This window comes from Euphorbia lathyris, chromosome 7, assembly GCF_963576675.1.
Source record: "Euphorbia lathyris chromosome 7, ddEupLath1.1, whole genome shotgun sequence".
Taxonomy (NCBI): Eukaryota; Viridiplantae; Streptophyta; class Magnoliopsida; order Malpighiales; family Euphorbiaceae; genus Euphorbia; species Euphorbia lathyris.
Window position 1 is genome coordinate 64,449,489 of NC_088916.1, and position 72,089 is coordinate 64,521,577.

The 72,089-nt window shown below is 38.4% G+C and overlaps 1 protein-coding gene and 1 long non-coding RNA gene across 5 annotated transcripts; both read right to left on the minus strand.

The window, feature by feature from the left end:
- Positions 1-34,513: 34,513 nt before the first annotated feature.
- Positions 34,514-36,471, minus strand: LOC136235832 (probable cinnamyl alcohol dehydrogenase 6). The gene is made up of 6 exons (XM_066025882.1): positions 36,299-36,471; positions 36,010-36,123; positions 35,697-35,924; positions 35,252-35,540; positions 35,000-35,153; positions 34,514-34,857 (listed from the first exon to the last, which is right to left on the minus strand). The coding sequence occupies exons 1-6, from the start codon at positions 36,391-36,393 to the stop codon at positions 34,655-34,657; spliced, it is 1,083 nt and encodes a 360-aa protein (XP_065881954.1). The 5' UTR covers positions 36,394-36,471; the 3' UTR covers positions 34,514-34,654.
- A 28,027-nt stretch (positions 36,472-64,498) lies between these two features.
- Positions 64,499-69,009, minus strand: LOC136200969 (uncharacterized). Of its 4 annotated transcripts, none has more exons than XR_010673625.1 (6): positions 68,870-69,000; positions 66,556-66,702; positions 65,794-65,892; positions 65,559-65,603; positions 64,836-64,976; positions 64,499-64,756 (listed from the first exon to the last, which is right to left on the minus strand). It is a non-coding gene; the product is annotated as an uncharacterized lncRNA (long non-coding RNA). The 4 variants fall into 4 exon arrangements; XR_010673622.1 differs by having other exon boundaries at positions 66,556-66,707; XR_010673624.1 differs by having other exon boundaries at positions 66,556-66,805.
- Between the last annotated feature and the right edge of the window lie 3,080 nt (positions 69,010-72,089).

The following is a 72,089-nucleotide window of genomic DNA, read 5'->3' on the forward strand; positions in this document are numbered from 1 at the left end:
ACGAAATATACTAAAAACGTAAAAAAAATACAAAAAACACGAAAACGTAAAAAATGCTAAAACACAAAAATGTGACAATACGTGAAAAACGCGATAAACATGAAAATGCAAAAAACGCAAACAAAACACGAAAACATGAAAAAATATAAAAAAACATGAAAAAACGTGAATAACACGAAAAAGTAACAAAATGCGGAAAATACAAAAACGCGAAAAAAAGAAAGTACTAAAAACCAAAAAAACTAAAACTTGAAAATGTGAAAAAACAAAAAAAAATGTAAAAAAAATACAATAACGTGAATAATACGAAAAGGTGACAAAACGCGAAAAATACGAAAATGTGAACAAACACAAAAAAAAACAAGAAAACTTGGAAAACATGAAAAAGCGTAAAAAATGCAAAAAACATGAAAATATGAAAACACGTAATAAATGCATTTTTATATTTTCGTGTTTTTAACGTTTTTCGCTTTTTTCACATTTTCGTGTTTTCCTACTTTTTCATGTTTTTCTGTTTTTAATATTTTTTCATATTTTCATATTTTCGTGTTTTTAACATTTTCATGTTTTCCACATCTTTTTATATATATTTTTTTTATGTTTTTTTTTTTGCATTTTCTTGTTTTCATGAGTTTTTTCTACATGTTTTTCCTATTTTTACGTTTTCATAGCTTTCCACGTCTCTATAATAATGTTTTTATTGTTTTTTCGTTTTTAAAATTTTTCGTGTTTTTTTCCGTCTTTCATGTTTCCCTATTTTCTGTTTTTTTATATATTTTTTAAAATAATATATATTAAATATTTGAATAATTTATAGTAATAATTAAAATTTTAAAAGAAATAAGACATCACATTTGAGGGTAATGTTGTTCTTTGAATAAAAAACTATCTATTTCATTCTATTTTATTCCATCAACCAAACATAGGAATAATTATTCCCAGGAATTTCTATTCCATTCTTTGTTATTATATTTCTTTGGAATAGTCATTCTATTCCATTCCATTCTATTCCGCGAACCAAACGGCACCTTAATCCTTATTTCTATCTTTAAATTTTCATCTAACATCTCATTTGTCAAATCTCACTTTTCATCATTCTTAAAAATGCAAAAACTAGAAAAACTGAAAACGAAAAAAAAAACAAAAAAAATTATGAAAAATAAGAAAAAATGGTGAAAATGGAAAAGGAAAAAATGAGAAAAATGTAAAAAAAAATACTATAAAAACACGGAAAACTATATATTAATTTCACGTTTTTCATATTTATTTTTGTTGTTTTTAATTATATAAATAAAATTTTGCGATTACATTTAACTAAGCAAACATTTGTATTGTAATAGTAATTACATTTCATCATATTTTTTTTATTTGTCAACCAAACATGGTAATTGAATCACTATTCCATTCCATTACATTACGACTTTGATTACATTACATTGCATTACGACAAACCAAACAGATCCTTAACATTTTCTCAACAAAAACTATACCAATAAATCCATGAAAATCAATCAATTCAACTGAAAATTAGAAAGAAAAAAATGAGAGGAGAGAAAATAAAGAATATATTTCTTTCAAAACAATAGGAAATGTATAGTTTTAAAAAAAAATAGGAACTCTTTTCTAGATGGTCATACAACTTACCCAAAGTTTTTATTTTCAAGAAACTAAATTGCCCATCATAATAAATTTAATTGATTGAATAAAATAGTATACGAACAAGTCAATTGATTTCCCAAAAACAGAATACTTAATTATATATTTGGTGGTTAATTATATATTTGATGATGAACTGAAACACAAGCCCTAATATGTGGAGACTTTCCCCTGCGACGACTACTTTCGCAGCTAGGGTTTCCGGCCGCTTTCAGGCGCTTTAATCCCGGCGTTTTGTCCGGTGTTGCTACTTCCGTATTGTAGCTGACAGGATGGTGGAAGGGATAGAGAAACAGTGGAGTAAGATGAAGCTGACCGATGAGGAAGAGTTCACGGTATCGGTTGAGAATGATATTGGGGGCCTGAGGGTGGACACTTCGAAAAAAGTAGCTGGTAAATTAATATCTTCAAAACCACCGAACATCAGGGCAATGGCGAACGCGTTTAACATCGTGTGGAAAACACAGAAAGGTTTCAAAATTAATGAATGTGGGGATGGTCTTTTTGTGATTGAATTCCAATCCACAAAGGACAAAGAGAAGGTATTGGCTGACTCACCATGGCATTATGATCGACATCTGATTGTTCTAGCAGACATGGAAGGTGTCTCTCAAATGTCGAAGCTTAACCTGGATGCATGCGATTTTTGGATTCGGATGATTGGCGTACCGTTAGAATGGAGAACAGCGGGTCTGATCGCAAAACTGGCAGGGAGAGTCGGAGAAGTAATTGATATTGATGAGAACAACATGGAGATAACAGCGAGGTATGTGCGGGTGAGAGTCCGTATAAATATAACTAAGCCGCTTCTTCGAGGTATGAAAGTACAATATACGAGAAGCGAGATTATATGGGTCCCACTTAAATACGAGAAATTACCAAATTTCTGCTATCTTTGTGGCATTATCGGACATGTGCTCGAGGATTGTGAGCGTGCAAGGGAGACGGATGAGGATGAGGAATGGCCATATGACCCAAGCTTGCGAGCTACACCGTCCAGAATCCGTGTATACAGCTGTGGTTTCCAAGAGAGGAAGTACAATCAGAGCATTTACAGGAAAGATGACCTCACGAGAAGCCGTAATACCGCCAGGAAACTTTTTGAGGAAGAATCAGAAGGTAGCACCACTAGAAGTGCGGAAGTGGGGGCTCAGCTACTGAAAGATATGAAGGAAAAAGCAAAGCAGGTAATAAATCACAGCAAATCGAGTATGGAATGCGAAGTGGCCCAGGAAGAAGGCGAGAAGATAGCTGATATGCTGGAAGGGGACATGGAGGATGAGGTAAGGGATCGGGGGTTAACACACATGGATGGTATGCAGTCTAATATTGCCACTGGTGCACAGCAAGTAGACATCTCTCAAGGATCGACGGAGATGGGGGAGAAGCAGGAACAGCCCAAAGTACAGCACAAAAAATTCAGATTCAAGCAGGCTGCCAGACAAATTAACAGAGAATCGAAAGAGCTAAGGGCGGCTAAAGTGGGGGAAGAGATACAGAAGAGGAAAAGGGACAGTATTTCAGATAGCATGGATATCGAGAGAGCAGGAGGTATGAAAAAGGCCAAAAATGTTATGAGAGACCAGAGGGTGGGAGCTGTTGATCGGGCCCACCCTACATCATGAAAATCCTAAGTTGGAACGTCCAAGGGTTGGGTAATACTTGGACGTTCCGCACACTACAACGTTTGATTTACAGAAATTGCCCAGACGTATTCTTCCTCATGGAAACTAGAATGAAGAAGAATGATTGTAGTAAGCTTTATCAATGTTTTAGCAATTTTAATTTTTTTATTATTGATCCGGTGGGACTTAGTGGAGGTCTTATACTCGGATGGAATAATGATGTAGATTTACGAATTGTGAACTACTCCAACCATTGCTTTTATTTCACTTTGCATCTGAATAATTTATATTGCAGAAATTTAGCTATTTATGGGTGGCCGGAAAGGAACAACAAAAAGTTAACTTGGGATTTGATTAACCATTTTGGCTCTCTTGATACCCTCCCGTTTGTTTGCTTTGGGGATTTTAATGAGATACTGTGGACCTCTGAGAAGCGTGGTGGTTTGGTTCGGGATAATGCTGAAATGCAAAATTTCCATGACTGCTTAGAACAATGTAATTTGGTGGATGTTAACAGCTCCGGTTCGCTGTTCATGTGGCATAATAAGCGCTTAGGTTCAGATGCAATATGGGAAAAACTCGATCGGTTCACAGCGACACCGGAATGGATTGCAGCGTATCCCAATCTCGAGGCCAAAACATTACCGCGGTTGTCCTCAGATCATAGCCCGGTGTTACTTGATTCAAATGGCTTTAATACTGGTGGCCGACGGAAACGTCAGTTTCGTTTCGAGGCCTACTGGGCGATGGACATCGGTTGTAGGGAATTAATTAAGACGGAATGGAATGAAGCCGGGAGGAACCGTAGTGTCCAGGGTAAGATCCAGGCTGTGGCTGGGGCACTATCGCATTGGAACCGTGGCAAATATGGGGATATCAGTAAGCAGATCACGCATAAGCTGCAACAGCTTGAACAGGTTCAACGTCAAGCAGACCCGGGGCTACTGATGTCTGAACAGGCATTAGCTGATTCGATAAAAGAACTACAAGGGGTTGAGGAGACGAGGTGGAAACAGCGGTCACGAGTCGACTGGCTCAAGCTTGGCGACCGGAACACCTCGTTTTTTCACGCAAAAGCATCTGCGCGTCGCCGGAACAATCTGATTCGACAAATAAAGAATGAAGATGGAATCTGGGTTGAGGGAGACCAGGAGATTGAGGAAGTGGTAGTCAAGTACTTCAGTGACCTGTTCTCTAGCTCAAACCCGGACAATATTGACCAGTTTGTCGGCGCGATATCCAACCAATTATCACAAGAACAACAAGATCTACTGTCACAACAATATACAAGAGAAGAAGTGAACACTGCCTTAAAGCAATTCAATCCGACGAAAGCTCCAGGCCCTGATGGTATGTCAGCCCTCTTTTTTCAAAAGTATTGGGATATTATTTGTGATGATATTATTGCCCTGGTGCTCAGGACCCTTGACACTGTTTAGCATGCCTGATAAGCTAAACCACACACTAATAGCTCTAATACCCAAAGTTAAAGAACCGACATCTATGAAGGAGCTAAGGCCGATTGCGCTATGCAATGTCCTCTATAAGCTTATATCAAAAGTAATTGCTAATAGATTAAAGAGTGTTCTCCCCAGCATGATCCATGACACTCAATCGGCCTTTGTCCCTGGTCGAGTCATTACTGATAATGCCATTATTGGATTTGAGGCCTTCCATAGTATGCAAACCCGGATTAAGGGCATTCGAGGGAACTTTGCTCTCAAGCTTGACATGAGTAAAGCTTACGATCGCATTGAATGGGTTTTCTTACAAAAAGTACTTGAACAAATGCAGTTTCCCAGACACGTTATACAATTGATTCTTGTGTGTATTTCATCAGTTTCTCTGTCTTACTTGATAAATGGACAACCAAGAGGGTTTTTGAAGCCAACCAGAGGCTTACGTCAAGGGGATCCCATTTCCCCCTACTTGTTTATCATTTGTGCAGAAGCTTTATCAGCAAATATCAGGAAAGCGGAGAATGAAGGGAAATTACATGGAGTCAAGGCTAGTTGTGATGGGCCTAGCATATCTCATTTGTTTTTTGCAGATGACTCATTGATATTTGGCAGAGCAAATGCAGGTGAAGTTGGAGTAATACAGAATATTCTGAACGAGTATGAGCGGGCATCTGGGCAAATGATTAATTTTGACAAGTCAGAGGTCTCTTACAGTTGTGGAGTGACCGATGAGAGGAAGCAGCTTCTGACCAACCTCCTCAAGGTTAGAGAGACAGGGGCGTTCCCTCGATATTTGGGGTTACCAACTATCATTGGAAAGTCACGTAAAGATGTGTTCTCTGCAATCAAAGAAAGAATCAACCGCAGATTGAGAGGATGGGAAGAGCGCAAACTGTCAGTTTGAGGTAGAGAGGTACTGATCAAATCTGTTATCCAATCCATACCTACCTATATTATGTCGTGCTTCTTGCTTCCAGATTATTTCTGTAAGGACATCCAGAGTGCAATCAGCTGTTTTTGGTGGGGTGGAACCACTGGCACAAAACCAATCTATTGGTTAGCATGGGATATTGCCTGCAAATCAAAATTTGAAGGTGGGCTTGGCTTTAGAAGCATGCGGTCATTCAACCTGGCATTACTGTCAAAACAATGCTGGCGAATTATGTGCAATCCGAGTTCACTGTGTGCGAAAATCCTCAAAGCAAAGCACTTCCCTCTGAATAATTTTTTGGATGCTCCACTGTGCTCTGGAACGAGTTATTTTTGGCGGGGTGTGCTTACTGCAAGAGAGGTATATCAGAATGGGTTGGTTTGGAGAGTGGGTAACGGTCTGAACATAAACATATGGGCTAACAGCTGGGTACCTTCGTTGAATGCTCGCCGGCCGCTGATATCTCTTGCTACGCCAAGACCGGTGTTGGTTCATGAGCTCATTGATCATACGAACAACTGCTGGAATAGGGACATGCTTAGTCGTTGTTTCCAAGCCGACGATGTCACTGAAATACTAAAGATCAACATCAGCTTCCGCTCACCGCCTGACAGAATGTATTGGGGACTCACGAACTCAGGTATGTTCTCTGTCAAAACGTGTTATCATCTTGCAGAAAGTTCCCGGCTCACTAATTTTTGTTCGGCCTCCAACACGTCTGGGGAGCGTCCTATATTCAAGAAGCTGTGGTCTCTTAATCTCCCTGCAAAAATAAAGCACTTCTTATGGCGGATGATTAGGAACAAGCTCCCAACTGGCAAAGCACTGGGACGTCGTGGTATCTCCTCTGATCCGAGATGTCGCTGCTGCAATTTTGGTAACGAGGATCTGCACCACTGTTTACTACACTGTACGTGGTCGAAGGAAGTTTGGCGGACTGTGCCATTGCCGTTCTGGGTCGACAAGACGGGAATTACTGACCTTCAACGTTGGCTGGAACATTGTAGCGTACTACTCTGTCGGCAGGAATTCGAGCTAACAGCGGTTACTGCTTGGTGGATTTGGTATCGTCGCAATGTCTGGTATCATGAACTCTCTTGGATTCCAACCGAGATACTTATAACAAGAGCCCAAAAATTCCTTGCGGACTGGCACCAAACCAGCACGAATAACGCTCATAGCTTGTCCAATTACAGTGCCCCTCACGAACAAACTCTTAATCCTAAGAAATCTTGGTGTCGCCCTCCGCCTGGTGTCATAAAAATAAATTGTGATGCCTCTATGGGGGATAATGACCGGGGTTGCAGGGTTGGGTTGATCGCGAGAGACACACACGGACAAGTGATGGCGTCTGCTGGTATTCCTATCGGTCCAACAACGTCAGTTCTAGCAGCAGAAGCTCGGGCGGTGTACGAAGCAATTAATTGGGCGCGAGAATGTGTGTTTGCTTCTATAATCATTGAATCAGACTCGAAAACGGTCATTGACATAATTAACTCTGACTCAATCCCGGACACGGCTCTGCGGGAGCTTTACACGGATATTGCTACAGTAGCTCGTTGTTTTAGTAGTATTTCGTTCAGGTACATACCTCGAGTCTGTAACTCGGTGGCTGATGCTATTGCAAAATGGGCTAAGGGCCTCACCAACCCTGTTTCCTTAGTTGAGGATGCCCCTAGTATTGCTAGGAAGTTGATCTGTGATGATGCAACAGTTTCTGAATTTGAATAGAAGTTCCTTTTCTCTCAAAAAAAATTATATATTTGATGGTATCCTGGGTGTGTCTAGCAGAGGATTAGTTTCAATTATTCTATTAATTTATATTAAAAAAAACACACAAAACTAAGACCTTGTTTGATAAACCACTTAATTACTTAAATTAAAATATTAAGTACTTATTTAATTTAAGTGCGTTTGATAACGGTTGTTCCTCCACCATTTAAATTAGTTAATTAAGTTAAAAATCACTTATTTTGATAAGTTAAAATATTTAACTTAACATTTTAAGTTAAACATTATCAACTAATATTTTTATAAAAGTTACATATTTTAATACTTTCAGCACTTATAATATTCAACACTTAAAGTTCAGTACTTATTTTTTCAGTACTTAATTTTTCTTTTTATCAAATAGCACCTAACTGACATTTGGGTTAAAGAAAAACGGTTTCATTCTTTTTATTAGAACGTTTAAAAAAATGTAAATAAATAAGGGGTTTTTCTTCTTTATCAAAGAAGACTGTCATGGTTGAAGGGCTCCTAATCATGACAGTCTATTAGCGGGTTGGAGCAGGAGCGGAACCAAGAGGGGGGGCGGGGGGGGGGGGGGGGGGGTTAGGCAGGGCCGTCTTAAACATTTACAGGGTCCTGTGCGAAATGAAAAAATTGGACCTTATTCATTAGAAAAAATTAATATACTCATAAATAACAATAATGTTTCTATAAAATGAAACACAAAAATACTTTAACTTTATTCTTTGACATAATAAATATAACAAAAATAAGTTAATTAGATATTGTATAATAATAACAACAAAAAAATTGGACCTCTTAAAGCTCTTAAACCGTTTGACTTTAGATATTTCACATTCACTTAATTTTGAACATAATAAATAATAATAATAAATTAGTTAAATATTGTATAACAAAAAAATTAGGCCCTCTTAAATTTGGGGGCCTTGTGCTGTAGAACTTCTTGCACACCCTTCTCCTACTTCCCTAGGGTTAGGAGGGGCTCGAGCCCCGACAGGCGGTCGGAGAATTGAGAAAAAAAAATAGTAATGGTGTCTGGTAATATTTTGGAGAGAATTATATTGACTCTATGTAGTATTATTTCAATGTCTAAAGATAGATGAGATGGTTAAATATGCTTAATTCTATTTAAGAGGTCCTATATTTGACTCCCTTCAACCTTATTTTCTTTAAAAAAAAATTTATTTATTTTTATTTTATTTTTCAATAATTATAAAAACATGTTACCATTATTAATTAATTTAAATGGACTCTTTATTTTTATTTTGATAACACTTTTGAATTCATTTTTAATATGTCTTTACCATTAAAAAAAGTAGGCATATTTAATATTCATTTTATTATGTCTTTACCATTAAAAAAAGTAAACATGTTTAATTTTCTATTAATTCAATGTTAATTTCTAAAAAAAATGATAACATTTTTACAGTTTTAATACGTTGGAGGCTAAAAAAATTTTGCCCAACCCTAACGGACTGGACTTTGAAAATTTACCGTCAACGCGTTTTTTTTTGACGTTTTGAAATTTTTTTTACTGATATGTTTGAACCCCGAGTTATCCGGGGTTCTGGTTCCGCCACTGGATTGGAGGGTCGGCCGACCCTCCCCGCCCTCTTGGCTCCATCCTTAATTAGTGGGCAAATGACATTCAAAAACGAATTAATTGGTTGCTTCATTAATAGGAGTAAATTTTTTGAAACAACATATGATAAATAGTTAATTGACTTCCTTTACTTTACCTACCATTCCAAATATTACGCACACAATTTAAATTTATAAATACAAATCCGAATATGGACCGCAAAACGGATATAGAAAAGAAATTTAATTAAGAAATTATTGCTTCCACTCCTTGGCATCTTCCTTGTGGTTGTGGACATAACTAAGATGATTATATAATAAGTATAATTAAGTTTCAAAAAAAAAAAAAAAGTATAATTAGAAAAGATCTAAATTGCCACGTAGACTGAATGTGACATAATTATATGTATGATACATGGTCTGTAATTATCTAACATTTAATCTAGAAATCCCAAGATGCTCAAACCATGAATATAGTGGCTAATATTGATACTCTTATGTCATTTCATGCATATACGTGAAATGACTCATCAATACATAACATAACCCTTGTCACACTTATACCTAAATTTAAGACAAGGTACGGCGGGGCCTAGTACCATAAAATATATATGGTCCATAAGCTTATGTGATGTCACAGCCCCTTGTGGAATAACGGATTTTACAAGAGCCACTCAATCCACACAAAAAATTATCTGAAGTACGGGTTTTTTGTGTTCAACGGGATAAATTAATAGAAACATCCGGTTCTCCATATCAAATAAAGGATCTTACATAAATATTTTGACACGTGTAACATGAATCTATATATATTATAAAAGGTTTTACTCTTTTAATTATTATGTGTGGTCACAATACACGTATCTAAATATGAATTGAGGGTCTTCCGAATGACATGGAAGACCGAGTGCCAAATATAAGAACTCGTTAAACAGAGATTTTATGTGTATTTTGTCATAATGTGATATATGTTATAAATTGCAGGTAACTAATTTTATTAGTTTTTACTTTTTTTGTTTAGTAGACTATTTAGTCTGTCTGTTTTTTTTTTTTTTAGAAAATTTAGTCTGTTTGTTTTTAAAAACACATGATTGGGTAAATTATATCCATGACCACTAAGCTTTATCTATTTTAATATTGAGGTCACTAAATTTTAATTCTTAGCAGAATGATTATTGAATTTTACATTTTTTAACACTTGTGGCCACTCAACGCCTCAAAATGATCGTTGGCGGCCTCAAAATAAAAAATTCGAAGAGTTAGTGATATTCTAATAAACTTTAATTTTTGAAAATTTTTGTATGTCATCTAGGTGTTGTTTGGTTAGAAGAGAGAGTGAATTTTTAGAGAGAAAAAGCTCCAAAAAATGTGATTTTGGAAAATAAAAAATCTGATTTCATGGTAATAAATGACGTTCTGAACAACTTTAATTCTTAAATATTTTTATTTTGAGATCATTAACGGTCATTTTGAGGAATTAGTTAAAGTTGAGTTGCTACCTATGTTAAAAAAAATTGTTCAGTTCAATGACTATACCATTAAAATGAGTAAAATTCGGTGACCATGAGTGTAATTTATCTTTTAAAAATGGTGTAATTGAGGTAAAGAAAAACTTTAAACAATTGTGCAAAATTTGTGCAATTTTGCTTACATGAAAAATGATGAAAAAAAAGCTGTGTGATTGGAATTAAGGACTTTTCTAATTATAGATGGACTCCTCATCACTAGACCAAAACCTTCACCATGTTGTGGAATAGACTTAAATCAGGGAAATTACTTAAAAAAAATTATTTTAAAATTTTGGCTTAATATATTATTTGTCTTCTGAACTTATTCAAAAAAACTTGATTGACCCTCTAAATTTTTAAAGTGTCCCGATAGCCTCCTCAACTTGCATAAAATGTTTACTTAGCTCCTTGAACTTGCGTAAAATGTAATCAATTGATTACTCGGTTGCAAAAACGTAAGTTAAATACGAAATATATATTTCACGCATCTTAGAATGTTATTACATAATTCAAAAATAGATTAAAAGGGAAGTTATTACGTGGTCAACTATAAAAATTGTCTTCTCTAATATTAGAACCGCATACTCCGATCTTGGTCATTTTACTTTTTTTTAAGACGCGTGCTATACATCTTCCGTATTTAACTTACTTTTTTGCAACCAAGTGATCAATTGATTACATTTTGTGCAAGTTCAGTGGGCTAACTAAACATTTTATATAAGTTGAGAGAGCTATCATAACACTTTAAAAATTTAAGAGACCAATCAAGCTTTTTGAACAAGTTAGGGGCCAAATGATGTATTAAGCCTAAAATTTTATTCCGTAAACATTGAATATGATTTTTTTTTTATGTGTATATTCATTTTTTCAAGGCTTAATGCTTCTCCAGCCCCCTTAACTTGTCCAAATTGGTCATTTTATCCCTCCAACTCATCGAATGTCCTATTTACCCCCTTAACCCCATAAAAATGGTATTTCTCACCCCCATTAACTTGTCCAAATTTGTCGTTTTACCCCTTCTCAACTCATCGAATATCCTATTTACCCCCTTAACTCCATAAAAGTGGTATTTCTCACCATTTATGATCTTATTTACCCTCTTAACTCCATAAAAATAGTATTTCTTATCTCTTTATAGTAGTAAAAAAAGTTGAAAAGAGAAAGAACGAATAAAAAATACAAATAACAAGAACATTAATACATGAACAAGTTAAATACATTATATGTAGGGATAATGTACCAAAATAGGCCTATGATTTTTAGGAAAGTATCAATTTAGGTTCCACTTACAAAATAGCATAAATATAGGTTTAACGTTTAAAAAAAAGTTATCAATTTAGGCTTCGATAACGGATTGTAATGGGTGAAAAATACCCCTTTTATGGAGTTAAGGGGGTAAATAGAACATTATATAAGTTTGGAGGATAAATGGACAAGTTGATGGGGTGAGAAATACCACTTTTATGGAGTTAAGAGGGTAAATAGGACACTCGATGAGTTGAAGGGGTAAAATGGGCAATTTGGACAAGTTAAGGGGGCTGGGGAAGCATTAGGCCTTTTTTCAAAAATGTGTTTTTCTTTAAAAAAAAACGTGTTTTTTAAATATTAATATTCTATTTTTTTTATTGGGATAAGATATCAAAATAAACCTAAGAGAGACTATCAATTTAGGCTCCACGTATAAAAATAGCACCAATGTACGTTTACAAAAGAGTACCAATTTAGGCTTTGATAAGGAACGCGGCACATCATTCATATTGCTCTCTTAAGTCTGTCAATCGTACGTGGAGAAAGAAAACAGAACTTATATGAGTAATATGAATAACATGTCACATCGAGATATTATTTACTGGACCGAAAGGGATATTAACCAAAACGACCGCGTATCCAGACGATCGGGAAAGCTATGGCATATCAAGCAAGCTACCAAAGTGGCGGATCACATAGATTCCTCCACACGCTATCCGTAGTCAAACCTATGGGAGACCCGCCATCATGCCTCGATCCGCCCGTTGAACGGCCGAGCCGATTCTTAATAAAGGCAACTAATAACCCATTAATGAGCTAACAGTCATCCTTGAATAAGATCAATAACCACCATTAATGAGGCATTAATGGAGACTTTCTAGTTACCAGGAGTTACGACTACATGACTATAAATAGCTTGCATCCCAAGCTATTGAGGTACACATTCACGCTCTCCTAAACCCTACTTTGTCATTACAGTTTATTCCTACTACTATATACTGACTTTGGCATCGGAGCTTCCCCCCGCCGATCCCAACGGCGCCCCCTGCAGGGAAGGAATCCGATCGAGAGTTCATCACTAGTTACCAATTGGTGCGGTGATCGTGGAGGTTCTAATCCAAAAAGGACTTAGTTCACAATTACAAACATGACAAGTGGAGGGCCTAACCCCTCAACCGGAACTGCAACACCGTCAATTCCGCTTTCAATCAATCCTACAATACCCGCTGGAAGTATTGATCCTGATCGACCCATAGTTCATGATGAAAGAGAGATGTCACCAGAATCTCTTATAGAAATTTATGCAGAGGCAGTGGGGAGTGTGCATGGGCCACTTATGGCGGGTCAATTGAGGGCCTATCTGGAGAACCAGGATGTAGGTGGACCCACAATAGGGACTATTCCCTCGCTGAATCGTTGTCGCCCACTAAGACCAACCACATCACAATGGCAAGCCGCCTACTATAGACCAGGTGCTTTCCGCGATTCGTCATTCTTGCTCTCTCAACCCACAGATTCAATGGTCGTTAATCCGGAGCTCGCTAGTGAGATACCAATAAACCAAAGGTTATTTCCCGATATACCAGAGGGAAGTCGAAGGAATGATCAAACTCCCTCGAGGAACACGACAAACCCAAAAATTACTATTGGCGGACCCCAAGCTCCTCCGGTGCAAACTGGAACGCAGGCGGGTCAGGAACAGATTAATGCCATGGCGGATCACCTAGAAGGTGGACATGATGGTTGTAGACATAAAAGGCGAACCAGATCACGTGGGAGAAGACGATCCAAATCCCATCCTCATCGTAGACATCGAACTGGATCCCCCCATCGGGGAAGATCGCCGCCACCTCTAGGGCGAAGGGAGGACGAACGCCGAGCTGGGTCACCTCACCGAGTCATACCACTGCCACCAACAAATCAAGGAGGAGGTGGACGATCCCCACCGAGAGGGCATGGTGGAGGTGGAAGAAGGTCACCATCAGACCCTTCATCAGAATCCAGCTCCTCCTCCTCACAGCGAACCAGATCTCATAGTAGGAGACGCCCAAGAAGGAATCAAGGTTCTATGGCGGATCAGATCAGGGAAGAAATACGTAGGCAGAATGAGGAGAATGCCAGGCATAATCCATTCGCCAACCGAGAATCGCCTTTCACAGAGTGGATTGAAGCTGAGGAAACTGATAGGCATTTCAAGATCCTAAATATACCAGGCTACTCTGGTGAAGATAATCCTGAAGCTCATGCAAGGAAGTATCGCATGTTGCTTGGGCTTAACCGTGCTAGTGAAGCAGTGCTGTGCCGAATGTTTATCACCACGCTAAAAGGCCCGGCGTATGATTGGTTTCAATCTCTCCCTCCGGGATCGATAGATAGTTGGGACAAATTGAGTAGAGAATTTTGCGCAAAGTTCGCAGGAAGCATCCCGCTAGTGGTTAAATCGCGAAAACTCTTCGAACTAAAGCAAAAAGAAAATAAGTCTCTAAGAGATTATGTCAATAACTTCAACAAGTTATGCATTCGCGGGGTAGATGTGGATGTCTCCATGGCCGTAGAAGCAGTGGTAAAAAAAACACGACATGTAAGAGCTTGCAGGTGGATCTCACCAGAAATAAGCCAAAGACCATAGCAGAGCTGATGGAAAGGTGTAAGGATTTCATGGAAGTTGATGATATCCGAAGGGAGTCTGCTTCTCCTCCCAGGAGAGGGAAAGGCGAATCCCGAAGGAGGGATAAGGAAAAAGAAAAGCTCCCTGATTCATCCTCCCGAAGTAGGCGGAGAGGCTCCAGGAACAAATCAGCATATACGCCATCGTTTACACCGTTAAACGCCTCCAAAAGCGAAGTATTGATGTGGATAGAAAACATCCAACACAAACGGATCATTTCATACCCCGAACCAAAGGGGGGGGGGAGTACACCAATATGGGGAGAAACCCCAAGAATTATTGCAAGTATCACAGGAGGAACGACCATGAAACAGATGCATGCTGGGAGCTGGCCAGGGAGATTGAAAGGCTTATTGAGAGAGGAAAGCTGGACAGGTTCGTCTAAAACGACAAGAAAGGAGATGGTGATAAACCAAGAGATGAGCCAAAGAAGAAGGCTAAGGGGGTCATTAATATCATCGCTGGCGGACCAAGGTATCAGCCTACAGTAAAGAAGGCGAAAACTATCGCTCTAGATAGAGCATCACTCAATCGCCCCTTTGCAGATATTGGTCCAGCGATCCCTCCACATGCAGATGCTCTCGTCATCACCATGATGGTGGAAGGATGGGAAATGAAGAGAGTGATGATAGACACTGGCAGCTCATGTAATGTCATCACCAGAGGAGCGTTCGCCAAGCTCAAGGTTGATCCCATTCAGATAGAGACCACCATCGTAGACATCCTGGGAGTAACAGGTCACACAATCCAAACAAAGGGACAAGTGACGCTGGAATTGGAGTTAGCAGATGAGGATCAGGTGTGGATGGGAGATCTGGAGTTCTCCATCATGGATGGTCAATTGGCATACAACATCATCTTGGGGCGGCCTTTTATCTCAGAAGTGGCGACTCTCATATCGATACGCCATTTGACAATGTACATCCCTACAACCAAGGGAGGAGTGATGATCAAGGGGAATCAGAAGGTTGCTCAGGAGACATACTCGGTGTCCTTATCGATTCGCCCACAGTCTAAGGATGATGAAGAAGATGAGCTTGTTACAACTTCTCAGTTTACGTGGATGACATGATCATTAAGAGCACCACTATGGAGAGGCATGCAGAGGACATAAGAGAGGTCTTAGGAGTCCTTCGCCATCACAACATTAAGCTAAATCCTGAGAAGTGTACTTTCGGGGCAACTTATGGAAAATTCCTGGGATATATAATCAGCCAGAAAGGAGTAGGTCCCAATCCACATAAAATCAAAGCCGTACTGGACATGAAAGCACCGCAAAATGTTAGAGAAGTGCAACGTCTTAACGGTCGGATCAATAGCACTTGGCAGGTTCATTTTGTGCTCTGCTCGTAGATGCCAACCCTTCTATGAAGTGATCAAAAAACAGAAAGCATTCAAGTGGAATGAAGATTGCAAGCAAGCCTTTGAAGGAATCAAACGCTTCCTTTCGGAACCACTTTTAATGAGCAGGCCCCTAGAAGGAGAGAGTCTATACATGTATGTTTCTGTCACTGACAAAGTGGTTTGTACTGTCATGATAAGGGAAGAAGATGGCCAACAATATCCAATCTATTATGTAAGCACGGTCCTAAAAGATGCCAAAACTCGGTATTCAAGATTGGATAAAATGGCATTAGCTTTAGTCACTACCTCGATTCGCCTTAGACCCTATTTCCAAGCTCATACAGTCATCGTCCGCACCAACATACCCATGAGGAAGGTACTACAAAGGCCAGAAAGTTCAGGAAGATTGATGGAGTGGGCAATCCGCCTGGGCGAATTTGACGTTCGTTATGAAGGCAGATCCGCCTTGAAAAGCCAAGTCTTGGCAGACTTTGTGAACAAATTCACTGAAGAAGGCGTGAATCTTCCTAAACCAAAAGTGGAGGAATGGACGATGTACACTGATGGCGCTTCTTCAGCAGAAGGTGCAGGGATAGGCATAGTGATCAAGGGACCTCATTACATCAAGTTACATTATGCTGCGAAGTTAGAGTTCCCCACAACAAATAATGTTGCAGAATATGAGGCCTTGATATTGGGGCTACGCCTGCTGAAAGAGATTACGCCGGAGCGAGTTGTGATCTATAGCGACTCCAAGCTGATGGTCAACCGGGTGATCAAAAACTTTGATGTGAAAGATGAAACTCTGGTCAAATATGTAGAGGAGGTCAAAAAGCTATTAAACCACCTGAAAATCAAAGAAACCAAATGGGAGCTAGTCTATGTGCTGCGAGGATCAAACACAGAAACGGATCACCTAGCTAAACTGGCTTCAAGCAAAGATCAGTGGGTGGACCTGCAATGCCCATTCGAGGTGAAAACTAGATCGACATTTTCCCCAGAAGTCGTAGCTCTTCTTACATCCGCCGTGGGAGATTGGAGATCGTCGATCCAGCAGTATCTCGTAGACGGAACTTTGCCTCAAGACAAAGAAGAAGCCAGGAGGACGGTGAGAAAAGCAGCATACTTCTCCATAATAAATGATAACCTGTACAGAAAATCTTTTGGACAGCCTTGGTTGAAGTGTGTTACGACAGAAGAGGGACAGGAGATCCTCAAAGAGTTACATGAAGGTGCTTGCGGAGCCCATGAAGCATCCGCCTCCATTCTAAAAAATTCCAGGTTGTCGGGATTTTATTGGCCTACAGCAGAACTTGATGCTCAGAAGCTAGTAGAGTCCTGTCATAACTGCCAAGTTCATGCAAATGAATCTCACACAGCTAAGCACCTATAAAAGCCCATCATCGAGGGACAACCTTTCGCCATTTGGGGTATCGACATTGTCGGTCCTTTTCCTCCTACCAAGAGACAAAGAAAATACGTGGTAGTAGTTGTCGATCACTTTACGAAGCGGGTAGAAGCCGAAGCTGTCTCCTCCATAAATGCAGAGCGAATGGTCGAGTTTGTAAGTGATAATATCGTCGGAAGATTTGGAGTACCTCACACAATTATCATTGACAATGGGACGCAGTTCAATTGTGGGGAGTTCAGAGCATTTTGCGAAAGTCAAAGCATTCAGAACAGGTTCGCCTCAGTATACTACCCTCAGTCCAATGGGATGACTGAAGTTACAAATCGAACAATCATCAAAGGCATAAAAAGAGATTGGGGGAGCATAACAAAAAGTGGGTGGATCAGCTGATGAATGTCCTATGGGCATACAGGACCACTCCTCGGACAGCAACAGGTGAATCGTCGTTCGTCCTCTCCTATGGCGTAGAAGTTGTGATCCCCATAGAGATTCAGGTCCATAGTGACATAATTCTATTCTATTGCGAGGACGAGAACGATAAAAGGTTGAGGGAAAGTCTCGATCAACTAGAGGCGAAAAGGGAAAAAGCGTATGCACGAATGGCCGCCTACAAACAGAGGATTGCAGCCTACCATGACAGACACATCAAGCTCGTGGATCTGAATCCGGGAGACTTAGTGCTCTGAAAGGCGGACAAAATTCAATCCATGGAGGGCAAAGGAAAGTTGGGAATCACCTGAATGGGACCATACAAGATAATCACTAAAATTAGACCCGCCACCTTCAAGATTCAAGATATGGAGGGGAACACACTGCCACAGACGTGGAATATTCAGAACCTCCGTAAGTATTTCACCAGAGAGTAAAATGTAACCAAGGTCTTGAGTACTCTTTTTCCTTTAGTAAGGTTTTATCCCATGTGGTTTTTCTTATTAAAGGTTTTAATGAGGCTCACACATAAGACCAATTTGCTGTAATAAGGCGAATCGCCATTCAATAAAGAGAAATTTTCATTTACGATTTCCTTCTTAAGTATCTTTTTGTAGAAATATAAATATTCCAGATTCAAAAATGGGGAGGCAACAAAAGCATTCCCATGGTAGAACAACGCTATCATAGCACATGTACCTTCTCCTCAAAGATAGGAGGGCAACAAATTCGGATGGCGGATCAATCTACCTCAAATATAGGAAATGATTAACCACCGTCGGAAAAGGATTAAAAATTTCTCAGACGTGAGATCTTTACATCCTCAAATATTCTTCCCAAAGAAGAGTTTCAAGACCTAGTGGCGGATCGATTCACCTTAAAGACAGGAAGCAATCGATCGTCTAAGGCAGCTTAACTTCCTCAAAAGGAATAAGAAGCTTCAAAGCCTTCAAAAAGGCTCACATTCCGAGGTATGGCTGGCCACCTACCTTGAACTAGAAAAATAAGTCCTAAATACAAGAAATTTACTTGCTGAAAGATATAAAGCATATAAGTTAAAATTAAGGACCAAAAGGTTTTTAACAAAAATCGTACTTAGTTACAATAAAATTAAATGTTCACAACATTATCCTCTTTGGATCCCTTCTCAAGGGACGCATCCTTCGAGGGAACCTCATTCTCCTTATCAGCAATCCCCGCTTGAGGAGCCACGTCATTGATCCCCGCTACATCCGCCTGATCCCCTGCCTCCTTGGATGTCTCACTAAGGTCATCCGCGTCAAGGTTGACGATTGGCTTGACTTCTTTATTTGATCCTTTCAGCTCTTTCCGGACTTGGTCACGGATGAAGTCACGGGGATTTGGCACTCTATCATATTTAATGGCGTCTTCAACCTTAGGGACCACGTACTCCGGATCCACAAAGTCAATCTCTGGGTAGGCGACTCTGATGTAAGCCATGATCCGCTCACCATAATAGTACGCTCGACTACCCGCCATAAGCTCCGTATTTACCAAGGCAGCTTTGTGGTCCTCAGCATCTTTCGCCATCTTCTCTTTCAGCTCGCGGATCTCGTCATCCTTGCTCTCATTGAGGGAAATGGCAGCAGTTGCATTGGCATTAGCAACAGCCACATCATTCTCCAGCCTCTTGATAGTAGCCTTATCCGCGACTCCCTAGAGAAGATACGCCTCCATTGCGCGCATATGAGCATAAGCCTGACAAGGTAAAAGGACCGTTTAGAAACAAAGTCTCCCTCATGGAGATCACTCTTTCATCCAAAAATGTAAAACAAGAAGAGAAAAGCTCACCGAAAGGAGAACCCTTTGGTCTGCCTCTCTTGACTTCACCAAGCTGAGCAGTGGCTTCATTCAAGTCGTTCACAACCGCCTCGTTCCTCAAGGACCCCTTGGTACCATACTTGGAGAACCAGTACTTCCCCAAATCAGGTTTGATCACCTACACGTAGGAAGAAAAGATCAGAGCCTATAGCCAAAGAACAAAGAAAGATAAAGCGGTCGTACCTGCTCTTGGTTGAAGCCAAACCAGTCCATCTTAGGATTCCCGGCTCTTGAAGCATTCGCCAGTAATTTCTCCCCACCGAAAGTGGCTGATCTCGTTTTCTTACTTGGAGGGATCATAGCACCCTCCAAAGGGCGTTTCTCGTCCCTCTTGCTGGGATTTGCCACCTGCACGTTCTTCTGAGCCTCCAGCTCCTTTTGCTTCTTATGCCTCTCAACAAGGGCGCGACTGGCTTCAGACAAATCCCTAATAAGGGAACAACAAAATAATCAAGGTTCAAGGAAAGAACAAAGGTACCTTCATCAAGTTGAGTAAACTTCACGTAAGTAATCTCAGCCCCCACTCGATGGACTAAAGGAATGTCATTCATCATGAATTCCAGAGCATCTGCGTATGTCCAGAAATCTATTTTAATACTCTTCATGAGATTCGCCACTTTTTCCTCCGCATCAGTGAGTATACGCAAATCTCCTTTCATATGTTGGGGCTTAAAATTCCAGTTCAATGGGAATCCAAGAGATTCGCCCTCTTCCACTTTAACAAAGAAAAAATTTTCATCCCAGAGATGGACGTTTGACATCTTATCACTAAAGGGCGAATAGCCTTTGAATTTGACAAAAGTGATGAAAGATTCGGTTTGACGTTTTAAAGGCTTGTGAAGAGATCGGAAGACCCGGGGAGTACAGGTTACCCCCATATTAGAAGCTAAAAAACAATCTAAGGCTACATCCAACCAGCCATTCGGATGCAACTGGCTGACGGTGACCCCAAAGAAATCCAGAATATCCCCCATCACTTTGGGAAGAGGAAGGCGGAATCCCCTATCGACATGACTCCTATAAACAAAAAGATATCCCCTAAGGGGACATGCGGGTCGCTGGTGAGCATCCGCCAATATGGTCTCATAATTTTTTATCCACGGGAAGCGATCTGCCAAATCGGCAAGATCCGCGAGGCTCATACGAGATGAAGTGATCTCTGCACAAGGTTTCTTTTTCCTAATTGAGGTTGAAGGAGAAGCATCCATTCCAGAAAAGGTTCTAGGGTCTATCGCCGGAACAATAATTGAACCAGGGTGATGATTCCTACGCCACCTCGTTGCATTACGCAACTCCGATGAGTCACAACTAGGGGTACTCTCAGAGGAACCTGAGCTCTCAGAAGAAGTCCAACTAAACGAAGGCTCCGAGGAGGTAGTTAAATCGAAAAACTCAGTGGTAGAGTCAGAGGAAGAACTCATAAAAACCAGATGACAGCAAAATAGAACAAGAAGGTTAAACTTACATGGAAAATCGGAAGCTTCAAGAGTTCTTGGCATAGGAAAAGCTTTGAAAAAACGCAGACAGAGGTCAGAAGAAAATTAGCAAATGAGAAAGATAATGGAGGAAAGAGAAAGAAAGAGTTTGAAAAGATGCCGCCACTTACCTCGAGCGATGTGTCTAGGACACCTGTCGCACGGTGAATGGTCTGGGACAGAGCAACAATTAATGCGGCACCTATTGACGGCACGCTAGGGAGTTCAAAAGCCCTAAAGGACTTTAATATTACTTTGGGGGGGCTTCTGATAACATCGAGATATTATTTACGGGACCGAAAGGGATATTAACCAAAACGACCGCGTATCCAGACGATCGGGAAAGCTATGGCGTATCAAGCAAGCTACCAAAGTGGCGGATCACATAGATTCTTCCACACGCTATCCGTAGTCAAACCTATGGGAGACCCGCCATCATGCCTCGATCCGCCCGTTGAACGCCCGAGCCGATTCCCAATAAAGGCAACTAATAACCCATTAATGAGCTAACGGTCATCCTTGAATAAGATCAGTAACCGCCATTAATGAGGCATTAATGGAGACTTTCTAGTTGCCAGGAGTTACGACTACATGACTATAAATAGCTTGCATCCCAAGCTATTGAGGTACACATTCACGCTCTCCTAAACCCTACTTTGTCATTACAGTTTATTCCTACTACTATATACTGACTTTGGCATCGGAGCTTCCCCCCGTCGATCCCAACGGCGCCCCCTGCAGGGAAGGAATCCGATCGAGAGTTCATCACTAGTTACCAGATATCAAAATAAACCTAAGAGAGAATATCAATTTAGGTTCCACGTATAAAAATAGCACCAATGTACGTTTACAAAAGAGTACAAATTTAGGCTTTGATAAGGAATGCGGCACATCATTCATATTACTCTCTTAAGTCTGTCAATCGTACGTGGAGAAAGAAAACAGAACTTATATGAGTAATATGAATAACATGTCACATTTCATTATCGAGCATAAATTGATACTATTTTGTAAATGCTAAACATATATTGGTGTTATTTTGTACGTGAAACCTAAATTGAAACTATCCAAAAAACTTTAGGTTTATTTTGGTATTTTATCCATTTTTTATTTTTTTTACGACTTATTATTTCCAGGACCGTCTTTGAGAGTGTGCAAGATGTACAGTCACACAAACCCTCTAAATAGTAGGGACGCTATAAAAATTCTTGAGATATTAAATTATTTGAAACAATTTGATTGTTTTCCTGATGTATTTATTGTTTATATGATATTATATGTATCCGTAAAAAAATTAAATTAAAGTTGCTTAATCGAGGTTATGATCAACCATGTCATAAAAAATATTAAATGAATTAGTTTTTTTAATTAATCCAATTTTTTTTAATAGAAATTGGAACGAGACAGAACTTGGGCGGGGTGAGCACCCGTGGCCTAAGAACTGACAAACCCGTAATATATTAATAAACGAAAAATGAGTGTTTGAACAAGAGAAGAGGAAGAAGAACAAACAAAAAGAATGGGGGGAGAAAAGTTTAGGAGAGTCAAGAAAAACGCAAGTGAGAAATACTACAAATATCATCATTGATAAACCTGTGGCAAAAAGCAGGAGCTGAAGGCCACCAATTGATCAATGAGGAAGAGACTCCAAACTTTGTCAGTGCATCAGCAACTCTATTTCCTTCCCTAGTGATGTGTGAAAAAAGAATGTTCATCCTAGAGCAAATGCTGAGACAATGCAACCATTCTTGACGAATACTCCAAGGAACATCCATGGAACGATGTCTAAGCAGATTAACAACGTACATTGAGTCTGACTCAACCCAAAGCTGATGCCAATTTTTCTCCCAAGCAAGTTCAATTGCAAAAATAGCGGCTCTCAATTCAGCCATGTAAGCAAAAGAAGGAGGGGTAGAAAAAGCAAAACAGCCTTTGGGAAATCCACGATAGTTGCGAAAAATACCTCACGCTCCTGCCTCGCCTGGAGTGCCAAAAGTAGAGCCGTCCACATTGACTTTAACCCATCCCGAAGGAGGTTTAAGCCAATGGATCGGAATAATGTTGGGAGCCGGAGGCGGCCTAGGAGAAGCCAGAAGACGGGATAAGATAACATTATCTCTCCGTGAAGAGAAAAAACCTTTAGAAGTGGCAAAGGACTCTCGAATCATTCGAAAGAGGGTGATCTTCGAGTGTTGAATAGAAGGAGAAACTTCCTTAAAGATTGCTTCATTCCTCCAATGCCAGATTAACCAGATGCAAGTGACAGCAGCAACACACCAGATCATCGACACCTGTGAGCCAAAATTAATGCTACGAAGAGAGCTGAAGAAGTGGATGAATTGTGAATAACGAGGCAAAGAGCGGTCAAAGTGAAACTCAAGGGCCCTCTAAAGAGAATCCGCAAAAGAACAGCTAATGAATAGGTGGTTAATGGACTCAGCATCCCTACCACATAGAACACAACGAGAGGCAAAGGAGAATCCAAGATGTTGCAGGAGGCCGTGAGTCGGAACTCGGCCATGCAAAACTCTCCAGAAAGTGAAGGAATGAGAAGGGGGAGTGTGAGCATTCCATACAAATTTATACCAGTCCACCGAAGAAGAACTAGGATTGATAATCGAATAGTACTCTTTGGCAGAGAAAATACCATTTGTAGAGGGCTACCAAATGCAGAAATCAAGATCATCTCTACCCCTGTGAATAGATCGAATACTATCTTGAACAACCAAAGGAAGAGTGCCTAAGTCAAGCCACTCTGAATTAACCAAAAAATCATCAACAGAATTAATGTGTGAACGCTTATCCTGATGATCAAGACCCAATTTGTCTGCCACCGATGGAATGATCCACCTATTTGTCCAGAGATTGAGCTTTGAAGACTGGCCAATCCACCAAAAGGTCTGGTCCCAAATAGATGAATAAACAAACTTACAAGAAGACCAAATCGAGGACAAAGCAATGGAAGCTTTAGGCAAACCAGAGACAACCAGAAATCTAGACTTCATCAGAGAAATAGCAAGACTGGTGCCTTGAATTAATTCCCAACACATCTTACCCAAGAGAGCCTGGTTAAAGATCCTAAAGTCCTTAATGCCCAAACCTCCATCCTCCAAACTTTTGCAACAAGTTTGTCAAGGAACCATGATTGACTTCATCTGGTCAACACAACCCGTCCAAAGGAAATTCCTAATACTTCTATTGAGCTTATTCAACAAATCCACTGGCCACTTATAGATCAAGAATGAGTGAACCAGAGAACCAGTAATAGCAGATTTAATTAGAGTTAAACGCCCTGCAAAGGAGAGAGAGCTACCTTTCCACTTGCTAAATTGAGAGAGAAATTTGTCTGCAAGGCTGCTGAGATAACATGCTCTTGGATCTCCTTTAAATAGAGGGACTCCTAAGTAACTGAAAGGGAGAGACTCCAGACAGATGCCAAGACAGTGAGCAAGACGAACCCTCCTCGAGGGACTCACCTGAGAGCCAAAAAAGACAGCAGATTTGTCCCAACTAACCTGCTGACCGGAGATCTGTCCATATAGCAGGAAGAAATTCTTTAGAGCATGCAAATTGCTCAAGGATGCCACTCCAAAAATGAGCATGTCATCAACAAAAAGAAGGTAATAGGGAAAACAATTTCCACCAGAATAATACATAGGAGAATAAGTACCCTCCCTCACCATCTTAGCAAGCCAACGAGAGAAAAATTCCTCAACAATGTCAACAGAAGAGGAGAGAGGGGGTCCCCTTGTCTAACCCCTCTAGAACAAGAAAAGTAACCCTTTGGAGAACCGTTAATCATCATAAAAATACGAGCAGATGCCAGAATGTTTAGGATCTAATCTCTGAAAGTGAGAGAAAACCCAAAAGAGTCCAATACAGCCAAGAGGAAGTTCCAATCTAAAGTATCAAAAGCCTTACGAATATCAATTTTTAAGGCCACGTGACCACCAAAACGTTTTCTGTCAAGCATATTAACTCCCTCAGAAGCTAAGGCAATGCACTGGTGAATGCTTCTACCTTTAAGGAAACCATACTGGTTGGGAGAGACAATCCTTGCTGTAATAACTACAAGTCGATCTGCAAGAATTTTTTAGATGATTTTGAAACCAAAGTTACTCATTACAATTGGACGAAAATTCTCTATTCTGTCAGCTTCAGTAACTTTAGGAATTAGAGCCATAATACTAGAGTTTAAGCCAGGCAGGATGCAACCATGATCAAAGAAAGCCTGAACCATATTGCAAACATCCTCCCCTACAATACCCCAAAAGAAACGGTAAAAAGTCTGTTGAAACACCGTTCCACAAGATTTTGATTTGACAAAATCATTTAAGTTTAAATCCATGATTAAGAGACAATTAAATTTAAGTGCTTTGATTTAATTGTACTAATCCGTTTGTTCAATATTGAGTATAAATATAAATGCAAAAAGAAATAAAGATTAAGACAGGACAAAGTCAGCACAAGAGCAACTCAGCATAAGAAAAGATAAGCAATCCTCAGAACAACAGTCTCAGAATGAAGCTGATCAAAGAAGCTGAGTAAAACGAAGCTCAACACAAAAGAAGTCTGCTTCAAGATATAGACCCTACAGAACGAAGCTGACCACGGAAGCTGAGTGGAAAAAGAACTCAGTATGTAACTTGGTGAAAATCAAAGACAATGATTATTGAAGTAAAGCTGAGTGATCTTCAGGACAGCATGAATGATCCGTTAAGCTAAAAGACAAATTCGACAACTGTTTGCACCAACAATAGAAGTCTTGAATTACGCAAAAGCCAAATTCCAAGATGCATGGGTCAACTATTCGATGCTATAAGACAAACTGCCACAAGAAGACAAAGTCTGTAGGAAGAGGACAAGTCTGACGTCTGAAGAATTCAGAAGACAGGATTGGCCTGCACATCTGAAGCTGACCAGAAGTTTGTCCCCCCAAAAGAGCCGTTTTGGACTCAACGGACAAATCCATTTCAAATGATTTGTTCCTCACATTTCAACTATAAAAGGGACAAAGATATCATTTGGAAGATTGCCGATTCACAGAAAATTACAAGTGAGAAAGATACAAATTCAAAGCACTCAAAACAAAAGAGAAAGCTTACACCAATCTTCTATTATTTGTGTAAATGCTAGATAGATTGTCTATAATCATCTAAAGTGTTCTTTATCTTAAAAGGAACAAGCTTGTGATCAATTGTAATATTGAGAGTGTGTATGCTGAGTACTTGGTATTAAGTACTTAGTGGTAGAGAAATCTAAGTGCTGGGTTGTAGCGCTTAGTAGGAGTTGAGTAGACGAATAGAGAAAGGTACTCTTGCATATTCAACTGCCTGTAATCGGTTTGTGCTCTACCCTTAAAGAGCTTAGTATTGGATTCTAAAAGCCCAGAGGATTCTGGGGACTGGACGTAGGCAGAGAGGCCGAACCAGGATAAGTGATATTGAGTAATTTCTAACTCTCTCAAATATATATATATATATATATATATATATATGTATGTATGTGTTGCTTGTTGTATTTACTCAGCATATAAACTGATTGAAGCTGACACTGAGTAAATTGGAGTGTTGAGTTGGAAGCTGACCACAAAAGTGTCAATTCCCAACTCTCAAGTGAAACAGTCTTAGTCAGTATCTGACTAAAGTTGTCTTACATAAAAGAACGGCCAAGCTGACCAAAGACGAGTTAACAAACTCACCAAAAATTATTAAGTCAGCAAGATTAATTAAAGAAAAAGTTATATTAGTTCCTAACCCCCCCCCCCCCTTGGAACTAATCACACGGGACCAACAAAGTCCCCCCAAAACCATCAGGACCAGGGGCATTGTCAGGATCCATGGAAAAGACCGTATCTTTAATAACTTCAATGGAAGGTTTAGAAATTAATTCCTCATTCTCCAAGGAAGTTACTAAGTTAGGAATTGTTGGTCCCGTGTAACGTGACAATATTAGTTCCAAGGGGGGTGATAGGGGTCAAAAACCCCTAACTTTGGGTACGATTTTAGGACGGTTTTTAGCATTATTTCATGAATAAGCGAGCAATTCTCGCATTTATATGCTTTTTGTGTGAGTTAGTTAGAAATTGGAAATGTTTTATTAACTTCTCATTGTTTAGGCTCGTTTTCTGGTAATTTTAGGCAAATATGGCCAAAATAACATGTACGTCAGATTTCCATTATCTTTTATAGCTAATTGATCCGCCAAAAGTCGCACCAAACGGAGTTTTCACTTAAAATGAGCGATTGGTGGGTCAATTTAACCTTTGGACTAATGTTGTTTGGAGTTTCGTGCATGTGCAGGAACGAATTCGGGTGAAAAACGCATTTTGGGACATTCAGCAGACACGCACGGGCGTTCTGGGCATTGCCGCACGACGAACTGGCCTTCTTAGGCCAGCTCGCCGAGCTGGCCGTGCCAGCTCGTGATGAGCTGGCCTTTTGTAGGCCAGCTGGCCGAGCTGGCTATGCCAGCTCACCGAGCAGGCCCTTAGGGGCCTGCTCGGGCGAGCTGACCTGTGGACCCCACGAAGACACGTTTGACCCCACGATTTCCCACCTGCAAAAGGATATGAATTAGGTCAGAAAGAGGGCCCGAACCGTGCCTATAAATAAGAATTTCCAATTGTAAAATAGACATCTTTTCATTCTTGTAATTACTTTAGCCTTCACCCTTGAAGATTCCTCTCCACCTCCTCTATCTCCTTCAACCTCCATTGAAGCACCTTCGAAGCTCCGCTCACCGAGGAATATTCAAGGTCCGTCCTTAAGACCTAGGAAGCCGGCTGCAGAGTAGACAGGTTCCCTGAAAGGGATTTTCGTATCTCCTTTCATCTAATTTTGTTTGTACTCTTTGATACAGCCTATGAATCCTAGGCTAATTGTATCCCGTGACAATATTCTTCGCCTTTAATAATATCTTAGCTCTTATTTTGTTCTATGATTATTTGTTTTTGATCTTTGTCTTACGCTTTATTCAATTGGTTTAACTCATTCAAAAGCCCCAAAATCTAGTAGGCACATATTGTGAGCTGAATCTGACCTAGTCAGAGCTTAAGAGATTGACGACCTCTTAGTTGATTAAGCCCAAATTGCTGAGCCTTAGACCTAGTTTCGGCCTTACAAGGGAATCACGCACTAGATACTTCAGGAGGGTAAGTAGGGTTAATCGCCTTGAATACAAGTGACTTAGATTAGGTTTTTAATCTATTGACCTAATAATCTATCTTCATTATTATCGTTCATACCATGTTCCTTCGGGTAATTGCATTAGTGAAAGATCACCTAGGAGTAGTTTAACTTAATTAGGAGTAGAATAACTTAGTTAGGAGTAGAATAACTTAGTTCGAATTAGTATAACTTAGCTAGGAGTAGCATAATTCAACTAGGAGTAGATTAACTTAAACAAAACCAACTCAAAACCCACACAGCCTAGATAACACCCGAGACCAAGTAGCTCGATAGTTGTAGTAAATAAATCCTGTGGATTCGATACCTGGACTTTTCAGATTTTATTACTTGATAACGACGGGGTACACTTATCCCTTAGTGAGCCTTCTCAATGGAGGCGCATCAGGGGGGGGGGGTTAGGAACTATTTAAAAAATTTGTCCGTTAAGACTGACTTGTTTTCTTACAAGACTTTAACTTAGTCCTTAAGCACAGCGGTACTGAGTAGTTTTAGACACAAGCTTAGTCAACTAGTGACTAAAACTGTTTCTATTCTTGAGTCAGGAGATAGCACTTAAGTCTATTCCTGAACTCAGCTTCTCAGTTCACTCAACTCAGCGTGTGTTCGTTTTAGTGTTTTACTAGGCAGTGTTTAAGCAAACAAAATATAAAGGAGTTAAGGGTTAGAAGGATATTACTCGGCAGACGTATCCTAGTTCGGCCTCTCCGCCTACGTCCAGTCCCCGGAATTCCTTCCGAGCTTTTCAGAATCCTCTACTGAGCTCTTTAAAGGTAGAGCACAAACCTTTTATAATAGCAACTGAGTATACAAGAATACCTTCCTCTATTCCTCTGCTCAATCCTATTTCTACCGCTAAGTACTATGATCAAGTACTCAACTTCTCCTTTCTATACTTCTAGAAATGATAAGTGTTTCTGTTCTAAACAACAATTGCTAAGAACATTGTAGATGAACTAAGATCACTCTAGACTTTTACACAAAGATTGGAATTGGTGTAAGATTTGCTTTGCTTTTCTAATACAGAACTTCGAGTAATAATTTGGTCAGCGTTTCGACTTGATGAAGATCTGCATCGAATGAAGCTTTTGAAAGGCCTATATATAGTGACACTTGAGGCACCGGTCATTTCGAATTTCGAAATAACCGTTGGAGGGAAACGGCTTCCTGTCGCTTTCACTCAGTCTGTGCTCAGCGTCCTCGGCCAATCAACTTCTTGTATCTTCTGTCTTCGGCAGTGCTCAGATGCTTTTCGTCAGGCTGGTCAGAGGTGTTTCTATATTTTTGGCAAAGTCTTCCAGACAGCTTCATGCGTCTTCTGAACTTTACCCAAAGTAGAAATACTTTGTCTCCAAGTTTGTTCAGGTCAGCTGCTGACCTGACTTCCTTATCGCACAACTCAGCAGCTTCGTCTTGAAGCTTTTGGTCGAAGGCTTCTCGATCCTTCTCCTTGCTGGGCTTGCGTTTTGTTCAGCTTGAGCTGCGTTTTGATCTGCTTGGGCCGTGTGGCTTTCATCCGTTGACTTGGGATTGACTTTCACTTGTGGGCATTTGGGCTTTACAACTTAATGTCTTATGAAATAAAATACTCAACATTGAACAAACACATTAGTACAAATAAATCAAAGCATTTAAATTTTAATGTGTTAGAATATAATATATTTATCATGGAGATTTAATTTTCGTTAAATAATTTTGTCAAATCAAAATCATGTGGAAAGGTGTTTCAATAGGAATTACCTCATTAATTGGAGAAAGATCAATATGCTCCCTAGAACTGAGAAATAGATTAGAGAAATACTCAATAACATGATCAGCTAATCTTACCGTGTCAGAAGTGGGACCCCTATCGCCGATTCTTAAATGATGAATGCCGGCCCAAGTCTTTCTAACTTTAGCAGACCTTTGGAAAAAACTAGTGTTCCTATCCCCCTCTTTAAGCCACTTAACACGGCTTTACTCTCTGTACATCATCTCCTGCCGAAGAAGTTGTAAATCAAGGTTGGAGCAGGCGGCAGAAGCAGCACTACTCAACTCCGGAGAATCTCCTTGCTCTGAAATTTGCTTTTGAATATCGGCAAGATGAACTTTTACCAAATGGATATTAGAATCAATTCGGCCAAACACATTTTTATTCCAATCCTTGAGAATAGGCCTAAGAGTGCGAAGTTTATGACATAATAGTTGTGCAGGAGGGAGAGAGATGTGGGATGTTGTCTAGTGATTAGCAATTACCCCCTTTAAAGAATCATTAGTGGTCCACATGGCATGGAATCTGAACCTCGCAATCCTTGGTTCCCCAAATCTGCATTGAAGGAGCATCGGGAAATGATCAGAACTATACCTTGCCAAGCCGTGCAAGAGATAGAGTCCCAAGAATCTAAAAATCCATCGGACACCAAAGCTCTATCCAGATGACATTCAACATGAGTCACCCCATGCCGACCATTGTACCAAGTAAACCTCTGACCCAAAGTATCAATATCAATAAGATCACAATCATCAATAAAATTCCTGAATTCCCTGCAGGATCCAGCAGCGGGAGGAGAACCAAGTTTCTCATGAGAGCCCGTAATAGCATTGAAATCCCCAAACACCAACCAATTATTATGTGGAAAGGCACAACCATAAAGAGAAGACCACAACTCCCTTCTTTTCGAAGCCAGGTTACTACCATAGACAAAAGAAAGCAGAAAAGACTTACCATCCAACTGGTGTTGAATAACATGTTGGACATGAGAAGAATGAAGAGAAAGAGAAGAAGAATCCCTAGAAAGAAGCCAAAGAGTCGGCAAATCCTTATCATTCCAGGCAAAGAGAGAAAGACCCAGAGATCTCCAAAACCGATCAGAAGTGTTACTAAAACAAACAAGAGGTTCTGCAAGACATAAAAAATCAGGACGATGTTGTTGGCACAGAAGTTTCAGGGCTCGTTGAGTGAGATCATTATCGATGCCCCTACAATTCCAAAATAACACAATCACTGAAACCGCAAAGGCAGCTTGCTATGTCGTTTAACACTGACCTCAAGGGGAATGAATATACTATGTTGGAAGCTTTTATTTAAAAATAGGGTAAAGTTCAAATAAAACCCTTGTGGTTTCACTAATTTTCAGATAAAGGACCGTGGTTTACTTTTTGTCAAAACAATGACTGAGGTTTCAAACTTGGATTAATGCTATTAAAACCATCTTTAACGACCTGAAAATGAAAATTTTCAAGAATTAAAGTTGTTCAATGTCAATTTTCTATGGAACTACATTTTCGATTTTCGAAAATCAGCTTTTTTGGAACTTTCTCTCTCTAAACATTAACTTTCTCTCTCTTTACCAAACATCATCTAAACAATCTCAAAATAAAAAAGTTGAAGAATTAAAGTTGCTTAGAATATTAGTCGTTCTTAAAATATGTCATTTTTGAAGTCGTCAAAGGTGATTTTAATAGTATCAATCGAAAAAGTCCTTATTTTATTAAAGTTAAAAACCTCAATCCTTATTTTGACAAAAAGTAAACCACAATCTTTTATCTGAAAATTAGTGAAACAACAGAGGTTTTATTTAAACTTTACCTTTAAAAATATGTAAAGTCACAATTAAAGGAGTATGTACTCCATCCGAAACCTAGAGTGAGAAGGTATGCCTTCTCTCTTCTTTTCTTTTCTCTCTTTTTCTTTATTTCCTTTAGTTTTATTTCTCCTCATTTTCATACTGTATTTTTCATCTAATAAAATGATATATAGTATTTTATTTAAAAAAACGTAAAGTCCGAGTTGGTAAATATTGGATTTACTATATTGGATCTATTTTAGGTGCAAGCAGCACGCCATTTTATTGTCATATTAATTGAAGCAAAACTAGGATTGTATTAAAGATTATTGTTAGACTTTAGGGATAAAGTAAGAAATTGCCATTAACAGTTTTGGGTTTTCACAAATATACAGTAGCATAAGAAATGATAAATTATCCTTAACCTTTTTTATTTTGGAATGATTTTAAATCCAAATAATAGTAGTAAATAGATCAATTTTACGGTCAGTTTGTTTTATTTACAAACTGCTGTTGGAAAAAGCTGATTTTCCAAAAAGCAGAGATTCTTTGTTTTTATAAAAAGCTAATTTTCAAGTGTAAAAGGTGGAGTTTTCATAAACTAATTTAGCAGGGGCAGGTGGAATTTTCAGAAACTGCAGAGGCTTTCCGCATGGTGCTTTTGCGATGCCGTTTAGCATTTGTCTCCATTTTGAGGCGAAATTACAAGGTGTTATGCAGTCCATTCGTATGGCTTGGGATAAAGGCTGGAAGAAGCTTTGGATTGCATCAGATTCAAGCTATGTTGTTAATTTGTTAAAATTAAGATCCAAGACTGTTCCTTGGCGTTTCCGATAAGAGTGTATGCTTTGTCTTTCCCTTGTGTCCCAAATGACAATTTTTGTTTCGCATATTTTTAGAGAAAGAAATAGGGTGGCGGATTCCTTAGCTAACCATGGTCGATCGACTTCTTCATTGATTTCATGGAATTCCTCGTCTTCCATCTGTTCTCATCTTGTGGCTGATGACTTGGCAGGATTGCCCCAGTTTCGATTATGCTAGTTTGTTTGTATTTTATTTCGCTTTTTTGTTTGTCCTTTATTATTTATTTTGTACGGATCTTCTCTTCTCTTTTAATAATATTTTGGGCTCGAATCCATTTGATTCGAAGTGTGCTAACCTTGTTAGGATGTTTTGGTTCTTTTGGGTTGACCTCCAAGCTTTCAATTAAAAAAAGTGTAAAAGGCAAACAGAAAATCACTAACCAAACACCTCTCCATTTTAAGTGAAAAAGCAAACCGGAGCATGAAAATGAGCAACCAAATACCCTTTAGACTCAAGTAACAATGCTTGTAAAACGAAACTCTTATTTAAGCCTAGAAGCAAAAGTGCGAGCATTAAAACGAAACTCTTATTTAAGCCTAGAAGCAAAAGTGCGAGCATTAGGTGTAGAACGGCAAAAATTACCCCTTATATTATACAGGAATGATTAAATGGTAGTTACTTGTCTTAAACATTTTCGGGACTATGTACTAAATGAAAAAATTGATCATTGTTCATTAAAAAAAATTATTATTTTTATATAATAATGTGGGTGCCTTTTATGGTTACTTTGTTTTTGACAAAGTAAAGGTTACTTTGTTTTTTTCACCGTTGGATGATGGTTGACTTTAACAAAGTAAGTTCATCCAATAGTGGTAAAAACAAAGTAAGCATAGCCTAACCCAATAAGGTGTTTACAAAATGAAACACCAACATACGTTAACTTGATTTTTTATATAATAAATATAATAAAAATAATTTAATTAAATATCGTATAATAAAAGAAAAATAGACCTTTAAAACTCTTAAATTATTAGATTTTAAATATCACATTCATTTAATTTTTAATAGGGTAAATCCCTATATTTTGACAAAACACAATGTTTAGTCCCTGTATTTTAAAAAACACACGATAAAATCCTTAACGTTTTTCTCGGTGAAATGTTTAGTCCATGCCGTTAGACTCTTATGAAGATTTTGTTAGTCAATTTGGATTTGCGTTCTTCTTTTCCTTTATTTTCATTTCTTTTAAACTCTAATGCATCTGAAATCAACTTTGAGTGTTCATTTTCTTGATTTTTTTCTTAATCGTTCAAATTCGTAAGCATTGGGTCTGTTCTTTTTCTTGTTCTCCATACAAATAGCTTATTTTTCTAAATTGGATTTCCTCTTCTAAAGTTTGAAGGTAAATAGTAAAGGATAATTTAGTCATTTTCGAAGTAAAAAACGATAACAAAATCTAACAAACAGACGGAAAGACTAGACAGTTCATTGAGAAAAGGTTATGGACCTTACATGTGTTTTTGAAAATACAGGGACTAAACAGTGTATTTTGTCAAAATATAGAGACTTATAAATTAATTACCTTTTTAATATAATATATAATAAAAATAGTTAAATATTAGTATAATAAAAACTTCTTACCAAAAAAAAAAGTATAATAAAAACAAATTAGACCCATTTTTCAAAAAAAAAAATAGACCATTTTAAATTTCGAGACCCATTGCAGAGAGTTTTTTTATACTCCCTATGTCCAACACTCGATTTTCATTTATTGTCTTCTTGTTGGGTGCTCACTCCAACCCCAAAATATGAAGAGTTCGTGGATTTTTATTTTGAGCCGAGTTTTGTTCTGGGTTGTTGGATAGGGCAAAAAAGCATTTTTTTAAGCCTAATGAGTCCTTGTTACATGGATTTACAGATAAGTATGTGTATTATTTTTTTTTACAAACCCATTATTATAGTTTGTAAAATTTTGTATTTTTTTTATTTCGTCATATTTGATCAATAACGATTTTTTTTTAGAATTAAAGTTGTTTAGTATAATATCTATTATGAAATCATATTTTTATTAATCTGAATTGACATAACATAAAACTGTAAAACTAAACAAAATTGGTTTATTTTTACTAATCCGCGGATAGAATTAAACAAGACAATATTAATAGAAAACAAAACCTATTTAACACGGCTAAATCTTTGAAGATCCTCCGGCAATGTCAATCACAAAACGGTACCGGACATCATTTTTGGCAAGACGATCAAAGGCTTGGTTGATTTGGTCCGGTTTCACAACTTCAATATCGCATACAATATTATATTTCCCACACAAATCCATCATCTCTTGCGTTTCCTTTATTCCTCCGGTCATGCTACCCTTCACCGATCTCTTCCCTGCAACATAAATTTATTTTCCCTTTCTTCAATTAATATTAAGAAAATAATTAAAATAAAGTATCAATTTAATTGATATTGCAAATATTGAAAGACAAAATTAATATTATTTAAAAATGAAAAGGGTAATATTGTAATGTACCAAATATCAAAGGGAAAGAAGGCAGCTCCACGGGCTTATCTGGCGCACCCACTAGCACCAACGTTCCGTTCACTTTGAGTAATTCCAAAAGTGGCCCTAGAGAATGGTTTGCTGAAACAGTGTCCAATATTACATCTAGGCTTCTCTTCCCTGCCTATACAAACATAAATAATAACTTAATTTATGCATTTTTTTTATTTTTTATTTTTTTGTCAAACCACGAGATAATTCTAAAGGGTCCGTATAAATTACCTGCATTTGTTTAAGATCGGTGCTGACAATGAAATCATCAGCGCCCAAACGTTGTTTAGCCTCATTTTCTTTAGACGGAGAGGTACTAATGACGGTAACATGGTGACCAAAAGCCTTGCCGAATTTCACAGCAACATGTCCAAGACCTCCCAGACCTACTATCCCAATCCTTTTCCCCTTCATCTCCAGCAGATTTTGGTCTTTCATCGGACTAAATACAGTAATTCCTGCACACAGAAGTGGCGCCGCGGCATCCAACGCCATGTTCTCCGGTATCCGTACCACATACCTTCACACATATATTTCAAAAAATAAATATTCATTAATCAATATCTAAGAAAAACAATTAATAGGATAGATTTTTAGGTGTTTAGTTAGTAGCTTTTTCCAACAGTAAAATTATTTTTTTTTTACATAAACAACAGTTAAACCAAACTGATCCTACCTGTAATCTGCAACAAAAGTTTCAGAGTAGCCGCCATAGGTAATACTACCGTCCCAGAAAATACCGTTATAAGTCAACTGTATCTGGTCGCAGTAATTTTCCTGCGACGTATTGCAGAAATCGCAGTCCAAGCATGAAGCTGCTAAGCATCCAACTCCCACTCTATCTCCTACTTTGAATTTCTCCACATTGCTTCCTACTTTTGTGATGATTCCAGTAATCTCATGCCTAATTACAGTTAATTAAACTTAAATTAAAACAATTAAGATATCAGAATAACAGAGAAATAAATATGTGTTAATTACTTAATTACCCTGGTACAACAGGATACATGGTTATCCCCCAGTCGTCTCGCGCGTGGTGGAGATCGGTATGGCAAATTCCACAGTATAAGATCTTTATTGTCACATCATTTATCCCATTTTCTCTGTGCAAGAAATGAAAAAAAGTAATTAACATTATTGACACACGGACGGGACAGATCTAGACGGGGTTTGAACACTTATCATTAAAGCCTTGTACTATTATGGAGTTTTTTTTCGACGTTTTTCAGTGATCAGTGAGTGCTACTCGAGCTATGAGAAACATATAAAAGAACGTACCTTCTTTTGAAAACGTAAGGGGTGATATTGCCGGTAGAATCATGAGCTGCCCAGCCAGAAACAGTTAGGGTGTTATTGGGTGTTTTACGAGCCATGAGATAAGATAGATAGGATAGGATAGCTTTCTTTTGTGGTGGGTTTGATGATATTGAGGAAATGCAAGTTCAGTTCTTTTTTATAATAAGGGAGTACGGTTGGGAATTAAAAACATGGTAGTTAGATGATTTTAATTCTGAGAAAATGTCTCTGTCATTGAACAATATCATGGAAAATGCCTTGAAAAACTCTTGTCAATTTCTGGGTCAACGGTCAACTTATTGAAGGCTTTTACACTTCCTCACCTACCCTTTGGAAGTGGAGTTTTCTCTTTTAGACTTTCAATTAGCATAGGAACTGCAAGGAAAACTTCTACCATGAACCAGGTGTAATGGACCCAATCAATTAAGAAAGAAAATCATGCTATTTTATTAGGAGATGATTGGTGTAAGAAAAAAAGTGCACAATTATCACGTTTCTATTGGTAAGGTTCAATGGACTGAGACCAGGTTCAATGGACTGAGACCATAGTAGAATTTTTCAGACCATTTTCAGGGACAATTTCAAAAAGTTTCAACAAACGGTCTTGAATCAGACGATGGATCTGATGGCGAACGTCTTCCTTCATTACCGCGTCCACTTCCTCCTCCGCCTCCGCCTCCCCCTCCACCACCACCTCTCCCTCCATTTCCTCCACTTGGGGGAGTTGGACCGCTTCCTCTCCCCTGGCCTCCTGACGGGATGTGTCCAACAGTTCCTGAAGGCGGCGGTGGTGGTGGTCCACTTGCATGGGATGCCTTTTCTGGCCTTTTACTTCGCCTACGGCCAGTAGATGGGGGCGATCTGCCACGACGAGAGGATCTTGCTCGTCGGGGCGAAGGTGACCTTATCCGCTTATCCTTCTCTTTTCTATGCTTCTTGCGAGTTGGCCCTTTAGATCCGCCAAGGGATAAATTCGTCCGTGGATGCCTGGGTATATCGGACCCACCAAGATTCAACCTCGGACCCTCAGATCCGCCAGGAAGGGTCGTATCATTTCTTTGACTTCCTTCACCAGGGAATAACTCCCGATTAATTGGTCGCTCGCCACCCGATGTCGTGGCAGTTAACATGGAATCCGTGTTGTGAGCTTGAAGGAACGAGGAGCTATGGGCACCTGGTCCAAGGCCAAAGTTTAACAAAGGCAAAGATGAAACGGCTGAAGTAGACGTCGTGCTCCAACGCGGAGGAAGAGTCATGTATGTTCGAAGGCGATTTCCTATCTCGAGTCCATATCGCGCCTCGATATCTTATGCACACATATTGATAAAAGCAGCGGTAGGCATGTTATTGTCGACATGCGTTATTGGAGCGGTTGTATCGGTGCGACCAGCACTAGATGGTGTAACTAACGGTGTTTCAATCCCTGAGGAGGGATTTTCACCTCCGTTGGTCATTGTGTTTTCAGCGTGAACGAAAAAACCTTTTGTTTGATTAAGGATTCCACGATCACCGCACCAATGTTAACTTGAGGAAAAATCCTTGATCGGAGCACTTCCCTGTGAGGTGCCGTTGGGATCGGCCGGGGACACTCCGATGCCAAAGTCAGTAAGATGGATCAAGGAAACCAACAGAATTGACAAGAATGGTGAGAATGTGTGTGTACCTTGATAACCTAGGGGATCAGGCTATATATAGCTGGGAAGTTGTAACCTTCAGGTAACTAGAAAGTCTCCATTAATGCCTCATTAATGGCGGTTACGGGTTATTCTGAACCTGGCGGATTAGCTAATTAATAACTCATTAATGATCTTTTATGGCCGAGTCAGCGGCCAGCCGTTATAGAGGCGAAGGGAGAGATTCGCCTTATAGGTCCGCCAGCGGATCTCTCTGAGCTGATCTGGGGAGATCTGCCAACCAGCTTCCTTTTGGAGACCACTACGCGGCGTACTTTGAGGTGAATATCCCTTTTGGTCCTCAGGATAATATCTCAATGTTATCAGAAGTGTCTTCTGTTTGTGGCATAGATGCTATTGAACCAATAACTCATCAAGTTTTTGAAGCATGTAGGGAAGATAGGATGCAAGTAGTTATAGAAGAAAGCTTAGATGTGAGCAGCAAAATAGAGGAGAAAGAAGAGGAGATTGGAGAAGAAACACCGGCAGTTGAGCAGTGTAACATGAATATTGATGAAGTAGGAAAACTCTGGAAGTTGAAAGGACAAGAACTTGAGGAACTAAGGAATAAAGCTTATGAGAGTTCGAGGATCCACAAATTGAAGACTAAGAAAGTGGAAATTCATCGTTTGGAGAACAGGAAAGTGCAGAAAGTAAATGGCCATTGTCTCACGCCATTTTATGAGAATATCCCGATTGAAAGTGGTGAAGTTATGGAGATACAAGTTCCTGGAGACTAGCCTGAAGCTCGATTCCATCTAGCCAAAGACGTTAACTAGCGGCGCTAATGGGAGGCAACCCAATGTTGGTCCTGCCCAGGACCAGCATCAGTCATTTATATTCAGCAGTGTTGGTCCTGCCCAGGACCAGCATCTGTCATTTATATTCAGTAGTGTTGGTCCTGCCCAGGACCAGCATCTGTCATTTATATTTAGTCTTTGTTTTTATTTATTTATTTATTTATTCAATTAATATGGAATAACCAATTTTACCATCATCTTCTCCAAATGACTTAAATTTCTAGGTTTTGATTTTACAGATATAAAAAAAAAGAAGTTCCTAATTATATCCCTCAAGCCGCCACTCCCTCTCTCATTCCTACCCGACGGCAGGTCAAACCCCTTCACCACAACCCACAGCTTCTGGCCACCATCCTCCACGGGACAGTAACTCTTACTCTTTTCTTTTATTCTACTCCTGACCTTAGATTCTTAATGGCTTCTCTTTTTACATCGAGATGATGCATGTTATGAGTGGGGGAGGAGACTTGAGTAGAATAGAATGTAAATATATATGTTTGGTGTTGATTGGTGTGATGGGATCTTTGTTCCGGTTTACATGTGCTGTGGTAAATTTTTATTTTTTTAATGTAAATTTGGGGTCGGAACTGATTTTTGACTAAGTGTGAGGTGCACACCAATTTCTTATTGTGAATAAGTTTGAAATAGTGTGGGGTGTACACCCTTTGTTTTGTCCCTAGAAATAACAATGCTAGCTCTCAGTTTTGCACTCGGTTGAAACTAGGTTGCCAACTTAGTATTGAAACCCCTATGTCTTGTTTTAAGTAAAGCTGTCGATTTCAAAAGGTCAGGGTTGCACAATTGTCTTGAGCATGCATATGAATCACTTGACTAATCTCCCATTACATAACAGACGTTTTCGATGAAGCAACACCAATTTGACCCTAATTTTTGGAAAGTTTTTGAGCCTAAATGCAAGAACAAAAACATTACACTTTGTTCTATTCTTTCCGAGTGTTATCCAATTCTAGTTTGGAATTCTAGAACTTGCCATGTTATGCATTTCGAGACCACACTGATGTATTCGAGTATTAAAAATGATAAGGGCAGTAGGTTTCTTTTCTTAGCCATTTCAAATAAAATTTGAACCCTTAGTTTTGCTCAAGACTAACAAAAATAACAGTACCAGCCCTTAGTTAGCCACATTTGAGCCTTTTCCCATTCTTGACACACCTTTGTTCGAGTCCCTTGGCCAGGGACGTTCTAGCCATCAGAGTTTGTACATTCTTTCATTTATTTCTATGTTTAGTTGTTGCTTTGAGCAATTTCCATATTCAAATTGACCACAAGTTCATCAAAGTATGAGGATTTAGCATAAGTCCTTTAGTTATATGTGGTTGTACTTCCAAAGGTGTCTCAATGGATATTAGATTACAAAACAGTAACTACTCTTTGTTAATAGCAATTTTAGTGCAAAGAAAAAAATAATGAAAAAGAAAGAAAACAAAAAAAAAGGAAAAAGAAGTAGAAAAGAAAAGAAGTTTTTTCTACTCAATGTTTCATGAGCATTGTTTATAAGTCTGTTTGATTTTTTATTTTGGCCATTTCCATTCTCATCAATCACGCTTCTCTCTCATTTCCTTTCCAAACCTTACCCCTAGCCTGCATTACACCCTGTTTTAAGTCCCTTTGATTTAGTGTCTTGAATTCATACTAAGTGGTGGAGATTTGATATATTGGCAAGCTTATGGTAATTTCATTCTAGGTTGCGACTTGAGTGATTTCTTGAAATTAATTATAGCCCAAACACTTGAGTGCAATGAGTGGCTTCCGTGAGGGTGTTGTTGATTTTACTTCATACCTTATGTACATGGTCAAAAGCTCAATTGCTGAGATTATTCAAGTAGTTACGTTGTGTGTTTAAACATGAATAATATCTTGGCTTTGAGAATTGATGGCTGATAATCTTTACATTATGAGGGGGGTCGAGAAAGGTTGGTAAACACGAAATCATAAGAGTAAAGAGCTAATGATATGATATGATATGATATGCTTGAGGACAAGCATTGGGTAAGTATGGGGTATTTGATAAGTCTCCAATTCAACGTTCAAATGTCCACTTTAGTGCTAGGTTATTTAATTAATTTGGTGTTATTTTGGGTATTATTACTTGTTTTGGTTTGATTTGCATCCACAGGACTCAAATGATTAAAAGGAGCAGAATTGGACTTAATTGAAGAAACTTTGGACCAGAAAGGAATTTGGTGCTGAATTAAAGGAGCTGAAGTGAAAATGGAGTTAGTGTTGCCCAAGACTAAGGACCTCCGAATCTGCTGATGTTCAAATTGACCAGGACCTTTTCCAACTTGAAAAAGAAGGCAGAAAATCAGGGATTTGAAATTTGTAAAAGAGGTTGCTGATTTAGATAAATATTATTTGGTTACCTAACTTTTAGGATGAGGTTTTCTCTATAAATAGATGCAGAACAAAACTTCTTCTCTTAGTTTTTTTTTTCTCTTTTTGGATTTTAGTTAGCTTTATTTATTTTTATCTTTAATGGTTATCATAGTCGAATTCATGACTATGTGTAGCTAAACACTTTATTCGGTTAAGGGGTTAATCAAAGGCGAGCATTATTTTCTATCGTGAGATTGTTACTCTTTAATTTAGAAATCTGAATTTATATGAGCTGTTTGCATGTTTGTTAATCTATAAAATCAGACCATCATTGGAGGTTCAGGTGACGGTTCGGCCGGACTTTTGCTTTTTCATTCATTGAACAACGTTAGGAAATAGGATTTGTAATCATCTGGATATCTTAACAATGATTAAGTGCATGAACATGTGATTTGGTTTAAATAGGAATAGCTAAGAATTCGGTTAACTTAGATTGGGTCCTTCTAATTCCTAATGCTTTCGGCGGATTAAATTCTAAGCGCTAAGCTAGAACTGTCTGATTGAATATGAGCTTATCTTTAGGTGCTCTAGGATTTGCTTTACAATTAAGGAAGGATTAGGTCGGGAATGAATAAGGAACAGCTATAACCAATCCAGATCATGTTAATTAAGATAATGTCTCACCGTCAATGATCGATGGAAAATAATTGTTTGGCCTGCGGAATCTCCCTTAACTGAAATTCCAACATATAATTTTACATTCAGTTTCAATTTGACTCTGCAATTTTTATTTATTCATTAATCAACAATTTCAATCCCCCCTATTTACCTTTTTGTTAATTGTTTGGTTATATTTGTGATTAGATCAGTATTAATCCTTTGGGTACGACCTTTACTTGCTCTTTTATAATTTATTTTCGGCTAAGTGAAGTTATAATTATCTTTGGTGGATTCGACACCCATCATAGGGGTATCCAAAATAGGGATACCCAGGGTTACTTATATCGTTTGTGTTTGCTTCATAAACCGGATTTTTTTCTGTTTGGCTGAGCCTATGGTGGAGTTCAACTCAGTGAGTGATGCCTTTTGGAGAAAACTTGGTTTTTCTTTGGTGGCCATGGATAATAGGGAGCTTCCTACTCTTTGGGTTTTTGCTAGGAGTAATTCCTCTCTTGCTTCTAGTATCCATGTTCGGCATGATCAATATGTTATCCTGAGATTGTCGACTCTGAACACTTTTGTTTGTTTTGTTTATAGTAGTGTTTGGGCAAATCATCGTGTCAATATGTTTGAGGATATTTTGGTTCATCAAAGTAGACTAAAAGGGAATTGGATTCTCATTGGTGATTTTAACGCGGTCCTTGGCTCTCATGAGAAATCTGGTCGGCTTCCTGCTTCGCGACCATGTAGAGAGTTTCGTGAGTTTATTAACTCGGGAATTTTGGTTGATCTTTCTTCGCAGGGGGCGTTTTTACGTGGTCTAATGGGAGAGCTGGTTCTGCGAGAGTTGAAAGTCGTCTGGACCATGTTTTGCTATCTGCTTTGTTCATGGATTTCTGGGATTCAGTTAGCTACAATGCTTTGCCGCGTCATCATTCTGATCATTGTCCTTTGTTATTTAGCTGTTCGAAGGGTAATCGTATTGCTTCTCGTTTTAGATTTCAATCTATGTGGAGTATGCACCCGAGTATTAGGGAGGTTATTTCTAATTTTTGGAATGGGACTCATCCTAGATTGCCTCCAATGCAAGCTTTTTATGATAAACTTAGGAGGCTTCGCCCAATCCTTCGTTGCTGGAATAAAGAAGTTTTTGGGGACATTGATGTCAATATTACTGATGCTGAATCTCAGTTGCTCTGATTCAGGCGGATATTTCTGAAAATGGACACTCTTCTGATCTTCATCATGTTGAGTTTAATGCACATGCCCATCTTGATAATGTTCTGCGCCAAAAAGAGGCTTTCATGCGTGACAAAAGCAGGGTTAAATGGCTAAAAGAGGGAGATCGGAACACTAGCATCTTTCATCCTATAGCTTCCGCTCGCGATGCGGCCTCTGGGATATCTGTCCTACAAATTGGGGATGAAATGGTCTCTAATCCACAAATAATTGGTACGCATACTGCTGATTTTTACTCAAATTTGTTTAGAAATGAGGACACCCTGCCACATAATTATGATTTAGTTTATGATATTGTTTCGCTTATGGTCTCTGACTCGGATAATGATTCGCTAATTAAATGTCCGGATATGAATGAGGTTCGCTTGGCTGTTTTTGCGATGGATAAAGGCAGTTCGCCTGGACCTGATGGGTTTACTGGGGTTTTCTTTCAGAATTTTTGGGATATTGTTGGATCAGATGTCTTTGCTATGGTTAAAAAAAAATTATGAGTGGTTTGATTTATCCTGGTTTGAGTTCAAGCATTATGGTCCTTTTTCCGAAAATTAAGGGGGCGTTTTCTTTGGACCATTTTAGGCCCATTGGTATGAGCAACTTCAGCTATAAAATTATTGCAAAAATTTTGGCTGATAGGCTAGCTTTGGTTGCTTCCCGCATTGTTTCACAGAATCAGTTTGGTTTCATTCCTGGAAGGAGTATTCATCAGTGCATATCCCTGGCTTCAGAGGGCACTAATATGCTTTGGAAAAGATGCTTTGGCGGAAATTTGGCTTTAAAAATGGATATCAAGAAAGTATTTGATACAATAAACTGAAATTTTTTATTGGCTGTAATGGATGCGTTTGGTTTTTCTTTGCAATTCAGGGATTGGATTTTAAACATTTTATCAGCTGCTTGGATATCAATTCTCAATAATGGTGTCATCAGTGGCTATTTCAAATGCTCTAGAGGGGTTAGACAGGGTGATCCGTTATCTCCTATTCTATTTGGAATTGCTGAGGACTTTCTTAGTCGTTGGCTTCTACTTCTGAGTAGCACTGGACATCTGAATCTGATGCGTTATACCTCATCAGGGGTCTTTCCCACTCACTTATTATATGCAGATGATATTCTTTTATTTTGCAGGGCTTCTATGAATAATCTTGTTGTTATCAATGAAGTCTTTGAGATGTATGGCTCTATTTCGGGTCAATGTGTTAAATGGAATAAGTCAGAGCTTTTCCTAGGTTCTTTTGTCACTGCAGGACGTGGGAATCATCTGGCTGGTTTAATTGGAATTCGTCGAGGGGAGATTCCTTTTCGTTATCTTGGTATACCGTTATTTTTTGGCCGGCCAAAAACTTCACATTTAAATTGTTTGATGGACAGGGTCCTTGCCCATTTTACTAAATGGAAGGGCAACTGTTTATCAATGGCTGGTAGAGTTGCCTTGGTAAATTCTGTTATCACTAGGAGCTTTATTCATTCTTTTATTATTTACAAATGGCCTGCTGCGTTGCTTCGCCATATGACTAAATGTATGCGGAATTTTGTATGGTCGGGTTCAATTCACTGTAGGAAGCTGGTATTCCTTGGAAAGTCTGTTGTCAAAATCTCAAAGATGGAGGGCTTGGTATCAAGGATTTGTTTCTTTTAAACAAAGCTCTAATTGGGAAGATGGCTTGGGGCTTAATTCAGGACATCTCGCTCTGTTTTAACTTACTGAGGACCCGATTCTTAAACAAAACGGGACAGCCGCATCAATTGGTTTTAAACTCGTCTGTTTGGGCTTCGGTTAAGGGAATTTATTTGGAAATTTCACAACATTGTCTCTGGTGGATTGGTCAGAACTCGGTCTTAAACTTTTGGAACGGGGGTTGGATGTGTCCCTCTCTAGCTCCTCAGGTTGGGTTAACTGCTCGACAGCAACATTCTTGTTTAGATTCAGTTGAAAATTATCTGGATGGAGATAGTTGGAATAACCTACATGTGCTTCATTCTGAAGTTGAGGGTAGGGTTCGATGCATTGAGCGTGGAAAGGACGCGGATGATAAATGCGTGTGGAAGCCTGCTATGAGTGGGGTTTTTACTGTTAAATTGTTGTATGCTTGGCTTAGGGATCCGATTGATCAGCAGCAATGGTATCGTTTCCTTCGACATCCGTGCGTTCCTCCTGCACATTCGTTGGTCGCATGGCGTGCCTATCTCGGCTATTTGCCTACTCACGACAAGCTGAGATTTCGTGGTTGTTTTATTGTCTCGCGTTGTAGCTTATGTTTGTCTGATGTGGAATCAATTGATCATCTTTTCGTCACTTGTCCGTTTGCTAGAATTATCTGGCAAGGTATTAGCTCGTTGTTTGGACGTCGGATCAACACAAGCTCGACACTTAAATATCTCATAAGTGATGCCATAGTTCAGCGTTTTAGCTCTCAAATTTCTGAATTATGGGCAACTGCAATTGGAAATTCTATTTGGGCATTGTGGATTACTCGGAATAGATGCATTTTTTAGGATGAAAACCCAGAAACAGTAATAGTTTTAAGACGCATTTGGAGAGTTTTAAGAGAATCTTCTCACACGGGTCGGGGTACTACTTGGAATTCGTTAGTGGGAACACAAATTTTGGGAGAGCTCGGGATTCCTAAAAGGTATGCTAAAGGGCCGCGAATTATCTCGGTTGTTTGGCAGCTTCCTTTGAGGGATTGGACGAAGATTAACACTGATTCCTCTGTTTTGGGTTCCCCCGGACCGGCCGGGTGCGGAGGAATTTTTTGATCAAATATCGGTTTGTGTCTGGGAGCATTTGCTTTTCCAATAACCAGTTCGTTTGCCTTCCTTACTGTGCTGTCTGCAGCTGTTCATGCTATTGATTTGGCTTACAACAAAGGTTAGCGGAAGATTTGGATTGAAAGCGACTCTATGTATGTAGTGCAGATGCTGAAATCCAAATCCACATCGATTCCTTGGGTAATTAGACAGAATTGGTTAAATTGTTTGACACAGGTTGAAGCTATGAACAGTGTTGTTTCTCATATTTTCCGCGAAGGTAATCAGGTTGCGGACTCGCTTGCAAACTTTGGACGGACAACTTCTAGTTTTACGTGGTGGGATGATATTCCGAGCTTCTGTGAATCGGCTTTTCTTCATAATAGGGGAGGACGGTGCTCTTACTGTTTCTCTTGATCATGTTATGTATTTTCTATTCTTTCATTCTTTTGTTTTCGGATTTTTTATTTTCTCTTTTAATAATATTGGTTCGGGGGTCATGGGGTTGAGGTCGGGGGTGCCAGCTTTGCTGGGATGTCCGTCTTCGGCTCCTCCTCGATAACCAGTCTTTAATTAAAAAATGGTATAAAAAGACTAATGGTATTAAAAAGGTTGAGATATCAAAATCAAAGACTATGGGGGATAATTTTGTCCTTTCATTTATTTTATATTTTATAATGTCATAACACTCATTTTAACTCTTAAACAAAAAATTTAAAGTCAATTATGACTTTAAATTATTAAAATCTCATTAAGTCTCTGAACTAAGTAAAAATCATCAATTGAGTCCTTATACTATCTTAAAATCAGAAACTATGATTTTTTGACATTGACTGTAATGATCTTTGTGTTGGCCTAAAATGAATTAATGAGCTAATAAAATAGGTTTATGTGCTAATATTTTATTAGTTGGGTTGATTTCAACCGAGACCATTCTAAATTTTTAGTTCTCCAGTTTACACTATCGGGTCAAAAACTTTTTGTCTTCCACACATGGTTGGTTCACATATATATTGACCAAAGACTTTCCTAAAAATATTCGTTGCATGAGAGTTAGGTAGATTCTTTTGACCAAATAATTTATTAGTTACGGTTTTTTTTTCATATTTTAATAGAAAATTTATTTTTTATTTTATTTAACAGTTAGATTCTTATAAAAAGATTGAAGTGATCAAATTTTTTTTGAATAGAATAAAATTTAATAGTTAAATAAATATATTATTAAAAGAGAAAAGTATAAAAACAAACCTTGTGGTTGAATGATTTTCAAACATAAATTACGTGGTTTAAAAGGTTACATTGGTATCATATGGTTCATTTCGGTAGCAAAAGTAGTTCAAACCGATTAAAGGTATTAAAAAAAGTCAAACGGTAAAGAGCTATTTTTATTTTTATATTTATTTATTTTATAAATTAATTTATTTATTATTTAATTATCACAAACAAGTCTCAAAAAAATATATCAAATTCACAATTTCTTCCTTCTTTCACATCTTGTTTTAATTTATTTTAATTTTCTCTCTCTAAACACACTCATTTGTAATTGTATTATAGATGAAAAGAGCATAAAATTAAAAGCAAGCAATCGATCAATTACCATTAATTAAGAAGCAAACAAATAACAAAAAAAGAAGAAGTTGGAAATTGAAATTCCAGTAGAAACAAACCTACAATCAACTACCAAACAATTAAGGGGTGTTTGTTTACATACTTTTCACTTCATGTTTGCCTTTTCATTTTAAAATGTAGAGTTTTAGGTGTTTGGTTAGTCTCCTCATGTTTGTCTTTTATAGTTGAAAAGCAGTATTACGTGTTTGGTTAGTGACCTCATATTTGTCTTTTACACCTGAAAAGCAGCCTTTACAAAAGCAAAGAATCTCTGCTTTTTAGAAAAGAAGTTTTTTCCAACAACCAACAATAGCAAACAACAAACCGTAACAGCAAATAGCAAACAGTGGGTAAAACAAACGGGCCCTAACATTGCTGATGAATAAAGGTTTGAAAGTGCTAATGAGGTTTTAAAAAAGCTAATTTAAAAAAAATGGTTTTTTTTAGCCTTTTCAATTAGCTTATTGTTCAATCTCTTTTAAATGATATTTGTATCCCTAATTACCACCCCTTAACCTCAAATAAATGTTTTACCATGTTTGAATGATATTTGTATCCCTAATTACCATCTTTTAACCTCAAATAAATGTTTTACCGCGTTTTTATTTGTCATTTTATATAAACAGCTATGAACAATCAGTTAAATTTTACCAAACAAGTTTACACAATCAACTAGTCAAATTAGCTAACAAAAAAAAAAGTAATCAACTAACCACTAATGTAATTCGTTAACAGCTATTCGATAAACAGGGCCGAAGTCCAGTTCAATAATTGATTATAAGTTTATAATATTAATAACTAAAGAATTACGATATTATGAAATGGGACATCCATGGAACCCGGTGTCTTTTCTTTTGGCTTTGTGAATGAAATGGGAGGACCACGAGACCGACCAAGTGGTACTATATTATTCTATTAATGTAATTAATCCAATGTACTATTTATATAGTATTAGAGTCCGTTTAGCTACTTGCTGTTTACTGTTCCTGTTTACTGGTTGATGTTCCTGTTTGCTGTTGCCTTTAAAGCAGTGATTCTCTGCTTTTGTAAAAAGCTGTTTTTCAACGGTAAAAGACAAACAGGAGAAGTTTAACCAAACACCTAAAATGCTACCTTTTAAAGTGAAAAGACAAACAGGAGATGAAAAGTAGTTAAACAAACACCCTCTTAGTAATAGATCCAAAATGGATTAAATTACCACTGTTTCATAAAACTGACCTATATTTTATGTTCCAACTAATTAGTAATAGATTAAATTATCAATAAAAATGTCATCTCGAAGATGTAGATGATGATCGACTACCCACCTCTATGAATAAAGTAACTTCTTTGAATATGTAAAACAGAGCTTGGTTGGATCTCGACGAGTGACTCTTTGATGCTCAACTAAGTTATGGTTTGTAAAAAATATGTAAAGAAAAAGTATCAGAATAACAATATGAGAGAGTGTGTCGTACCTTTGAAGGAGTTTGTACCCTTTATATAGTTGTAAAGATTCCTAGCCTAATTTGGAGAAAACTAGCTTTGGATTTTATTAAGAAATAAACACCGAAAGGTGTAAACTTCCTTGTTTTGGGTGTTATCTATGCATGCTAATGACTCCTAAACAATATAAAAGAAGGAATTCTTATTTAGGAAGGAAGAAGCTTCTAGAAGCATAGACGGGACATACGGATGAAGAAAAAGTATATAACCTCTTAGACCGGATCTCCAAAATATTCACATTCATTATTAGAAGCCCCCACCCCCCACAAGTTGAACCTATCTTTTTACAGTTAGAGGAAAAATTTAGGTTTCCTGAGAGAATATGTTCGCTTAACTTTCACTCAATGACAATATCGCACGTGCTCCAAAACTCATTATTTGTGAAAGCTATCCTCAACTATTCTTCCCATGATATGAAATGTTGCCATTAATACTTCTGCAGTATTGAATGGAGCGTCACTTGGAGTAAAAAAACTTTCTTTCAATTCGAAGTGCCCATGTAATCAGGGGCGGTGATAGGGGTGGACCCGGGGGGTCCGAGGCCCTCCGACCACCGGAACTACCATAGCTATGAGTAGTTTCGGCCTCCCTAATATTAGTCTATATAGACTCTATGTAGTAATATTTCATTGTTTAAAAGTAGATGAGATTGTTTAAAACACTTATTTATTTTTAAAAGGTCATGGGTTCAATTCCCATCAACCTCAATTTATTTTAGAAAGTGTTTATTTATTTAAATTTTATTTTTCAATAATTATAAAACTATGTTACCATTATTAATTAATTTATTTATTTTCATAACAATTTTGAAATCATTTTTATTATGTTTTTTCCATTAAAAAAAATTAATTTCTTATTTTTGTTAAATATATCCCATTACGTGTTAGGCTTTTCCAAAATACAAAATTTCAATATTTTGGACCTATTAGATACTCCCTAAATCTAAATGTCTAATTCTTTTAGCCTATTAGGCCTCCATAAATCTAAATTTCTAATTTTTTTAGCCTCTTATGATTATAGGCTTTTTGGTTCCCAAATTTTTGTTGTTAAACTCGCGTCTATCCCAAGACAAGCAAATCATGTCTCTCATAGCTAGGTCGAGCAGCTCGTTTTAATGCTAGTCCATCTTTTTGGTTTACTGGCCCGCTCCTTTGTTAGTTATTAGCTGTTAATGATGTTCTTAATTCTATTTGATCAATGAAGTATTCACTTTAAAAAGAATCAATTAGCAAATAATTAACAATAACAATAAACAATTAGTAATAAACAATAAACAATAATAGATAAATCAAAGGTGTTGTTAAACCCAGCCCCAAATTCCCACCCCTAGCCCCGTGAAAGGACGAAAGTGCCCTTTCATGGGTTTTGGGGAGGGGAATTTCTATTTTTTTTGCCAATCCGACATGCGGGCGTGTGGATATCACGCCTCACCGCGTGGTCGGGCATATAGATATCACGCCTCACCGTATGGTCGAGCGTGATAGCCCCACGCCTCACCGCAAGGTCGGGCAGTTGGTTGTCACGTCCGACCACGCGGTGAGGCGTGTGTCTATCACGTCTGACCACGCGGTGGGGGCGTGATAGCCACACGCCCGCGTGTCGGATTGGCAAAAAAATAGCTTTTTAACCCCGTAAATAGTTCGTTAAACCCGTAAATAGGCCGTTAAACCCATAAATAGGCCGTTAAAACCGTAACTACAGAATTATACTTAAAACCTAAAAATACCATACAATTTAGTCCTAAAATCAGTAAAAAATAATATAAGTTAATTAATAAATATTATTAAGCACAACATATAAAACTAATATAATCTAGTCCAAGCCTCTCTCCTTTCAGCGTATAGATTCTCCAAGTGACGAACACTTGGATGACAAAATAAACGCCATTGGGTGGCAATGGGAGGCACTGGAAACGTAGGATGTAAATAAAGACGTATGTAGTGATGATAACTCCCCAAATGACAAATCACAATCTCTCACTCTGGTGGTCTTCCATCGTCCGAACGCATCGGCAGTATAGTGCAACATCCTAACTGTTGTGTAGTAAAGAGGAAAATTACTGCGTTCAATACAGATGCAGCAGCAAATAAGTCATCCGGACTCACCATCCAGTGGGACTCACCACAACCCACTCCTGCCCATTTAATACGTGTGAGGGCAGCATCAAATCCGTTCCCGTACACTGGCGCATACAGATCACGGTTTGCCCGCATCTCATTCTCTATGAGCACTCTCATCAGCTTCCACTCCTCTTGGTTATAAATGATGGCATCGGCTAAAACACGAAATCCACAGTTACCATCTGCTACAACATCATGGAATCCAGTAATAAATGGTACGATGAGACCTTGAACCCGATGTAAATGGTGGTAACCGGCGATATCCGCATCAAATCTGACTGAAAATATTAATATATGAAATTTATCAATAAAAATATATTTACTTTAACTTCAACATATATATAAATGAAATAAAATATACCCGGCATCTAGCTGTTATGCACAGATGAGGATGAGGAACGACTTCGACTATGACTACTCCTCGAACCTGAGGACCGTGCTCGACCTCGTGGTGCCTGACTGTACTCCCATGCACTCGGATTTCGTTTCGTCGATGAATTTCCCTTTGGTCTACCCCTAACAGTGTCTTCGACCTCAGGTTCTTTGAAGCCACTCTGTTCTGGGTTTATCTGATCATGAATGTACATCGATATGCTACGCACCATTGAAGGATCTAATTTTTCAACCTTTTCCACAAGAGATTGAAAAAATCGGTGATCCTCAGACCCGTCAGCATATACTGGAGCAGTAACTGGTATGTCACTCAACCCTTCAAACGCAAGAGATCTCCAAAAAGGATGGATGCGGTCAACACAGACTAATTCATCTGTGTCAATATATGTTTTAAGCTCACATGCACAGGGAATGCCATGAGTCATGGGCAACACGCATCCGCATTCACTTACCACATCCATACTCAATCTGTGCATCCGTTTGAGCTCAGCATTTAGTACAGCCAAGCAGTAATGTGAAACGTGTAAGTCGAGATACATGAAAGGTGCTCCACAGTGATTCACCGCAGATCTTCTTCTCGAGTCCTCGAGTGAGTATCTGATTATATACAGTGAAGGATTACAAAACTAATGTATTAAATTTTAAAAGATTAAAGCAAATAACAGAATAAATGTCTTACTTGATCGCCTCGATCTGAGCCTCAATGTCCTTGTGCACCTTCGCCCACACTGTATCGAGTGCACCAGTAGATGAATTCAACCACTGTTTCAACTGTGCATGTGAACTCTCCACTCGACAGGTTGTGGTGTTTCCTAAGTGCAACACCTTGTTCGTCCATGCTCGACAAAACTTCTCTTTATGCACTAGCCATGTGGTCTCCACGTTCTCTATCATATGAGGCCAGTTGGCAGTATTATTCTTTATGGCTACCACTGCCGCCTCATATTCGGCTACTGTCGGGGCTTCAATTATACGTTTCCATTTGGAATTCTTAAAAATTTCACCAAACCTCTTCATTCCACACAACTTGCCTACTCTATCCTCCACATCTTTATTAATATGCCATGTGCACAATAAATGATGACTATGAGGAAATACCTCACGAACCGGCCGCATCAGTCCTAACTCCCGGTCTGTAGCAATGGCTGTCGGATGCACATCAGGTTGGAGCAAAAGCTTCAATTTTTGTAACACCCACATATAACTACCCTCGGTTTCATCCTTCATGATTGCATAGGCGATCAAGAAGTTTTTATTTGAAGGTGTCATTCCAATGATTTCAAAGAATGGCATCTTATACTTGTTTGTTTTATATGTTGAATCCATACCAACAAACAAGTAATAAGATCGGAACAGTGTGATCGATGTTGGATGTGCCATAAATAAGTGAGTCACGACATTGCTGACCGGCACCACTTGCATCCAATGTATGTAGTCCTTATCTATAGCAAGCCGATAAAACTGATCGATTACATCCCGACCCTCAAAGCTCTCAGTCCTGATTTTCTCTCTGTAATTATAGATATGTCTTTGTGTCGGGCAATCCTCCGGATGTTTTTCTTTGATTGCAGCAAAAATAGCACAAGGTTTAGCTTGAGCTGAACTCATTTCACGAATAAGTTTTTCGGAAGCCGGGCTTAGTCCGCTCATCTGTCTGTAGCCCTGACGATATACAGCCAACTGATGACAGTGCTATCCTCTATCTCCAGGAATCCCATTCACCACCCAACCGCCTAATTCTGCGATTTCCATAACCTTTATCTGGAATTTGCAACCACAGTACTTTGTTTTTGTATTCTTCCATAGTATAACATTCGTATCCATATCCTTTTTCCTTTTATAATTCTTAACATCGCGAGTACATTTAACCAATATCCACTTTGATTTGTGCCCCGTCTTGTGCGACGTTGTGGTTAACTCGAACCTGATCCCAATTGCCGTCTATTTTGCCGAGTTAACAGCTTCATGATATGTTTGAAACGTTTGTTTGGAAAAAAACTGTGAACTGTAATCTATACCGTTTCCGTCAAATTCTTCCCACGAAACCTCTTGTAAATGATAAATAACGAACATTACATTCCAAAACGTGATATTTCTACAGCGTTTCGGTGTCTAAACCCAAAAAACAACCACAAATATGCTCGGGCGTGTGAGCATCACGCCTCACCATTTGGTGGGGCGTATGGGTATCACGCCCGACCATGCGGTGGGGCGTATGAGCATCACGCCTCACCATGTGGTGGGGCGTATGAACATCACGTCTAGGGGTGGGCACGGTTCGGTTAACCGGTCCATTAGGTAAAAAAATTAACCAAACCGTTATCAACGGTTTTTTAACCATCCAAACCGAAACCGGTCCATATCAATCGGTTAACCATACAACCGGTTAACCATTAATTTCGGTTAGGTTTTTCGGTTAACGGTTTTTAACCAATTCTCACCAGTTAACCAAAAATCAACGGTTAACCATAATTTTTACCCAAACCTAAATTTTTAAACAATATTAAAATATACATTTCAAAAATTCAAACGAAACGAATTCATATAAAAGTTCAAATTCAAACATAAGTACCGAACTAAAAAACAATCCATCAAATTTACATTTAAAACATAAAGAAATGTAAATAATATTTCGTCAAAGTGCTTATTACAACATTAATCCATCAAGTTTACATTCAAGTATAGGTAAAGGCTATGGTTACTTTGTTTTTGACAAAGTAACCCTTACTTTGTGTGTTTTCACCATTGGATTAATTTTATACTTCATCTTCCAATGGTGAAAACACACCAAGTAATGGTACTTTATCAAAAACAAAGTAACCATAGAAGGCACCTCAAGTATAATCTATGTTATATATTTATATTAATATAGGTTATAATCTATGTTAAAGACTTTTTTAAAAAAAATTTTATAATCTATGTTATATAATTATATATTAATTTTTTTTAAAAAATCGATTATATTTATTAAACGGTTCGGTTAATCGTTAACCGCGGTTTTTGAAACTCTAACCCGAAACTGGTACCTATATATTTTTTTAACCATTAAGAAAACCATCGGTTCAGTTAACCGCTTTTTCCGGCTCGGATTATCGGTTTTCGATTCGGTTACCGGTTTGATCGGTTTTTTTGCCCACCCCTAATCACGTCCCACCTCATGGTGGGGCGTGTGGCTATCACGCCCCACCATGTGGTGGGGCGTGATACTCATACGCCCCACCACATGGTGAGGCGTGATGCTCACACGCCCGAGTGCCGAACCAGATTTTTTTTAATTCAAATTACAGAAATGCAAGGAAGTTCAATCGGAAAAATACCTCGAATTCAGACACAGCATCACTCCCGTCTCCTCCCGGTGATAACGGATTGCCTTCCATCAAACGTGTTGTCTTTGATTCAGATGAAAATGTATTTGGGAGACTTTGAAAGAGTTTGGGAGGGATTGAAATTTTCATTTTTGGTTAAAGGGCGGTTACGTGTTTTTCCGGGGCTAGAAGTGTGAAAGTGGGGCTGGGTTTAGTAACCCACTAAATCAAATAGGAGTAGCAATTCATATAAGTAATAGTATCCGTATTATATCAATCATTTTTTTTATCAACATGGAGGGGTTAAGACCCCGGGAAAAAACCAAACGACCTACATACAACTTGTCATCCTAGGGAGACAAGTACCACATAGATCAGAAAAAAGAATATCTTGGATGCTTGCAGGAGGCACCTCACACTCGTGAAGACCCATCGTTAAACTTCCTACGTAGCTCGCCATCCAGTCCGCGGCTCTATTACCTTCGCGTAGCACATGTATCAGTTTGACCTCCCAATCTTGCTTCATAATCTTCTAGCATTCTGCAATTAACCAGTAAAAACTGTGTCTGTGTTGCGTACCATTATTCACCAAGTTGACCACAGTTAAAAAGTCCATTTCAAAAACAACTTTCCGATAATTTCTGTCCCAAGCATACTTGAGTCCGAAGAAGAGCCCCTATAACTCGGCCAGAACGGCAGAACAACAGCCAAGGTTTACAGCAAAACCCCCCATCCAGCCTCCCTTCTTGTCCCGTGCGACCCCTCCTGCGGTTTCCAACCCAAAAGAATATCCCTCACCGGTCTCTCCCGCAGCCGCTGTTCATTCATAAAAGCTGCCCGACATTCTCTGGCTTTCCCGTATATGAATTCCATCTTATTTGGACAACTAGTGGTCTCCGAATCAAAGACGAAGGAGCACCTCCATTTCCAAATCCACCAGATCGTGTTAACGAAGATGATATTCCGTTCTACATGCCGCCATTCTCCCTGTTCCTTCAACCCAGCAAGCACCCAATCCTTCAGTTCCGTACTAAAAAAATGACTCCATTCCGTCTTAGGTATAACGGATCTCCAGACATTAGCAGCCACATTGCAATCTCAAAGCATATGAATAGTTGATTCAGTAAACCCACAAGCCCCGCACGCTGCATCAACGCACAAATGCCTCATTACTCTTGTACCATTTGACAGAACCGCATCATTTAAGAGGAGCCAACAAAAATATTTTAGTTTCTCAGGAACTCTCAAGTTCCAAATGCCTTTCCAAACCCCTGCTTGCGGATCTCCATCCAAGCCCTGCATTATTTCGAACGCCGACTTGACGCTAAAAACTCCCGAGCTAGATAAATTCCAGCGCCAGACGTCCCTATCCTCCGCTTTAGGGAAGATTATTCTTGAGGCCAATAGCAGCAACACGAAATTAGGCACCAAATCCTGAAGAGCGGTCCAGTCCCAACCACCCTCATTTTTCCAGTAAGAAGCTACTGTTCTACCTCTCAGATCCTCCGGTAAGGTGATCGTACACATAGATTCTAGGGAGGACCCTCCAACCCAAATATCAATCCAAAATTTTGTTTCAGAGCCATTACAAACTAACTTCTCTAACCCTCTTTTCAGGATTTCTAAGCTTTTGACTATGCACTTCCACACATGGCTAGAGTTCTGTTTTGGCTTGATATCCTGAATATCATCAGATCCTTTCATATAGCGGTTCTGAAGAATCCAGACCCAGAGGGACGAGTCTTCCGTTAGGAGTCTCCACCCTAACTTTGCTACCATAGCCAGGTTAAAATCCCTAGTCTTACGAATGCCCAAACCTCCCATATTTCACGGCTTGCAAACCGTTCCCCAATTCACTAGATGAATCTTCCTGTGATTATTAGAGCCACCCCAAAGAAATTGTCGATTAAGCTTATCAAGACCCCTGCAAACCCCACTCGGCATTAACGCAGATTGCATTATATAAGAAGGGATGGAGGATGCCACAGACCGGATAAGAGTGGTTCTGCCTGCAAGAGTAAGACATTGGCCCTTCCAGCCATTTAAGTGATTCTAAACCCTATCAATCACATGTTGGAACGTGTTTTTATCAACGCATTGGTGAAACAGATTAACCCCGAGGTATTTACCCAGGTTAGACATTGGAGCAATGTGAATGGCAGCGCTGATCTTCGAGCAAATTCTATCGGGAACGTTTGACGAAAAAACCACTCGGGATTTAGGGAGGCTGGCGTTCTGACCAGATGCTCGGCAGAAAGTGTCCATCACACCCTTTATTACCCCAGCCTGCTCTTCCGAGGCTTCCGCCATTAACACAATGTCGTCGGCGAACATCAAATGAGAGAGGGATGGGCCTCGCCTGGACACACGGATTGGCTTCCAGTTTCTCTTTTCAACTTCATCATGTATCATGTGGCTTAGTATTTCAATGCATAGGACAAAGAGGTAGGGCGAGAGTGGGTCTCCTTGCCTGAGCCCTCTGCTTGGTTGGAACTCTTGAGTTTTTTCCCCATTCCATAAAATAGACAATTTTGGAGAGGATACACAGGTCATAATCAGTTGTATCCAATTTTGAGGCAAATTCAATAGATTGAGCGTGTCCCGCAGGAAGTCCCAACTTAGCCGATCGTACGCTTTCTCTAGGTCCAGTTTTAGAATCATTATGCCTTTCCAGCCCGTGTGAAGCTTCAACGATTGGACCACCTCTTGCATAAGTATCACATTATCCGTAATTTGTCTCCCAGGAACAAAGTTGCTTTGACACGGGCTAACAAGGTACTTAAGATGACTTTTAAACCTCTGCACCAAGAACTTGGTGATTGTTTTGTACAAAACGTTGCATAAACTTATTGGTCTGAACTGACTCAAATTGACTGGAGACGGGATTTTAGGTATAAGGGTTATAATTGTGTTGTTCAGACCTGTTTCAAGAATACCTGAGTTCAGCGCTTTTAAAACACAAGAAGTCGCCGACGATCCAACCACATTCCAAAATCTCTGATAGAACACAGCTTGGAAACTGTCATCACCAGGAGCTTTCAACGGACCCATAGTGAAAATAGCGTTCTTAACTTCCTCCGCCCTGAACTGTTTGCTCAAGCTCTCTAGAGCCCGCGCCTCCCAAGCATGAAAAATCCGACTCGTGCGCAGCTGCGGTCTGCTACCTTCCTCATCCATATACACATGCCGAAAATGCTCAACTGTCATCTGTTTCAGCCTGTCCGCCTCCCAGATCCACTCACCCCCTTCGTTCTGCAGCCCTTCAATCCGATTACGTCTTCTCCTTACTATAGTGGACATATGAAAAAACCGAGAGTTACGGTCACCACATCGAATCCATCGCACACGGGATTTCTGACACCAAAGGAGCTCCTCCTGAAGCAGAACCGTAGATAGCTCATTTGATAACCACCGCTCCAGCTTAAAAAGATGTCCCTCATTCGCTTCGAAAGCCTTTTCTGAACTCCCGCGATTCGGGCCAGCAAACGCTTTTTCCTGTAGAAAATATTCCCGAACAAATTTGAATTCCACCCCCTGAGCTTAGTTGCAAGGTTGGTTAACCCCTTTCTCATGCCCTCAGAGCTATCCCAGAAGGATTTGATCACATCCTCAATGCAAGGGCATTCCGCCCAAGCCGCTTGAAACCGAAAGGGTCTATTTACATTCTCATGAGGTTCCTCCATAAGGTCAATAAGGATTGGAGCATGATCGGACTTATGCCTAGGGAGATGACGGATGATTCCATTTGGGAAGGAATGGCGCCAGCTTGAGTCACACAACGCCCTGTCAAGCCTACACGCCACCCGAGTGCGGGGTGAGCAGCCTCTAAACCAAGTGAATGGAGGTCCCACAAAGCCAATATCTATCAGTTGTAAGGAGTTTATCCAATTGGAGAAGGATGAATAGCGTGAAGTGAAGGCTCGAGACCCCCCTAACTTCTCATCAGCTGACTTAATGCAATTGAAATCACCTGCAATAACCCAAGGTTCCTACAGCTTGGTTGGATGTTTAACACCTCTTCTATAAACTTCCTCTTAGCCCCACCTTGAGGTCTAACATAAACAGTAGTAAGCTCAAACTTCATTCCATGCCTTCTTCCTGACAAAATTTTGACAAGCGAGTGAATAAACTGTTCGTTGCGTTCGATAATCTCAATGTGAACTCTAGTAGAGTCCCAAAACAACCATATGCCACCTCTAAAACCTTCAGCCTCAACAATTTCCATTGAATCGAACCCCAAGCCTTTTCGAATCTGATCCGCTCGTGAGCCAGGGATCCTCGGTTCAAGGAGAGCAAACATGGAGGGGTGATGGGTTCGGTTTAAGTGAAACAGCGATCTCTAGAAGACCCTTCCTCCAGCGCCAAAACAATTCCAAATGATGTACTGCATTAACAAAAACGAAAAAAAACCACGAAACCACAAACCTCACAACTCACAGCTAACGAGGGAAATGTAAGCTTACCCCCTCAATTCCTTCCATTGCTTCTGTCTCATTTGGAGCACTACTTCCAGGATCCCTCAAAATCATCTGATTATCCTCCAGTACTGGTTGAAACATCGCCTCTGAATGCCTTCTGACCCATTTCCCCCTGCTACCAACTTCTTCAAAACCCGGCGGACTTGCATTGGTGGAATTTACCAGGACATCAGCACCTTCCTTTGTCAGATCAGTAAACGGATTTCTATTAATAACAATACCCCGATTTGAAGGTTGCAGTTGACCTTTGCCACTTCTGCTACGGTTCGAGGACGCACCTACACTCCCTAAACTTGAGAAGACTACCTTGCTGCTTGGTTTCTGTTTTATCCCCACCGTCGTCGAACAATCAAAGGGGTTGGTGACTACATTGCCAGGATCAATTGCAAGGGGCCTTAGAGGCGTGTGGATGCGAGTAGCCTGCTTCCTCATAGGAACAACCATCCAGGGTCCGTATTCAGGTTCCTCAGGTAAAGGGCCTTTCTCATTCGGTTCTTGGTTTTCCTGCTGCGCACCCGCTGCATATTTGGATGGATCTGTCATTGGCTCGTCAGACGTAGCACCGTTCCTTTTATCCCATACATTCCTGGACTCATGAACACTAGGCCAGTGACAAGCCTGTCTGACATACCCGTATCTTCCACAGCTGGTGCAAACTGTATGTAACCCCTCGTATTCGACTCTTTGTTCAGCGCCATCTAGGTCGAAACGAGCAATCAGTGGGCTGAGGAGATTAATTTCCACACAAATTCTGGCAAACTTACCCCGATCCGCGAATGCAGTGTTGTCATCCACTTTGATGGGGTTACCAATGGCTTCTACAATAGCTAACAAAACATCCTGGTTATAGTAGAACAATGGGATTTGTGGAAGACGTATCCAAACGAGTGTTGATTCAATCAGGGAATCAAACGGAGAGAATGACGGGGACCAAGTTCTCACAGTGAGATAGTTACCTTGGATTAGCCACAGACCATCTAACACCACATGTTCTCTATCAAGGGGGTCATCGAACTTAACAACATAGAATCTATGTCCCAGTTCCATCATCTTGAAGCTAGCAATCGGTTTCCATAATTCTGATACCCTTCTGTGCATGGCAATGTACCCTAGGTTTCTACCAAGAAGTTTGATGATCAAGGCATTATTCCATTGGGTAGTAAGCTGCTTTTTAAGCGATGCATCCAACGACACCTTCGGGTAGAGGGGATCAGCTTCATCTACAGTGATCACTACCTTCCCAGACTTGCGCAAGTTTTTCTGTGGCTTAGGATTTCTGAGAATTTCTTTGTCTAGGAGAAGATCTCTCTAATTCCTTTTCGGAGCTTCGTTAGAAGGGTCAGCCCCCATTCTCAAATGGCTATGACCAGACTCAAGCGTTTGATCCGGCGGGTCCGACGGTGGCCGGCAACAGTAGGGCGATGGTGGGATCTCCATGGAGAGACCTTGAGTCGCACGTTAGGGTTTTTTTCACTCGCGATATCTGTTCCAATATTAATTGAGAAAGTATTATATCAATAATTGAGTTAGTGTAAATCGTATATCCACTTCATATGAATCTACATTTATCCAACCTAAAAAAAGTTGTATTATGGTAATATCAATGTAATTATGTATGCATTATGTTTGCACCTATAAAATTTAGGCAAAAAGCATCCTGAGATATTGTTTGGTGTATTAAGCTTTTGATCTTTTATTTAGATATATTGAGTCCCTGATCTTTCATTGTTTGATGCATTAAACCCTCGATCATTTATTTAGATATATTGAACCCTTGATCTTTTATATATGGGTGTAGTAAACCCCTCCGTAAATCAATTCATATATGGGTGTATTAAGGGCCTGTTTGGTTAGATTTATATAACCGCAACGTTTAGCATTTTCTCTGGACACTGTAGCATTTTGGAGCTTTTCACGAAAAGCTCTTTTTTAGAACTTTTCATGAACAACTGTTTATAGTTACTTATTATTGTTATTGATAAAATTATCCCCATTATTTACACAAAATGTGTTTCCTTTTTAACATTATTTTTATTTTTAGAACATAACCATCGAAAAACAAGGTCTTGTTGCATTCAATAATTGTTTTATTTTTCAATTTTTTATTTAATCTAATCTGTATAATACATTTTTTATTTTATAATTTATTTGTTGATTAATTTAAAACATGTCCATATTGGACATTTTAAACACTAACAGCAACAGTTTAGAATAATTTTACCAAATACTAATAATTAAACAACTAATAACAAATATCCAACAACAACAACAAATAACTTACTACAACCAGAAAAAACTAACATTAACATCAACATCTATTAACTAATAGTTAAATCAAACAGGCCATTAATACACCTATATATGAATTGATTTTACGGAATAACATAATTCATCCATATATGAAAGACCAAGGGCTCAATGTGTCTAAATGAAAAATCGGGAGCTTAATGCACCAAACAATGAAAGATCAGGGGCTCAATGTGTCTAAATAAAAGATTGAGGGTTGAATGCACCAAACAATGAAAGATCAGGAGCCTCAGGATGCTTTTTGCCTAAATTTTACAATCTCAATTGATAATTCAACTTAAAGATATAGTATATTTAAAATAGGCAAAAAAAAAATTATTAGGTGCTAATCTTTTATTTTTTAGTTTATTAAGCCCTTGATCTTTTATTTGAATATATTAAGCCCCTAATCATTTATGTTTGGTCTCATTAAGCCTTTGATGATCAAAAAAGTAATTTTGAACATAAAATTTGGTTAACGGACTGTTATTCATTGCACCTGCAATCGAAATTTGTATTTTTTCACTGTTCGGAAGCAGTTTTAGATGTGTAATTTGGTTATAAGAAAACTGTAAAACCCTTAATTCAAACTGTAAAAAAAATATATTTTTTAATAATTTCAAATACATATTAAGTTAATAATGTCTTTTTAACAGAATTACATATTCGCAACTTACTAATTTGGTCATGAATGACTTAATGAGACCAAAAGTAAAAGATCAAGGGCTTAATAAACCAAAAAATGAAAGATCAGGGACCTAATGATGCTTTTTACCTTTAAAATATTTATGTGATTTTTTTTTTCTGAAAAGAAATATTTATGTGATTCTTAAATTAACATCATCAGCCAAATTATTAACAAAACATATGTTAATGGTGATATTTTAATTCTGAATTATTGTACATCTAGAAAATTTACCCAAGTCATTTTATTCATAACCAAAAACAAGCAATTAGAGTCTCTAAAAAAAAAAAAAAAGCAATCAGAGAACTTTTTTTTAGTTTTTTGGGCCTGTGAAAGCTCATGATTCAAAGCCTAGTTTGAATGGGCTCAATCGAGTCTAAGCTCCAAGGACTACCTCTATAGTGCAAATAGTGCACTAGAGCATTATCTGCCATTAAATTATTTAATTTCTCGGTTCAAAACTCGTCAGATACTCTTTAGATAAATCCTCTTCCAATTAAAGCTTTATGTATATACTAAGATTCGAATTCAAGATCTAACTTAAACGATTTGAGGCCCTTAACCATTCAAGCCAAATTTTTCTATAGTTAGTCTGATTTTTCAGTTTGAGGCTCGTCAGAGCCCTTTTAGGTAGATCCCCTTTCAATTAAAGCTTTCTACGTACGTTAGGACTCGAACTCAAAATCTAACTTATTTGACTTGAGACCATTAACCACTTAAACCAACCTAATTTATACTACTCAGTCAACCTTAATTGGTTAAATTTGTTTTAGGGTATTCATATTCACCGCACCCAAATTCCGGTCCATTGCCCCCTTTTTTACCATATTGCCCTTCTCATTTTTTTTCATCCAAAACCTTAAAAGCTCTCTCTCCCTTTCTCTCCCGAGCAAAAATCCCGGATTTTACAAAAATGGACCCAAACATTCCCGAAGATAATGATTTCGAACACGAGGTAATATTACGATTCTTAAATACGTGTCTGTTTAATTTTTAAATTTTTTTTTTGGTTTTTGCCTGAACGGGTAGCGCGTACTCCCGTTCTGTAGGCCGAACGGATGAACTACCCGTTCGGCCTAAGGAACGGGCAGCATGCGCCACCCGTTCCACCGATGGAACGGGTGGTACGCGTCACCCGTTCCACCAACGCAACGGGAGTATGCTCTGCCCGTTCCCACCAATGGTGAAACGGGCAAGCTACCCGTTCAGGCAAAAAAGGGCAGAAATTGCCCCAAACTATTTTTTTTAATTTTTAATGTAAATTATGATAACCTATTATGCTTTTTTTTTTGTATATTCAGGTACCGTTAGAAGATTGGAAACCCGATGACATTGAGACTTGGCTAGTCAATTCTACCATATTACTGTGGAGAACAAATATGTCAATTACACACAGGCTGATTCCGGTGTGATAACGCATATGTTTATGGCACATCCAGATTCAGTTGATATGTTCAGGACTTACCACTGGTACATCGACATTGATTCAACGTACAAAACAAACAAGTACAAAATGCCAATTGTTGAGATTGTGAGGACGACGCCATGCAATAACAACTTCAAGATAACTTATGCTATAGTTAAAGACGAGACTGAAAGGAGCTATCGTTGGATTTTGCAAAGGCTGAGGATTTTGATTGGGTTTGATCTTAACCCGACCGTTATTGTTAGTGATAGGGAGCTTGGCACTACAAGAAAATTGATTTTTTGCAACGCCGAAAGTCGTTGCCAAATAACTTTTTCGCAACGACAAACGCTTTTTTGCAACGACCCACGCTTATTACAAAAGATTCCGTTGCTAAAGGTTTCGGTAACGACAATGATGTCGTTGCCGAATATAACTGTTTGGCAACGACAATGCTGTTGCCGTATACCTATCGTTGCCAAATTGGCAACCAATAATCACGGATGAAATCTTTCTTTTGCAACAACAATTGTCGTTGCAATATATGTTTAATTTTCAGCAACATGTATTATCGTTGGCATAATTACAAGTTTCAGCAACAACATTGTCGTTGCCATATATTATTTTGTTTAGCTACTACGAGCGACGTTGCCATATATTATTTTGTTTAGCTACTACGGTCGACGTTGCCATATACTATATCATTTTGCAACAATGTTATCGTTGCCATATACTATATCATTTTGCAACAATGTTGTCGTTGCCAAATACATGTACGTATAGCTACAGTCATTGTCGTTGCTAAATATTGTATTATTCTGCAACACATATGTCGTTACCATAAATTCTGGAATTTCTTTCAGAACCTATACATGCTGATTTGACAGGTATAAATTATTATTACATCTATATCAAATAAATACAAAATAAAAATACATATATAAATAAAATCACACCAGATTACAAAACAGTAATTACCATTAATAAAAGTTACTTAGTATCCATCCTTAATTCTCAAATTAACAAATTCTTGTTTACATAAACTAAGACATCTAATTCTAAAAACTTCCAAAATAGCAAAACGCTTGAGTATTAATTTCACAAAAAGTACAACCACAACATTATCTATACAAAAAGGTGGTATATTCTCTCAAGCATGATTCACCTTCCTACTTCACTTCCATTCATGATCATTATCATCATCAATCTTCCTCCTAACTAAGAAAAAGAAAAGAAGAGGATAAGCAAATATAGGAATAAGCAAATGAAAAAAGATTTGTAAGTTATTCATTATTACCTATTGTTCCCTTTTATCATTTGCATAAGACGTTTCTCCATATCTGACATAGTGGATTCTACCCCTCTTAGATAGTCTGGTGCACCTCGATCTTTGAGTTTCATCCATTCTTTATCCATGGGATATTTCCTAATTTTCCTTCTAAAATAAAGACGATCAATTAAGTATAATTAGTTCGATACACTATAAGTTTGAACATATATTAGGACGGTTAATAGTTGTTGGCTTGTCCTATTATCAGAAATTTGGGCATTTGTCTAATACATATAGGTTAAAGTTTAAATATCTTGATTATGTATTATTGACAAGTCAATTTATCTATTAGGCAGCAACATTTTTTATAAGTTTAAATTTATAAACAAAGCTCTGCCAATTAAATGAGCAATTACTGACACGCAAATTCCTTGAATCTTTAGCAATTACTGACACGCAAATTCCTTGAATCTTTAGCATCTAATGCGAAATAAACATGGAGACATAGTCATCTCTTGATTGTGCTCATTTATCACCAAGAAGTACAGATGCTACTTCGGCTAGCTAGCTAACAATCTATCGAAGTTGCCTCTGGAATAAATTAACAAATTGAATTTTAATTTAAAATGCAATACAAAATGATCAGTCATTAATCAATATGATACTCTGACCAAATACAATTGAAGCAAGTCGAATTCTTGTCACAAATATTTGGATCATAGAACACCAGTCAAGAGCATGAAGTCTTACTTTTATGTGAAGAGTTCCGTATTTTGTTTCCAAGCCAATAATGCCCTATAATGAGTAAAAAATGTCAGCAGCACAAAGTTTGAATTCCATATGACCAGGAGAGCAAATATATTAGTGTATAACAGAGGAAAAAGAAGAGAAAAATTCAACAACCTTAAGATGCAGAACATTTACATTAAACGCATTTCAATCTCAAATGAAATAGGAAAGAAATACGGATAACAAAATTGGATACCTCTCCTTTTCCAAAGATGAGTCCTGAAGTCCAACTAACTTTAGCACCTGCTTCCTGCTGATCAGGGGAGAATATATCCTTCTGTTTCTTCAACCAGCACTGGACAAACAAATGAAGAAAGTCGCCCTAATGAGATTCTAAATAGAGATGACAATTCTAGATTGATGAACTTTGGAAATATCTTGTCACTGATTTAATTTATTTAATTTGATTAAATGATCCTTTGAATTTGTTTAAATTGACCAATAGATCCTTTAAATTTGCTTAAAATACCTGTTAATCTCTTCAACTAAGTTAAAGTGATATATTCAACCCGAATCTGCTTAAAGTATAGGTGTTTCAAGTTGTCCACATAAGTTTAGAAAATCAACTGAATTATTTGACCAAACACAGGACTCTGACATATTAAACCTAAACAAATATGGAATCTCAGTAACTAATTTGCAAAATTCTTATGATTCATGATGAAGAAAGTCCAAATCAAAGATAAGTAAAAAACTCAAGCATCTAAACCATAAAAATTCAATTCAATCCATTTGACAATTCCTATATTTAAAAGATGAAATCAAGCAAAGAGCCAAGAAGGTTATTTGAAAGTTCAATGCACTTGTTCTAGCATTTGAATTTACTTTCTGATACTAAAATTGTATAGTGACTGTGATAGCTAACCACAAAGGTCAGACTCTGCAATAGCTTTTTGACAAAGAAACCAAAATTTGTCATTTCAAACACAAGAATTCTAATTTTGGAATCTTAACCAACCTTTTTACAGTCCCAGCAATGTCAATGTTGCTCCCAATCAGAATCCAAAAATAAACAGTGCCAAATAAGGCTAAGTCCCTGTCAAATGGGTCAAGGATGGATATTCACGTTCTTCCTTTCCTTATTGCCCAATTATTACTGCACTCTCTGTACTGTGAAACAAAAGCAAAGACAAATAATCCAACCCTTTTTACTCATTCAATCAAAAACTATTACCATAGATTGCGCTATCTTTGGTTCCCTTTTGTCCCTGTCAAATGGGATTCAGAAATTAAAATTCAAGAGGCTATAGCGAACTTCAGCAGTAAGGATTCTAGAAGCAGACAGTAAGGCTTTTAACGCTCTCTCTGAAAATGAGCTCTTAGTTGAGACGAACAATCAGCTTAAAACCAAGGTTGATGAACTTGAAGGACTGCTAAGTTCTGCTGCTTCTGAGAAGGATGCCTCAGCTCAACAGCTTGCTTCTCACATGAGCACTATTACAGAACTAGAGAGAAGCACTATAGGGCTCTAGAACTTCATTCGGCTACTGAGGCTCAGACTTTAATGGCAGAAAAAGAGTTACAGGAGGTCGTTCAAAGGCTGGCTCAGAGAGATGAAGAAACAAAAGATTTGAATGATAAGCTAAATGCTTATGAAGGAAAAATAAAACTCTACGAAGAACAGGCTCATGAAGCTTCTGGTATTGCTGAAACTCAAAAACTTGAGCTAGAAGATGCTCACCGGAAACTAGAACATCTTGAAAGTATTATTGAGAAACTGCAAATCAAGTCAACTAACTTTGAAAAAGAGAGTGGTGGACTGGCTGAGGCAAATTTGAAGCTCACTCAGGAACTGGCCTCATATGAGGCCAAATTGAGTGATTTAGAGGCAAAACTGTCTGTAGTTCATTCTGAGAAAGACGAAGCAGTAGAATAGCTACAATCTTCAAAAAAAGTGATAGAAGACTTAACTCATCAACTTACTGATGAAGGACAGAGACTACAGTCTCAGATATCTTCGGTAATGGAAGAGAACAACCTGCTTAATGAAACATATCAAAATGCAAAGAAGGAACTTCAAACTGTGATTATCCAGCTTGAAGAGCAGGTGAAAGAGCACAAGGAAAATGAAGATGCCTTAGAATCTGAGATTGAAAATCTCAAGGCTGGGATGGCAGAGAATTCAGCACTGCAAACCCAGGTGAAGGAACTCGAGGATAAATTGGCAATAAGATATAGAAAGAGAAGCAGCTCTGAAGAGATCCCTTGAAGAGCTTGAAGCTAAGAACAAAGAGATTGTAGCGCTAGAGAAGCAGGTGAAGGAGATCGATCAGAAATTGCAAATGAGTGATGCAAAATTATTAGAAAAGGGGAAGTTGGCGGATATGAAAGACAGCACAGAGATAAAATCTAGAGACATGGGATTTGGGTCATCAAGTCCAGTGAAAAGGAAGAGTAAGAAAAAGCAAGAGGGTGCAACAGCCCAAGCAGTAGCGGAGACACATGCACAAACAACAGAGGCTTCTCCTGTGATGCACATCAAGGTCATTTTGGGAGTGGCCCTTGTATCTATTATCATTGGCATAATTCTTGGGAAACGCTATTAGTTTTCTTGCTTGCTGTTTCTTTTTTTTCTTTACTTTGGTTTTATTGGTTATGAAAACCTCATGGACAAGGTTATGCCCATAATATTATAAGTTATGTATAGTGGAGAGCTAGGTCTTTCATTCTAATCGTGACAGAAATTGTCACCCCTAATTATAAATGTAGTGACTAGAAGCTTTTAAACTAATATATCAGATATAAGTTCTTAATAAATGGCAAAAAGTTTTTAAACTAAGCTATTACAATCACTTGAACAATTAAAGCCAAGAGAAGTCTTTTCAATTGAACAAATTCATAGTTTATAAAGTTAAACCAACTAAAATTGGAGCTAAAAAAACTATTCATCATGATTCGTAAGGCAAGCATTATTAATTTCTGAATCTGCAATTAACTTCAGATGAGATCACTGATCCATCCAGGATTCAAAAATGCAGTAGATCATTCAATCCAAGTAAATCACAAAGCCAAAAGCAGAAAAATGAAAAGTCAAACACCAAATTCAATCTGACCTCACCCACAAAGCTCTCTATTCCCGCAAAAGAAATAATAATATCCCAACCACTACACAGCAAGCAAGTAATACAATAATAACAAAAAGAATCTCAATACCTAATTTACTTCCCCTATCAAACCACAAATAAAATCCAAAAGAAAAAAAATAAACAAATTAACAAAGCAAATATATGTACAGAGGATTAGAGAGCGTGAGAGGGGAAAGCGTTAAGTACCTTAGGGTTTGGGTGAGAGAGTGAGAGAGAAAACGCCGGCGTCACGGCAGAGTGGAAAGCTCCGGTGCCGGCGTCCTGGTAGGTCACTGAGGGAATTGTCGGCGTTAGGTTTGGGTCTGGAGGGAACTTGTTGCACGTAGTAGAATAAGGGGTAGGTCGAGGAGGGATCTTTTATATTTTATAGGGATAAATTTCAAAAATACCCCTAATCTTTAGGGCCGGGAGCAATTTTATCCTTGACGTTTAAAATAGTGTAATTTTATCCTTGACGTCTTAAATTGTCTATTTTACGAGATGGACAAAAAAAATTCACCGAATTAATAAATATTAATCTCAAATTCTATTATTAAATCACATAAAATATGAAATCTTTTTTTTAAACGAACTGCTATGCAATCGGTGCATAATAAAGAATAAAATATCCGTTTTTTATAATAATATCTGAAATTGACCCAACTTGACCACGTTAGGGATAAAATTGTTCTCGGCTGCCAACGTTAAGGGTAAATTTGCACCATTTTAGACGTAAGGGGTAAAATTGCTACTGACTGTAAACTATAGGGGTATTTTTGTACCTTATCCCTATTTTATATTTATCATTTTTTATTTTTTAATTGATATAATAATTGTCTTCTGCTACAACAGCTTTGTAGCGATAAACTCATAAACTTTACAGCAACTACTGTATTGTTACCAAACTTTTATGCATAATTTTCAGCTCTCCCCGCCAAATGAAATATTTTGGAGGGAATTTAACAATTTTTTTGTAACGACACAAATTGGTGTAGCGAAAATATAGTTTTAGAAACAACACGATGTGTAGCTATAAATTAATTAGTTTATTTTTTAATAGAAATATATATTTAATTTCTTTTATTTTCTAATTGCCTAATAAATATCTTTGGCAACAACAATTTGCGTAGCCAAACCTTTTACTCCAAACGCAACGACTTTACGTCGATGCTATACATAGGAAACTTTATAGTAACGAGGTTATTGTTGTTGCTATAAACGGTCCTGTTTCTAGCAACGACATACCGTTGTGGCTGTAAATCCTATACTTTATCGCAACGCTGATCTGGTTGCTAAAGGTAAACCCATTTTCTCGCTAACTACATTTGGCGAAATTTTATGGACGCGCGAACTGAAAGATTTATAGTAACAGACTTTGGCAACGACTTATACATATTCGTTGGTAAAGATGAGCTTTAGCTACGACGGAACTATGTCGTTGCCAAACCTTGTTGCAAAAGAGCAATTTTCTTGTAGTGTGGGTTATTAAAACCTATCAAAGAAGTTTTTCCACAAGCAGCGCACTTGCTATGCACTTGGCATATAAATAAGGATGTGGAAGATCGGGTGTATAGAATTTTGGGAGATAAAGGACATGCCTCTAAATTCAAGAATGGCAAATGGAAAACAATATTACAATCATTAACCATTGAGGAGTACGAGACCAATCTTAGCATGATGAAGGATGGGATGAGTAGGTATAAAAATCTTATCTCGTATGTTGAGGAGACGTGGTTGGTGCATAAGGACAAGTTTGTTGTTGCTTGGACAAAAGAGTTCCTACATTTTGGCAACACAACTTCTTGTCGAGTGGAGAGCGAACATGCTAGTCTAAAGCAATGGCTCAATACCGCAACTGGCTCCCTCGACACGGTATGGCAGAAGGTTCACAATCAGATTGAATCACAAACAACTAATATAGGGTATTTGCAATTTGTTCTACTGCAATTTCGGAATTTGGATTTATGAATGTATCATTTCACTAACTCATAGTAATTTTGTCTTCATCTCAGGTACATGCTTGAGCAGTCCCGGCTTCGTCAAGGAGTCACTTTCGCCGGATTCCCATTAAACCACCTGGTATTCAATGTCTCTCACCATTGTATGCAGTTGCTGAATGAAGAGTTAGAGCGCATGAGAGGGTTGAGCCATGAAGTGGACGTGCGTTGCGGTTGTGTATTGAGAACCTCGCATCAGATACCATGTGCATGAGAGCTCAAACGAGCTTGTGATCTGAACCAAATGATCAGTATTGAGAGTGTTCATGTGATCTGAACCTCACATCAGATATTAGTAATTATTGGTATTGTGTAATGCTACAATTTTGTTACAGGTTTGTTACAGATGAATTCTGTAGGGTTTTGTAAGGTTCTGTAATGTTACAATTTAGTTACAATTTTGTTACAGGTTTGTTACAGTTTAGTTACAGGTTCTGTAATGTTACAGTTTAGTTACAGGTTTGTTACAGGTGAATTCTGATAAATTTTATAAGATTATATAATGTTCTATAATGTTACAGTTTAGTTACAGGTTTGTTACAGGTGAATTCTGTAGGGTTTTATAAGGTTCTGTAATGTTACAGTTTAGTTACAGGTTTGTTACATGTGAATTCTGATGAATTCTATAAGATTTTATAATGTTCTGTAATGTTTTGTAATGTTACAGTTTAGTTACAGGTTTGTTATAGGTGAATTCTGTAGGGTTTTGTAAGGTTCTATAATGTTACAGTTTAGTTACAGGTTTGTTACAGGTGAATTCTGTAGGATTCTGTAAGGTTCTGTAATGTTACAGTTTAGTTACAGGTTTATTACAGGTGAATTCTGAGGAATTTTGTAAGATTCTATAATATTCTGTAATATTCTGTAATGTTACAGTTTAGTTACAGGTTTGTTATAGGTGAATTTTGTAGGGTTCTATAAGGTTCTGTAATGTTACAGTTTAGTTACAGGTGAATTCTGATGAATTCTGTAAGATTTTATAATGTTCTGTTTAGTTACAGGTGAATTCTGTAGGATTCTGTAAGGTTCTGTAATGTTACAGTTTAGTTACAGGTTCTGTAATCCGTACAATTAATAATAAAAACACCAAAATAATAATAAAGCGTACAACTAAAAATAAAAATACCAAAATACCAATTCTGTAATCCGTACAACTAATAATAGTACTAAAATACGTCGAAATATAAATCGTACAGCCAGTATACAGTCATAAATCACTTGGCCAAATGCCAAGCACCCATAATCTGCTCCAACGACTGTCTATACACATTCGCAGCATCCTCGTCAAGATGACTCATGTGATCCAAAACACCTTCACCCCAGGTAGATAAACGACTAACCCACTGTCAAAAGAAACGAACAAAAAACAGAGTAAATATCACTTCACACTTCAGTAAATATTATTTCATATTTGTAGATCAGTAGAGAAA

Bases quoted from the DNA above. Each gene is read 5' to 3' on its own strand.
- LOC136235832 (XM_066025882.1), bottom strand. From the start codon at position 36,393: ATGGCTCGTAAAACACCCAATAACACCCTAACTGTTTCTGGCTGGGCA. The intron at 35,541-35,696 runs GTAGGATCAGTT...ATATGTGTGAAG, and splicing joins ACTTTTGTTGCAGATTACAG to GTATGTGGTACGGATACCGG. The intron at 34,858-34,999 runs GTACATTACAAT...TTTATGTTGCAG, and splicing joins TTCTTTCCCTTTGATATTTG to GGAAGAGATCGGTGAAGGGT.